This window comes from Protomyctophum parallelum (assembly GCF_964188405.1).
Source record: "Protomyctophum parallelum genome assembly, chromosome: 22".
Lineage (NCBI taxonomy): Eukaryota > Metazoa > Chordata > Actinopteri > Myctophiformes > Myctophidae > Protomyctophum > Protomyctophum parallelum.
Genome location: NC_139714.1, coordinates 31,686,557 through 31,758,645, shown reverse-complemented (window position 1 = coordinate 31,758,645; position 72,089 = coordinate 31,686,557). Strand labels below are relative to the sequence as shown.

At 38.4% G+C, this 72,089-nt stretch overlaps 1 protein-coding gene across 2 annotated transcripts; it reads right to left on the bottom strand.

Annotated features, from left to right (window-relative positions):
- Nucleotides 1–31,915: 31,915 nt before the first annotated feature.
- On the bottom strand, nt 31,916–60,172 carry LOC310853537 (twinfilin-1-like). Of its 2 annotated transcripts, XM_083757918.1 has the most exons (9): nt 60,082–60,172; nt 57,427–57,504; nt 50,949–51,127; nt 45,759–45,854; nt 44,343–44,447; nt 38,556–38,681; nt 36,777–36,927; nt 35,635–35,756; nt 31,916–34,429 (listed from the first exon to the last, which is right to left on the bottom strand). In XM_083757918.1, exons 1-9 carry the CDS (start codon nt 60,104–60,106, stop codon nt 34,262–34,264), a joined length of 1,050 nt encoding a protein of 349 aa, XP_083614044.1. In that variant the 5' UTR covers nt 60,107–60,172; the 3' UTR covers nt 31,916–34,261. The 2 variants fall into 2 exon arrangements, with proteins under 2 accessions (XP_083614044.1, XP_083614045.1); XM_083757919.1 differs by lacking the exon at nt 60,082–60,172 and having other exon boundaries at nt 50,949–51,122; nt 57,427–57,493.
- Nucleotides 60,173–72,089: the final 11,917 nt, after the last annotated feature.

The window sequence follows — 72,089 nt, the reverse complement described above, 5'->3', positions numbered from 1 at the left end:
AAAATTTCAAAAAAACGATGGGCTATAACCCATGTTTTTTTTTTTTTTTTTTTTTCAAATCCTCAAAAATGATGAAAAACCGCGTGTTATAGTATGCCGTACGGTAGGGGCTTTAGCCCATGTTTAAAAATGATGAAAAACTAGGTTTAAAAAAAAATCAAAATTTCAAAAAAACGATGGGCTATAACCCATGTTTTTTGAAATTTTGAATTTTTTTCACATCCTCAAAAATTATGAAAAACGGCGTGTTATAGTATGCCGTACGGTAGGGGCTATAGCCCATGCTTAAAAATGCTGAAAAACGAGGTTTAATTTTTTTTCAAAATTAAAAAAAAAACGATGGGCTATAACCCATGTTTTTTGAAATTTTGATTTTTTTTCAAATCCTCAAAAATGATGAAAAACGGCGTGTTATAGTATGCTGTACGGTATGGGCTATAGCCCATGTTCAAAAATGATGAAAAACGAGGTTTAAAAAAAAATCAAAATTTCAAAAAAACGATGCGCTATAACCCATGTTTTTTGAAAATTTGAATTTTTTTAAATCCTCAAAAATGATGAAAAACGGCGTGTTATAGTATGCCGTACGGTAGGGGCTATAGCCCATGTTTAAAAATGATGAAAAACGAGGTTAATTTTTTTTTCAAAATTTCAAAAAAACGATGGGCTATAACCCATGTTTTTTTAAATTTTGATTTTTTTTCACATCCTCAAAAATGATGAAAAACGGCGTGTTATAGTATGCCGTACGGTAGGGGCTATAGCCCATGCTTAAAAATGATGAAAAACGAGGTTTAATTTTTTTTCTAAATTTCAAAAAAACGATGGGCTATAACCCATGTTTTTTGAAATTTTGTATTTTTTTCAAATCCTCAAAAATGATGAAAAACGGCGTGTTATAGTATGCCGTACGGTAGGGGCTATAGCCCATGTTTAAAAATTATGAAAAACGAGGTTTAAAAAAAATTAAAAATTTCAAAAAAACGATGGGCTATAACCCATGTTTTTTGAAATTTTGAATTTTTTTCAAATCCTCAAAAATGATGAAAAACGGCGTGTTATAGTATGCCGTACGGTAGGGGCTATAGCCCATGTTTAAAAATGATGAAAAACGAGGTTTAAAAAAAAATCAAAATTTCAAAAAAACGATGGGCTATAACCCATGTTTTTTGAAATTTTGAATTTTTTTAAATCCTCAAAAATTATGAAAAACGGCGTGTTATAGTATGCCGTACGGTAGGGGCTATAGCCCATGTTTAAAAATGATGAAAAACGAGGTTTAATTTTTTTTCAAAATTTCAAAAAAACGATGGGCTATAACCCATGTTTTTTTAAATTTTGAATTTTTTTCACATCCTCAAAAATGATGAAAAACGGCGTGTTATAGTATGCCGTACGGTAGGGGCTATAGCCCATGCTTAAAAATGATGAAAAACGAGGTTTAATTTTTTTTCTAAATTTCAAAAAAACGATGGGCTATAACCCATGTTTTTTGAAATTTTGTATTTTTTTCAAATCCTCAAAAATGATGAAAAACGGCGTGTTATAGTATGCCGTACGGTAGGGGCTATAGCCCATGTTTAAAAATGATGAAAAACGAGGTTTAAAAAAAAATCAAAATTTCAAAAAAACGATGGGCTATAACCCATGTTTTTTGAAATTTTGAATTTTTTTAAATCCTCAAAAATTATGAAAAACGGCGTGTTATAGTATGCCGTACGGTAGGGGCTATAGCCCATGTTTAAAAATGATGAAAAACGAGGTTTAATCTTTTTTCAAAATTTCAAAAAAACGATGGGCTATAACCCATGTTTTTTTAAATTTTGAATTTTTTTCACATCCTCAAAAATGATGAAAAACGGCGTGTTATAGTATGCCGTACGGTAGGGGCTATAGCCCATGCTTAAAAATGATGAAAAACGAGGTTTAATTTTTTTTCTAAATTTCAAAAAAACGATGGGCTATAACCCATGTTTTTTGAAATTTTGTATTTTTTTCAAATCCTCAAAAATGATGAAAAACGGCGTGTTATAGTATGCCGTACGGTAGGGGCTATAGCCCATGTTTAAAAATGATGAAAAACGAGGTTTAAAAATTTTTCAAAATTTCAAAAAAACGATGGGCTATAACCCATGTTTTTTGAAATTTTGAATTTTTTTAAATCCTCAAAAATGATGAAAAACGGCGTGTTATAGTATGCCGTACGGTAGGGGCTATAGCCCATGTTTAAAAATGATGAAAAACGAGGTTTAATTTTTTTTCAAAATTTCAAAAAAACGATGGGCTATAACCCATGTTTTTTTAAATTTTGAATTTTTTTCACATCCTCAAAAATGATGAAAAACGGCGTGTTATAGTATGCCGTACGGTAGGGGCTATAGCCCATGCTTAAAAATGATGAAAAACGAGGTTTAATTTTTTTTCTAAATTTCAAAAAAACGATGGGCTATAACCCATGTTTTTTGAAATTTTGTATTTTTTTCAAATCCTCAAAAATGATGAAAAACGGCGTGTTATAGTATGCCGTACGGTAGGGGCTATAGCCCATGCTTAAAAATGATGAAAAACGAGGTTTAATTTTTTTTCTAAATTTCAAAAAAACGATGGGCTATAACCCATGTTTTTTGAAATTTTGTATTTTTTTCAAATCCTCAAAAATGATGAAAAACGGCGTGTTATAGTATGCCGTACGGTAGGGGCTATAGCCCATGTTTAAAAATGATGAAAAACGAGGTTAAAAAAAAAATCAAAATTTCAAAAAAACGATGGGCTATAACCCATGTTTTTTGAAATTTTGAATTTTTTTAAATCCTCAAAAATTATGAAAAACGGCGTGTTATAGTATGCCGTACGGTAGGGGCTATAGCCCATGTTTAAAAATGATGAAAAACGAGGTTTAATCTTTTTTCAAAATTTCAAAAAAACGATGGGCTATAACCCATGTTTTTTTAAATTTTGAATTTTTTTCACATCCTCAAAAATGATGAAAAACGGCGTGTTATAGTATGCCGTACGGTAGGGGCTATAGCCCATGCTTAAAAATGATGAAAAACGAGGTTTAATTTTTTTTCTAAATTTCAAAAAAACGATGGGCTATAACCCATGTTTTTTGAAATTTTGTATTTTTTTCAAATCCTCAAAAATGATGAAAAACGGCGTGTTATAGTATGCCGTACGGTAGGGGCTATAGCCCATGTTTAAAAATGATGAAAAACGAGGTTTAAAAAAATTTCAAAATTTCAAAAAAACGATGGGCTATAACCCATGTTTTTTGAAATTTTGAATTTTTTTAAATCCTCAAAAATGATGAAAAACGGCGTGTTATAGTATGCCGTACGGTAGGGGCTATAGCCCATGTTTAAAAATGATGAAAAACGAGGTTTAATTTTTTTTCAAAATTTCAAAAAAACGATGGGCTATAACCCATGTTTTTTTAAATTTTGAATTTTTTTCACATCCTCAAAAATGATGAAAAACGGCGTGTTATAGTATGCCGTACGGTAGGGGCTATAGCCCATGCTTAAAAATGATGAAAAACGAGGTTTAATTTTTTTTCTAAATTTCAAAAAAACGATGGGCTATAACCCATGTTTTTTGAAATTTTGTATTTTTTTCAAATCCTCAAAAATGATGAAAAACGGCGTGTTATAGTATGCCGTACGGTAGGGGCTATAGCCCATGTTTAAAAATGATGAAAAACGAGGTTTAAAAAATTTTCAAAATTTCAAAAAAACGATGGGCTATAACCCATGTTTTTTGAAATTTTGATTTTTTTCAAATCCTCAAAAATGATGAAAAACGGCGTGTTATAGTATGCCGTACGGTAGGGGCTATAGCCCATGCTTAAAAATGATGAAAAACGAGGTTTAAATTTTTTTCAAAATTTCAAAAAAACGATGGGCTATAACCCATGTTTTTTGAAATTTTGTATTTTTTTCAAATCCTCAAAAATGATGAAAAACGGCGTGTTATAGTATGCCGTACGGTAGGGGCTATAGCCCATGTTTAAAAATGATGAAAAACGAGGTTTAAAAAAATTTCAAAATTTCAAAAAAACGATGGGCTATAACCCATGTTTTTTGAAATTTTGAATTTTTTTCAAATCCTCAAAAATGATGAAAAACGGCGTGTTATAGTATGCCGTACGGTAGGGGCTATAGCCCATGTTTAAAAATGATGAAAAACGAGGTTTAATTTTTTTTCAAAATTTCAAAAAAACGATGGGCTATAACCCATGTTTTTTTTATTTATTTTTTTTCAAATCCTCAAAAATGATGAAAAACCGCGTGTTATAGTATGCCGTACGGTAGGGGCTTTAGCCCATGTTTAAAAATGATGAAAAACGAGGTTTAAAAAAAAATCAAAATTTCAAAAAAACGATGGGCTATAACCCATGTTTTTTGAAATTTTGAATTTTTTTAAATCCTCAAAAATGATGAAAAACGGCGTGTTATAGTATGCCGTACGGTAGGGGCTATAGCCCATGTTTAAAAATGATGAAAAACGAGGTTTAAATTTTTTTCAAAATTTCAAAAAACGATGGGCTATAACCCATGTTTTTTTAAATTTTGAATTTTTTTCACATCCTCAAAAATTATGAAAAACGGCGTGTTATAGTATGCCGTACGGTAGGGGCTATAGCCCATGCTTAAAAATGCTGAAAAACGAGGTTTAATTTTTTTTCAAAAAAAAAAAAAAACGATGGGCTATAACCCATGTTTTTTGAAATTTTGATTTTTTTTCAAATCCTCAAAAATGATGAAAAACGGCGTGTTATAGTATGCTGTACGGTATGGGCTATAGCCCATGTTCAAAAATGATGAAAAACGAGGTTTAAAAAAAAATCAAAATTTCAAAAAAACGATGCGCTATAACCCATGTTTTTTGAAAATTTGAATTTTTTTCACATCCTCAAAAATGATGAAAAACGGCGTGTTATAGTATGCCGTACGGTAGGGGCTATAGCCCATGTTTAAAAATGATGAAAAACGAGGTTTAAAAAAAAATCAAAATTTCAAAAAAACGATGGGCTATAACCCATGTTTTTTGAAATTTTGAATTTTTTTAAATCCTCAAAAATGATGAAAAACGGCGTGTTATAGTATGCCGTACGGTAGGGGCTTTAGCCCATGTTTAAAAATGATGAAAAACGAGGTTTAAAAAAAAATCAAAATTTCAAAAAAACGATGGGCTATAACCCATGTTTTTTTAAATTTTGAATTTTTTTCACATCCTCAAAAATGATGAAAAACGGCGTGTTATAGTATGCCGTACGGTAGGGGCTATAGCCCATGTTTAAAAATGATGAAAAACGAGGTTTAATTTTTTTTCAAAATTTCAAAAAAACGATGGGCTATAACCCATGTTTTTTTAAATTTTGAATTTTTTTAAATCCTCAAAAATGATGAAAAACGGCGTGTTATAGTATGCCGTACGGTAGGGGCTATAGCCCATGTTTAAAAATGATGAAAAACGAGGTTTAATTTTTTTTCAAAATTTCAAAAAAACGATGGGCTATAACCCATGTTTTTTTAAATTTTGAATTTTTTTAAATCCTCAAAAATGATGAAAAACGGCGTGTTATAGTATGCCGTACGGTAGGGGCTATAGCCCATGTTTAAAAATGATGAAAAACGAGGTTAATTTTTTTTTCAAAATTTCAAAAAAACGATGGGCTATAACCCATGTTTTTTTAAATTTTGAATTTTTTTCACATCCTCAAAAATGATGAAAAACGGCGTGTTATAGTATGCCGTACGGTAGGGGCTATAGCCCATGCTTAAAAATGATGAAAAACGAGGTTTAATTTTTTTTCTAAATTTCAAAAAAACGATGGGCTATAACCCATGTTTTTTTAAATTTTGTATTTTTTTCAAATCCTCAAAAATGATGAAAAACGGCGTGTTATAGTATGCCGTACGGTAGGGGCTATAGCCCATGTTTAAAAATGATGAAAAACGAGGTTTAAAAAAAATTCAAAATTTCAAAAAAACGATGGGCTATAACCCATGTTTTTTTAAATTTTGAATTTTTTTCAAATCCTCAAAAATGATGAAAAACGGCGTGTTATAGTATGCCGTACGGTAGGGGCTATAGCCCATGTTTAAAAATGATGAAAAACGAGGTTTAAAAAAAAATCAAAATTTCAAAAAAACGATGGGCTATAACCCATGTTTTTTGAAATTTTGAATTTTTTTAAATCCTCAAAAATGATGAAAAACGGCGTGTTATAGTATGCCGTACGGTAGGGGCTATAGCCCATGCTTAAAAATGATGAAAAACAAGGTTTAATTTTTTTTCTAAATTTCAAAAAAACGATGGGCTATAACCCATGTTTTTTGAAATTTTGTATTTTTTTCAAATCCTCAAAAATGATGAAAAACGGCGTGTTATAGTATGCCGTACGGTAGGGGCTATAGCCCATGTTTAAAAATGATGAAAAACGAGGTTTAAAAAAATTTCAAAATTTCAAAAAAACGATGGGCTATAACCCATGTTTTTTGAAATTTTGAATTTTTTTAAATCCTCAAAAATTATGAAAAACGGCGTGTTATAGTATGCCGTACGGTAGGGGCTATAGCCCATGTTTAAAAATGATGAAAAACGAGGTTTAATTTTTTTTCAAAATTTAAAAAAAACGATGGGCTATAACCCATGTTTTTTTAAATTTTGAATTTTTTTCACATCCTCAAAAATGATGAAAAACGGCGTGTTATAGTATGCCGTACGGTAGGGGCTATAGCCCATGCTTAAAAATGATGAAAAACGAGGTTTAATTTTTTTTCTAAATTTCAAAAAAACGATGGGCTATAACCCATGTTTTTTGAAATTTTGTATTTTTTTCAAATCCTCAAAAATGATGAAAAACGGCGTGTTATAGTATGCCGTACGGTAGGGGCTATAGCCCATGTTTAAAAATGATGAAAAACGAGGTTTAAAAAAAATTCAAAATTTCAAAAAAACGATGGGCTATAACCCATGTTTTTTGAAATTTTGTATTTTTTTCAAATCCTCAAAAATGATGAAAAACGGCGTGTTATAGTATGCCGTACGGTAGGGGCTATAGCCCATGTTTAAAAATGATGAAAAACGAGGTTTAAAAAAATTTCAAAATTTCAAAAAAACGATGGGCTATAACCCATGTTTTTTGAAATTTTGAATTTTTTTCAAATCCTCAAAAATGATGAAAAACGGCGTGTTATAGTTTGCCGTACGGTAGGGGCTATAGCCCATGTTCAAAAATGATGAAAAACGAGGTTTAAAAAAAATCAAAATTAAAAAAAAACGATGCGCTATAACCCATGTTTTTTGAAATTTTGATTTTTTTTCACATCCTCAAAAATGATGAAAAACGGCGTGTTATAGTATGCCGTACGGTAGGGGCTATAGCCCATGCTTAAAAATGATGAAAAACGAGGTTTATTCTTTTTTTCAAAATTAAAAAAAAAACGATGGGCTATAACCCATGTTTTTTGAAATTTTGAATTTTTTTAAATCCTCAAAAATGATGAAAAACGGCGTGTTATAGTATGCCGTACGGTAGGGGCTATAGCCCATGTTTAAAAATGATGAAAAACGAGGTTTAATTTTTTTTCAAAATATCAAAAAAACGATGGGCTATAACCCATGTTTTTTTTATTTTTATTTTTTTTCAAATCCTCAAAAATGATGAAAAACCGCGTGTTATAGTATGCCGTACGGTAGGGGCTATAGCCCATGTTTAAAAATGATGAAAAACGAGGTTTAAAAAAAAATCAAAATTTCAAAAAAACGATGGGCTATAACCCATGTTTTTTGAAATTTTGAATTTTTTTAAATCCTCAAAAATGATGAAAAACGGCGTGTTATAGTATGCCGTACGGTAGGGGCTATAGCCCATGTTTAAAAATGATGAAAAACGAGGTTTAAATTTTTTTCAAAATTTCAAAAAAACGATGGGCTATAACCCATGTTTTTTAAAATTTTGAATTTTTTTCACATCCTCAAAAATGATGAAAAACGGCGTGTTATAGTATGCCGTACGGTAGGGGCTATAGCCCATGTTCAAAAATGATGAAAAACGAGGTTTAAAAAAAATCAAAATTTCAAAAAAACGATGCGCTATAACCCATGTTTTTTGAAATTTTGAATTTTTTTCACATCCTCAAAAATGATGAAAAACGGCGTGTTATAGTATGCCGTACGGTAGGGGCTATAGCCCATGCTTAAAAATGATGAAAAACGAGGTTTAATTTTTTTTCAAAATTAAAAAAAAAACGATGGGCTATAACCCATGTTTTTTGAAATTTTGAATTTTTTTAAATCCTCAAAAATGATGAAAAACGGCGTGTTATAGTATGCCGTACGGTAGGGGCTATAGCCCATGTTTAAAAATGATGAAAAACGAGGTTTAAATTTTTTTCAAAATATCAAAAAAACGATGGGCTATAACCCATGTTTTTTTTATTTTTATTTTTTTTCAAATCCTCAAAAATGATGAAAAACCGCGTGTTATAGTATGCCGTACGGTAGGGGCTATAGCCCATGTTTAAAAATGATGAAAAACGAGGTTTAAAAAAAAATCAAAATTTAAAAAAAACGATGGGCTATAACCCATGTTTTTTGAAATTTTGAATTTTTTTCAAATCCTCAAAAATGATGAAAAACGGCGTGTTATAGTATGCCGTACGGTAGGGGCTGTAGCCCATGTTTAAAAATGATGAAAAACGAGGTTTAAATTTTTTTCAAAATTTCAAAAAAACGATGGGCTATAACCCATGTTTTTTTAAATTTTGAATTTTTTTCACATCCTCAAAAATGATGAAAAACAGCGTGTTATAGTATGCCGTACGGTAGGGGCTATAGCCCTTGCTTAAAAATGATGAAAAACGAGGTTTACATTTTTTTCAAAATTTCAAAAAAACGATGGGCTATAACCCATGTTTTTTGAAATTTTGAATTTTTTTCAAATCCTCAAAAATGATGAAAAACGGCGTGTTATAGTATGCCGTACGGTAGGGGCTATAGCCCATGTTTAAAAATGATGAAAAACGAGGTTTAAATTTTTTTCAAAATTTCAAAAAAACGATGGGCTATAACCCATGTTTTTTGAAATTTTGAATTCTTTTCAAATTCTCAAAAATTATGAAAAACGGCGTGTTATAGTATGCCGTACGGTAGGGGCTATAGCCCATGTTTAAAAATGATGAAAAACGAGGTTTAAATTCTTTTCAAAATTTAAAAAAAACGATGGGCTATAACCCATGTTTTTTTTTATTTTGAATTTTTTTCACATCCTCAAAAATGATGAAAAACGGCGTGTTATAGTATGCCGTACGGTAGGGGCTATAGCCCATGTTTAAAAATGATGAAAAACGAGGTTTACATTTTTTTCAAAATTTCAAAAAAACGATGGGCTATAACCCATGTTTTTTGAAATTTTGATTTTTTTTCAAATCCTCAAAAATGATGAAAAACGGCGTGTTATAGTATGCCGTACGGTAGGGGCTATAGCCCATGTTTAAAAATGATGAAAAACGAGGTTTACATTTTTTTCAAAATTTCAAAAAAACGATGGGCTATAACCCATGTTTTTTTAAATTTTGTTTTTTTTTCAAATCCTCAAAAATGATGAAAAACGGCGTGTTATAGTATGCCGTACGGTAGGGGCTATAGCCCATGTTTAAAAATGATGAAAAACGAGGTTTTTAAAAAAAATCAAAATTTCAAAAAAACGATGGGCTATAACCCATGTTTTTTGAAATTTTGATTTTTTTTTAAATCCTCAAAAATGATGAAAAACGGCGTCCTATAGTATGCCGTACGGTATGGGCTCTAGCCCATGGTCAAAAATGATGAAAAACGAGGTTAATTTTTTTTTCAAAATTTCAAAAAAACGATGGGCTATAACCCATGTTTTTTGAAATTTTGAATTTTTTTCAAATCCTCAAAAATGATGAAAAACGGTGTGTTATAGTATGCCGTACGGTAGGGGCTATAGCCCATGTTTAAAAATGATGAAAAACGAGGTTTACAATTTTTTTTAAATTAAAAAAAAAAAACGATGGGCTATAACCCATGTTTTTTGATTTTTTTGATTTTTTTTAAATCCTCAAAAATGATGAAAAACGGCGTGTTATAGTATGCCGTACGGTAGGGGCTATAGCCCATGTTCAAAAATGATGAAAAACGAGGTTTAAAAAAAATCGAAATTTCAAAAAAACTATGGGCTATAACCCATGTTTTTTTAATTTTTTAATTTTTTTAAATCCTCAAAAATGATGAAAAACGGCGTGTTATAGTATGCCGTACGGTAGGGGCTATAGCCCATGTTTAAAAATGATGAAAAACGAGGTTTAAAAAAAAATCAAAATTTCAAAAAAACGATGGGCTATAACCCATGTTTTTTGAAATTTTTTAAATCCTCAAAAATGATGAAAAACGGCGTGCTATAGTATGCCGTATGGTATGGTCTATAGCCCATGGTCAAAAATGATGAAAAACGGGGATATCTTTTTTTTCAAAAATTCAAAAAACGATGGGCTATAACCCATGTTTTTATTTTTTTTCATTTTTTTCAAAACCTCAAAAATGATGAAAAACGGCGTGCTATAGTATGCCGTACGGTATGGGCTATAGCCCATGTTCAAAAATGATGAAAAACGAGGTTTAAAAAAAAATCAAAATTTCAAAAAAACGATGGGCTATAACCCATGTTTTTTGAAATTTAGATTTTTTTTTTAATCCTCAAAAATGATGAAAAATGGCGTGTTATAGTATGCCGTACGGTAGGGGCTATAGCCCATGTTTAAAAATGATGAAAAACGAGGTTTAATTTTTTTTCAAAATTTCAAAAAAACGATGGGCTATAACCCATGTTTTTTGAAATTTTGATTTTTTTTCAAATCCTCAAAGATGATGAAAAACGGCGTGTTATAGTATGCTGTACGGTATGGGCTATAGCCCATGTTCAAAAATGATGAAAAACGAGGTTTTAAAAAAAATCTAAATTTAAAAAAAACGATGGGCTATAACCCATGTTTTTTGAAATTTAGATTTTTTTTAAAATCCTAAAAAATGATGAAAAACGGCGTGTTATAGTATGCCGTACGGTAGGGGCTATAGCCCATGTTTAAAAATGATGAAAAACGAGGTTTAATTTTTTTTTCAAAATTTCAAAAAAACGATGGGCTATAACCCATGTTTTTTTAATTTTTATTTTTTTTCACATCCTCAAAAATGATGAAAAACGGCGTGTTATAGTATGCCGTACGGTAGGGGCTATAGCCCATGCTTAAAAATGATGAAAAACAAGGTTTAATTTTTTTTCTAAATTTCAAAAAAACGATGGGCTATAACCCATGTTTTTTGAAATTTTGTATTTTTTTCAAATCCTCAAAAATGATGAAAAACGGCGTGTTATAGTATGCCGTACGGTAGGGGCTATAGCCCATGTTTAAAAATGATGAAAAACGAGGTTTAAAAAAATTTCAAAATTTCAAAAAAAACGATGGGCTATAACCCATGTTTTTTGAAATTTTGAATTTTTTTAAATCCTCAAAAATTATGAAAAACGGCGTGTTATAGTATGCCGTACGGTAGGGGCTATAGCCCATGTTTAAAAATGATGAAAAACGAGGTTTAATTTTTTTTCAAAATTTCTAAAAAACCATGGGCTATAACCCATGTTTTTTTAAATTTTGAATTTTTTTCACATCCTCAAAAATGATGAAAAACGGCGTGTTATAGTATGCCGTACGGTAGGGGCTATAGCCCATGCTTAAAAATGATGAAAAACGAGGTTTAATTTTTTTTCAAAATTTCTAAAAAACCATGGGCTATAACCCATGTTTTTTGAAATTTTGTATTTTTTTCAAATCCTCAAAAATGATGAAAAACGGCGTGTTATAGTATGCCGTACGGTAGGGGCTATAGCCCATGTTTAAAAATGATGAAAAACGAGGTTTAAAAAAAATTCAAAATTTCAAAAAAACGATGGGCTATAACCCATGTTTTTTGAAATTTTGTATTTTTTTCAAATCCTCAAAAATGATGAAAAACGGCGTGTTATAGTATGCCGTACGGTAGGGGCTATAGCCCATGTTTAAAAATGATGAAAAACGAGGTTTAAAAAAATTTCAAAATTTCAAAAAAACGATGGGCTATAACCCATGTTTTTTGAAATTTTGAATTTTTTTCAAATCCTCAAAAATGATGAAAAACGGCGTGTTATAGTATGCCGTACGGTAGGGGCTATAGCCCATGTTCAAAAATGATGAAAAACGAGGTTTAAAAAAAATCAAAATTTCAAAAAAACGATGCGCTATAACCCATGTTTTTTGAAATTTTGAATTTTTTTCACATCCTCAAAAATGATGAAAAACGGCGTGTTATAGTATGCCGTACGGTAGGGGCTATAGCCCATGCTTAAAAATGATGAAAAACGAGGTTTAATTTTTTTTCTAAATTAAAAAAAAAACGATGGGCTATAACCCATGTTTTTTGAAATTTTGAATTTTTTTAAATCCTCAAAAATTATGAAAAACGGCGTGTTATAGTATGCCGTACGGTAGGGGCTATAGCCCATGTTTAAAAATGATGAAAAACGAGGTTTAATTTTTTTTCAAAATTTCTAAAAAACCATGGGCTATAACCCATGTTTTTTTAAATTTTGAATTTTTTTCACATCCTCAAAAATGATGAAAAACGGCGTGTTATAGTATGCCGTACGGTAGGGGCTATAGCCCATGCTTAAAAATGATGAAAAACGAGGTTTAATTTTTTTTCTAAATTTCAAAAAAACGATGGGCTATAACCCATGTTTTTTGAACTTTTGTATTTTTTTCAAATCCTCAAAAATGATGAAAAACGGCGTGTTATAGTATGCCGTACGGTAGGGGCTATAGCCCATGTTTAAAAATGATGAAAAACGAGGTTTAAAAAAAATTCAAAATTTCAAAAAAACGATGGGCTATAACCCATGTTTTTTGAAATTTTGTATTTTTTTCAAATCCTCAAAAATGATGAAAAACGGCGTGTTATAGTATGCCGTACGGTAGGGGCTATAGCCCATGTTTAAAAATGATGAAAAACGAGGTTTAAAAAATTTTCAAAATTTCAAAAAAACGATGGGCTATAACCCATGTTTTTTGAAATTTTGAATTTTTTTCAAATCCTCAAAAATGATGAAAAACGGCGTGTTATAGTATGCCGTACGGTAGGGGCTATAGCCCATGTTCAAAAATGATGAAAAACGAGGTTTAAAAAAAATCAAAATTTCAAAAAAACGATGCGCTATAACCCATGTTTTTTGAAATTTTGAATTTTTTTCACATCCTCAAAAATGATGAAAAACGGCGTGTTATAGTATGCCGTACGGTAGGGGCTATAGCCCATGCTTAAAAATGATGAAAAACGAGGTTTAATTTTTTTTCAAAATTAAAAAAAAAACGATGGGCTATAACCCATGTTTTTTGAAATTTTGAAATTTTTTAAATCCTCAAAAATGATGAAAAACGGCGTGTTATAGTATGCCGTACGGTAGGGGCTATAGCCCATGTTTAAAAATGATGAAAAACGAGGTTTAAATTTTTTTCAAAATATCAAAAAAACGATGGGCTATAACCCATGTTTTTTTTATTTTTATTTTTTTTCAAATCCTCAAAAATGATGAAAAACCGCGTGTTATAGTATGCCGTACGGTAGGGGCTATAGCCCATGTTTAAAAATGATGAAAAACGAGGTTTAAAAAAAAATCAAAATTTCAAAAAAACGATGGGCTATAACCCATGTTTTTTGAAATTTTGAATTTTTTTAAATCCTCAAAAATGATGAAAAACGGCGTGTTATAGTATGCCGTACGGTAGGGGCTATAGCCCATGTTTAAAAATGATGAAAAACGAGGTTTAAATTTTTTTCAAAATTTCAAAAAAACGATGGGCTATAACCCATGTTTTTTAAAATTTTGAATTTTTTTCACATCCTCAAAAATGATGAAAAACGGCGTGTTATAGTATGCCGTACGGTAGGGGCTATAGCCCATGTTCAAAAATGATGAAAAACGAGGTTTAAAAAAAATCAAAATTTCAAAAAAACGATGCGCTATAACCCATGTTTTTTGAAATTTTGAATTTTTTTCACATCCTCAAAAATGATGAAAAACGGCGTGTTATAGTATGCCGTACGGTAGGGGCTATAGCCCATGCTTAAAAATGATGAAAAACGAGGTTTAATTTTTTTTCAAAATTAAAAAAAAAACGATGGGCTATAACCCATGTTTTTTGAAATTTTGAATTTTTTTAAATCCTCAAAAATGATGAAAAACGGCGTGTTATAGTATGCCGTACGGTAGGGGCTATAGCCCATGTTTAAAAATGATGAAAAACGAGGTTTAAATTTTTTTCAAAATATCAAAAAAACGATGGGCTATAACCCATGTTTTTTTTATTTTATTTTTTTTTTCAAATCCTCAAAAATGATGAAAAACCGCGTGTTATAGTATGCCGTACGGTAGGGGCTATAGCCCATGTTTAAAAATGATGAAAAACGAGGTTTAAAAAAAAATCAAAATTTAAAAAAAACGATGGGCTATAACCCATGTTTTTTGAAATTTTGAATTTTTTTCAAATCCTCAAAAATGATGAAAAACGGCGTGTTATAGTATGCCGTACGGTAGGGGCTATAGCCCATGTTTAAAAATGATGAAAAACGAGGTTTAAATTTTTTTCAAAATTTCAAAAAAACGATGGGCTATAACCCATGTTTTTTTAAATTTTGAATTTTTTTCACATCCTCAAAAATGATGAAAAACAGCGTGTTATAGTATGCCGTACGGTAGGGGCTATAGCCCTTGCTTAAAAATGATGAAAAACGAGGTTTACATTTTTTTCAAAATTTCAAAAAAACGATGGGCTATAACCCATGTTTTTTGAAATTTTGAATTTTTTTCAAATCCTCAAAAATGATGAAAAACGGCGTGTTATAGTATGCCGTACGGTAGGGGCTATAGCCCATGTTTAAAAATGATGAAAAACGAGGTTTAAATTTTTTTCAAAATTTCAAAAAAACGATGGGCTATAACCCATGTTTTTTGAAATTTTGAATTCTTTTCAAATTCTCAAAAATTATGAAAAACGGCGTGTTATAGTATGCCGTACGGTAGGGGCTATAGCCCATGTTTAAAAATGATGAAAAACGAGGTTTAAATTCTTTTCAAAATTTAAAAAAAACGATGGGCTATAACCCATGTTTTTTGAAATTTTGTATTTTTTTCAAATCCTCAAAAATGATGAAAAACGGCGTGTTATAGTATGCCGTACGGTAGGGGCTATAGCCCATGTTTAAAAATGATGAAAAACGAGGTTTAAAAAAATTTCAAAATTTCAAAAAAACGATGGGCTATAACCCATGTTTTTTGAAATTTTGAATTTTTTTCAAATCCTCAAAAATGATGAAAAACGGCGTGTTATAGTATGCCGTACGGTAGGGGCTATAGCCCATGTTCAAAAATGATGAAAAACGAGGTTTAAAAAAAATCAAAATTTCAAAAAAACGATGCGCTATAACCCATGTTTTTTGAAATTTTGAATTTTTTTCACATCCTCAAAAATGATGAAAAACGGCGTGTTATAGTATGCCGTACGGTAGGGGCTATAGCCCATGCTTAAAAATGATGAAAAACGAGGTTTAATTTTTTTTCAAAATTAAAAAAAAAACGATGGGCTATAACCCATGTTTTTTGAAATTTTGAATTTTTTTAAATCCTCAAAAATTATGAAAAACGGCGTGTTATAGTATGCCGTACGGTAGGGGCTATAGCCCATGTTTAAAAATGATGAAAAACGAGGTTTAATTTTTTTTCAAAATTTCTAAAAAACCATGGGCTATAACCCATGTTTTTTTAAATTTTGAATTTTTTTCACATCCTCAAAAATGATGAAAAACGGCGTGTTATAGTATGCCGTACGGTAGGGGCTATAGCCCATGCTTAAAAATGATGAAAAACGAGGTTTAATTTTTTTTCTAAATTTCAAAAAAACGATGGGCTATAACCCATGTTTTTTGAAATTTTGTATTTTTTTCAAATCCTCAAAAATGATGAAAAACGGCGTGTTATAGTATGCCGTACGGTAGGGGCTATAGCCCATGTTTAAAAATGATGAAAAACGAGGTTTAAAAAAAATTCAAAATTTCAAAAAAACGATGGGCTATAACCCATGTTTTTTGAAATTTTGTATTTTTTTCAAATCCTCAAAAATGATGAAAAACGGCGTGTTATAGTATGCCGTACGGTAGGGGCTATAGCCCATGTTTAAAAATGATGAAAAACGAGGTTTAAAAAAATTTCAAAATTTCAAAAAAACGATGGGCTATAACCCATGTTTTTTGAAATTTTGAATTTTTTTCAAATCCTCAAAAATGATGAAAAACGGCGTGTTATAGTATGCCGTACGGTAGGGGCTATAGCCCATGTTCAAAAATGATGAAAAACGAGGTTTAAAAAAAATCAAAATTTCAAAAAAACGATGCGCTATAACCCATGTTTTTTGAAATTTTGAATTTTTTTCACATCCTCAAAAATGATGAAAAACGGCGTGTTATAGTATGCCGTACGGTAGGGGCTATAGCCCATGCTTAAAAATGATGAAAAACGAGGTTTAATTTTTTTTCAAAAAAAAAAAAAAAACGATGGGCTATAACCCATGTTTTTTGAAATTTTGAATTTTTTTAAATCCTCAAAAATGATGAAAAACGGCGTGTTATAGTATGCCGTACGGTAGGGGCTATAGCCCATGTTTAAAAATGATGAAAAACGAGGTTTAAATTTTTTTCAAAATATCAAAAAAACGATGGGCTATAACCCATGTTTTTTTTATTTTTATTTTTTTTCAAATCCTCAAAAATGATGAAAAACCGCGTGTTATAGTATGCCGTACGGTAGGGGCTATAGCCCATGTTTAAAAATGATGAAAAACGAGGTTTAAAAAAAAATCAAAATTTCAAAAAAACGATGGGCTATAACCCATGTTTTTTGAAATTTTGAATTTTTTTAAATCCTCAAAAATGATGAAAAACGGCGTGTTATAGTATGCCGTACGGTAGGGGCTATAGCCCATGTTTAAAAATGATGAAAAACGAGGTTTAAATTTTTTTCAAAATTTCAAAAAAACGATGGGCTATAACCCATGTTTTTTTAAATTTTGAATTTTTTTCACATCCTCAAAAATGATGAAAAACGGCGTGTTATAGTATGCCGTACGGTAGGGGCTATAGCCCATGTTCAAAAATGATGAAAAACGAGGTTTAAAAAAAATCAAAATTTCAAAAAAACGATGCGCTATAACCCATGTTTTTTGAAATTTTGAATTTTTTTCACATCCTCAAAAATGATGAAAAACGGCGTGTTATAGTATGCCGTACGGTAGGGGCTATAGCCCATGCTTAAAAATGATGAAAAACGAGGTTTAATTTTTTTTCAAAATTAAAAAAAAAACGATGGGCTATAACCCATGTTTTTTGAAATTTTGAATTTTTTTAAATCCTCAAAAATGATGAAAAACGGCGTGTTATAGTATGCCGTACGGTAGGGGCTATAGCCCATGTTTAAAAATGATGAAAAACGAGGTTTAAAGTTTTTTCAAAATATCAAAAAAACGATGGGCTATAACCCATGTTTTTTTTTTTTTTTTTTTTTTTTCAAATCCTCAAAAATGATGAAAAACCGCGTGTTATAGTATGCCGTACGGTAGGGGCTATAGCCCATGTTTAAAAATGATGAAAAACGAGGTTTAAAAAAAAATCAAAATTTAAAAAAAACGATGGGCTATAACCCATGTTTTTTGAAATTTTGAATTTTTTTCAAATCCTCAAAAATGATGAAAAACGGCGTGTTATAGTATGCCGTACGGTAGGGGCTATAGCCCATGTTTAAAAATGATGAAAAACGAGGTTTAAATTTTTTTCAAAATTTCAAAAAAACTATGGGCTATAACCCATGTTTTTTTAAATTTTGAATTTTTTTCACATCCTCAAAAATGATGAAAAACAGCGTGTTATAGTATGCCGTACGGTAGGGGCTATAGCCCTTGCTTAAAAATGATGAAAAACGAGGTTTACATTTTTTTCAAAATTTCAAAAAAACGATGGGCTATAACCCATGTTTTTTGAAATTTTGAATTTTTTTCAAATCCTCAAAAATGATGAAAAACGGCGTGTTATAGTATGCCGTACGGTAGGGGCTATAGCCCATGTTTAAAAATGATGAAAAACGAGGTTTAAATTTTTTTCAAAATTTCAAAAAAACGATGGGCTATAACCCATGTTTTTTGAAATTTTGAATTCTTTTCAAATTCTCAAAAATTATGAAAAACGGCGTGTTATAGTATGCCGTACGGTAGGGGCTATAGCCCATGTTTAAAAATGATGAAAAACGAGGTTTAAATTCTTTTCAAAATTTCAAAAAAACGATGGGCTATAACCCATGTTTTTTGAAATTTTGAATTCTTTTCAAATTCTCAAAAATTATGAAAAACGGCGTGTTATAGTATGCCGTACGGTAGGGGCTATAGCCCATGTTTAAAAATGATGAAAAACGAGGTTTAAAAAAATTTCAAAATTTCAAAAAAACGATGGGCTATAACCCATGTTTTTTGAAATTTTGAATTTTTTTCAAATCCTCAAAAATGATGAAAAACGGCGTGTTATAGTATGCCGTACGGTAGGGGCTATAGCCCATGTTCAAAAATGATGAAAAACGAGGTTTAAAAAAAATCAAAATTTCAAAAAAACGATGCGCTATAACCCATGTTTTTTGAAATTTTGAATTTTTTTCACATCCTCAAAAATGATGAAAAACGGCGTGTTATAGTATGCCGTACGGTAGGGGCTATAGCCCATGCTTAAAAATGATGAAAAACGAGGTTTAATTTTTTTTCAAAATTAAAAAAAAAACGATGGGCTATAACCCATGTTTTTTGAAATTTTGAATTTTTTTAAATCCTCAAAAATTATGAAAAACGGCGTGTTATAGTATGCCGTACGGTAGGGGCTATAGCCCATGTTTAAAAATGATGAAAAACGAGGTTTAATTTTTTTTCAAAATTTCTAAAAAACCATGGGCTATAACCCATGTTTTTTTAAATTTTGAATTTTTTTCACATCCTCAAAAATGATGAAAAACGGCGTGTTATAGTATGCCGTACGGTAGGGGCTATAGCCCATGCTTAAAAATGATGAAAAACGAGGTTTAATTTTTTTTCTAAATTTCAAAAAAACGATGGGCTATAACCCATGTTTTTTGAAATTTTGTATTTTTTTCAAATCCTCAAAAATGATGAAAAACGGCGTGTTATAGTATGCCGTACGGTAGGGGCTATAGCCCATGTTTAAAAATGATGAAAAACGAGGTTTAAAAAAAATTCAAAATTTCAAAAAAACGATGGGCTATAACCCATGTTTTTTGAAATTTTGTATTTTTTTCAAATCCTCAAAAATGATGAAAAACGGCGTGTTATAGTATGCCGTACGGTAGGGGCTATAGCCCATGTTTAAAAATGATGAAAAACGAGGTTTAAAAAAATTTCAAAATTTCAAAAAAACGATGGGCTATAACCCATGTTTTTTGAAATTTTGAATTTTTTTCAAATCCTCAAAAATGATGAAAAACGGCGTGTTATAGTATGCCGTACGGTAGGGGCTATAGCCCATGTTCAAAAATGATGAAAAACGAGGTTTAAAAAAAATCAAAATTTCAAAAAAACGATGCGCTATAACCCATGTTTTTTGAAAATTTGAATTTTTTTCACATCCTCAAAAATGATGAAAAACGGCGTGTTATAGTATGCCGTACGGTAGGGGCTATAGCCCATGCTTAAAAATGATGAAAAACGAGGTTTAATTTTTTTTCAAAAAAAAAAAAAAAACGATGGGCTATAACCCATGTTTTTTGAAATTTTGAATTTTTTTAAATCCTCAAAAATGATGAAAAACGGCGTGTTATAGTATGCCGTACGGTAGGGGCTATAGCCCATGTTTAAAAATGATGAAAAACGAGGTTTAAATTTTTTTCAAAATATCAAAAAAACGATGGGCTATAACCCATGTTTTTTTTATTTTTATTTTTTTTCAAATCCTCAAAAATGATGAAAAACCGCGTGTTATAGTATGCCGTACGGTAGGGGCTATAGCCCATGTTTAAAAATGATGAAAAACGAGGTTTAAAAAAAAATCAAAATTTCAAAAAAACGATGGGCTATAACCCATGTTTTTTGAAATTTTGAATTTTTTTAAATCCTCAAAAATGATGAAAAACGGCGTGTTATAGTATGCCGTACGGTAGGGGCTATAGCCCATGTTTAAAAATGATGAAAAACGAGGTTTAAATTTTTTTCAAAATTTCAAAAAAACGATGGGCTATAACCCATGTTTTTTTAAATTTTGAATTTTTTTCACATCCTCAAAAATGATGAAAAACGGCGTGTTATAGTATGCCGTACGGTAGGGGCTATAGCCCATGTTCAAAAATGATGAAAAACGAGGTTTAAAAAAAATCAAAATTTCAAAAAAACGATGCGCTATAACCCATGTTTTTTGAAATTTTGAATTTTTTTCACATCCTCAAAAATGATGAAAAACGGCGTGTTATAGTATGCCGTACGGTAGGGGCTATAGCCCATGCTTAAAAATGATGAAAAACGAGGTTTAATTTTTTTTCAAAATTAAAAAAAAAACGATGGGCTATAACCCATGTTTTTTGAAATTTTGAATTTTTTTAAATCCTCAAAAATGATGAAAAACGGCGTGTTATAGTATGCCGTACGGTAGGGGCTATAGCCCATGTTTAAAAATGATGAAAAACGAGGTTTAAATTTTTTTCAAAATATCAAAAAAACGATGGGCTATAACCCATGTTTTTTTTTTTTTTTTTTTTTTTTCAAATCCTCAAAAATGATGAAAAACCGCGTGTTATAGTATGCCGTACGGTAGGGGCTATAGCCCATGTTTAAAAATGATGAAAAACGAGGTTTAAAAAAAAATCAAAATTTAAAAAAAACGATGGGCTATAACCCATGTTTTTTGAAATTTTGAATTTTTTTCAAATCCTCAAAAATGATGAAAAACGGCGTGTTATAGTATGCCGTACGGTAGGGGCTATAGCCCATGTTTAAAAATGATGAAAAACGAGGTTTAAATTTTTTTCAAAATATCAAAAAAACGATGGGCTATAACCCATGTTTTTTTTTTTTTTTTTTTTTTTTCAAATCCTCAAAAATGATGAAAAACCGCGTGTTATAGTATGCCGTACGGTAGGGGCTATAGCCCATGTTTAAAAATGATGAAAAACGAGGTTTAAAAAAAAATCAAAATTTAAAAAAAACGATGGGCTATAACCCATGTTTTTTGAAATTTTGAATTTTTTTCAAATCCTCAAAAATGATGAAAAACGGCGTGTTATAGTATGCCGTACGGTAGGGGCTATAGCCCATGTTTAAAAATGATGAAAAACGAGGTTTAAATTTTTTTCAAAATTTCAAAAAAACTATGGGCTATAACCCATGTTTTTTTAAATTTTGAATTTTTTTCACATCCTCAAAAATGATGAAAAACAGCGTGTTATAGTATGCCGTACGGTAGGGGCTATAGCCCTTGCTTAAAAATGATGAAAAACGAGGTTTACATTTTTTTCAAAATTTCAAAAAAACGATGGGCTATAACCCATGTTTTTTGAAATTTTGAATTTTTTTCAAATCCTCAAAAATGATGAAAAACGGCGTGTTATAGTATGCCGTACGGTAGGGGCTATAGCCCATGTTTAAAAATGATGAAAAACGAGGTTTAAATTTTTTTCAAAATTTCAAAAAAACGATGGGCTATAACCCATGTTTTTTGAAATTTTGAATTCTTTTCAAATTCTCAAAAATTATGAAAAACGGCGTGTTATAGTATGCCGTACGGTAGGGGCTATAGCCCATGTTTAAAAATGATGAAAAACGAGGTTTAAATTCTTTTCAAAATTTCAAAAAAACGATGGGCTATAACCCATGTTTTTTGAAATTTTGAATTCTTTTCAAATTCTCAAAAATTATGAAAAACGGCGTGTTATAGTATGCCGTACGGTAGGGGCTATAGCCCATGTTTAAAAATGATGAAAAACGAGGTTTAAAAAAAATTCAAAATTTCAAAAAAACTATGGGCTATAACCCATGTTTTTTGAAATTTTGAATTTTTTTCAAATCCTCAAAAATGATGAAAAACGGCGTGTTATAGTATGCCGTACGGTAGGGGCTATAGCCCATGTTCAAAAATGATGAAAAACGAGGTTTAAAAAAAATCAAAATTTCAAAAAAACGATGCGCTATAACCCATGTTTTTTGAAATTTTGAATTTTTTTCACATCCTCAAAAATGATGAAAAACGGCGTGTTATAGTATGCCGTACGGTAGGGGCTATAGCCCATGCTTAAAAATGATGAAAAACGAGGTTTAATTTTTTTTCAAAATTAAAAAAAAAACGATGGGCTATAACCCATGTTTTTTGAAATTTTGAATTTTTTTAAATCCTCAAAAATTATGAAAAACGGCGTGTTATAGTATGCCGTACGGTAGGGGCTATAGCCCATGTTTAAAAATGATGAAAAACGAGGTTTAATTTTTTTTCAAAATTTCTAAAAAACCATGGGCTATAACCCATGTTTTTTTAAATTTTGAATTTTTTTCACATCCTCAAAAATGATGAAAAACGGCGTGTTATAGTATGCCGTACGGTAGGGGCTATAGCCCATGCTTAAAAATGATGAAAAACGAGGTTTAATTTTTTTTCTAAATTTCAAAAAAACGATGGGCTATAACCCATGTTTTTTGAAATTTTGTATTTTTTTCAAATCCTCAAAAATGATGAAAAACGGCGTGTTATAGTATGCCGTACGGTAGGGGCTATAGCCCATGTTTAAAAATGATGAAAAACGAGGTTTAAAAAAAATTCAAAATTTCAAAAAAACGATGGGCTATAACCCATGTTTTTTGAAATTTTGTATTTTTTTCAAATCCTCAAAAATGATGAAAAACGGCGTGTTATAGTATGCCGTACGGTAGGGGCTATAGCCCATGTTTAAAAATGATGAAAAACGAGGTTTAAAAAAATTTCAAAATTTCAAAAAAACGATGGGCTATAACCCATGTTTTTTGAAATTTTGAATTTTTTTCAAATCCTCAAAAATGATGAAAAACGGCGTGTTATAGTATGCCGTACGGTAGGGGCTATAGCCCATGTTCAAAAATGATGAAAAACGAGGTTTAAAAAAAATCAAAATTTCAAAAAAACGATGCGCTATAACCCATGTTTTTTGAAAATTTGAATTTTTTTCACATCCTCAAAAATGATGAAAAACGGCGTGTTATAGTATGCCGTACGGTAGGGGCTATAGCCCATGCTTAAAAATGATGAAAAACGAGGTTTAATTTTTTTTCAAAATAAAAAAAAAAACGATGGGCTATAACCCATGTTTTTTGAAATTTTGAATTTTTTTAAATCCTCAAAAATGATGAAAAACGGCGTGTTATAGTATGCCGTACGGTAGGGGCTATAGCCCATGTTTAAAAATGATGAAAAACGAGGTTTAATTTTTTTTCAAAATATCAAAAAAACGATGGGCTATAACCCATGTTTTTTTTATTTTTATTTTTTTTCAAATCCTCAAAAATGATGAAAAACCGCGTGTTATAGTATGCCGTACGGTAGGGGCTATAGCCCATGTTTAAAAATGATGAAAAACGAGGTTTAAAAAAAAATCAAAATTTCAAAAAAACGATGGGCTATAACCCATGTTTTTTGAAATTTTGAATTTTTTTAAATCCTCAAAAATGATGAAAAACGGCGTGTTATAGTATGCCGTACGGTAGGGGCTATAGCCCATGTTTAAAAATGATGAAAAACGAGGTTTAAATTTTTTTCAAAATTTCAAAAAAACGATGGGCTATAACCCATGTTTTTTTAAATTTTGAATTTTTTTCACATCCTCAAAAATGATGAAAAACGGCGTGTTATAGTATGCCGTACGGTAGGGGCTATAGCCCATGTTCAAAAATGATGAAAAACGAGGTTTAAAAAAAATCAAAATTTCAAAAAAACGATGCGCTATAACCCATGTTTTTTGAAATTTTGAATTTTTTTCACATCCTCAAAAATGATGAAAAACGGCGTGTTATAGTATGCCGTACGGTAGGGGCTATAGCCCATGCTTAAAAATGATGAAAAACGAGGTTTAATTTTTTTTCAAAATTAAAAAAAAAACGATGGGCTATAACCCATGTTTTTTGAAATTTTGAATTTTTTTAAATCCTCAAAAATGATGAAAAACGGCGTGTTATAGTATGCCGTACGGTAGGGGCTATAGCCCATGTTTAAAAATGATGAAAAACGAGGTTTAAATTTTTTTCAAAATATCAAAAAAACGATGGGCTATAACCCATGTTTTTTTTTTTTTTTTTTTTTTTTCAAATCCTCAAAAATGATGAAAAACCGCGTGTTATAGTATGCCGTACGGTAGGGGCTATAGCCCATGTTTAAAAATGATGAAAAACGAGGTTTAAAAAAAAATCAAAATTTAAAAAAAACGATGGGCTATAACCCATGTTTTTTGAAATTTTGAATTTTTTTCAAATCCTCAAAAATGATGAAAAACGGCGTGTTATAGTATGCCGTACGGTAGGGGCTATAGCCCATGTTTAAAAATGATGAAAAACGAGGTTTAAATTTTTTTCAAAATTTCAAAAAAACTATGGGCTATAACCCATGTTTTTTTAAATTTTGAATTTTTTTCACATCCTCAAAAATGATGAAAAACAGCGTGTTATAGTATGCCGTACGGTAGGGGCTATAGCCCTTGCTTAAAAATGATGAAAAACGAGGTTTACATTTTTTTCAAAATTTCAAAAAAACGATGGGCTATAACCCATGTTTTTTGAAATTTTGAATTTTTTTCAAATCCTCAAAAATGATGAAAAACGGCGTGTTATAGTATGCCGTACGGTAGGGGCTATAGCCCATGTTTAAAAATGATGAAAAACGAGGTTTAAATTTTTTTCAAAATTTCAAAAAAACGATGGGCTATAACCCATGTTTTTTGAAATTTTGAATTCTTTTCAAATTCTCAAAAATGATGAAAAACCGCGTGTTATAGTATGCCGTACGGTAGGGGCTATAGCCCATGTTTAAAAATGATGAAAAACGAGGTTTAAAAAAAAATCAAAATTTAAAAAAAACGATGGGCTATAACCCATGTTTTTTGAAATTTTGAATTTTTTTCAAATCCTCAAAAATGATGAAAAACGGCGTGTTATAGTATGCCGTACGGTAGGGGCTATAGCCCATGTTTAAAAATGATGAAAAACGAGGTTTAAATTTTTTTCAAAATTTCAAAAAAACTATGGGCTATAACCCATGTTTTTTTAAATTTTGAATTTTTTTCACATCCTCAAAAATGATGAAAAACAGCGTGTTATAGTATGCCGTACGGTAGGGGCTATAGCCCTTGCTTAAAAATGATGAAAAACGAGGTTTACATTTTTTTCAAAATTTCAAAAAAACGATGGGCTATAACCCATGTTTTTTGAAATTTTGAATTTTTTTCAAATCCTCAAAAATGATGAAAAACGGCGTGTTATAGTATGCCGTACGGTAGGGGCTATAGCCCATGTTTAAAAATGATGAAAAACGAGGTTTAAATTTTTTTCAAAATTTCAAAAAAACGATGGGCTATAACCCATGTTTTTTGAAATTTTGAATTCTTTTCAAATTCTCAAAAATTATGAAAAACGGCGTGTTATAGTATGCCGTACGGTAGGGGCTATAGCCCATGTTTAAAAATGATGAAAAACGAGGTTTAAATTCTTTTCAAAATTTAAAAAAAACGATGGGCTATAACCCATGTTTTTTTTTATTTTGAATTTTTTTCACATCCTCAAAAATGATGAAAAACGGCGTGTTATAGTATGCCGTACGGTAGGGGCTATAGCCCATGTTTAAAAATGATGAAAAACGAGGTTTACATTTTTTTCAAAATTTCAAAAAAACGATGGGCTATAACCCATGTTTTTTGAAATTTTGATTTTTTTTCAAATCCTCAAAAATGATGAAAAACGGCGTGTTATAGTATGCCGTACGGTAGGGGCTATAGCCCATGTTTAAAAATGATGAAAAACGAGGTTTACATTTTTTTCAAAATTTCAAAAAAACGATGGGCTATAACCCATGTTTTTTGAAATTTTGTTTTTTTTTCAAATCCTCAAAAATGATGAAAAACGGCGTGTTATAGTATGCCGTACGGTAGGGGCTATAGCCCTTGCTTAAAAATGATGAAAAACGAGGTTTACATTTTTTTCAAAATTTCAAAAAAACGATGGGCTATAACCCATGTTTTTTGAAATTTTGAATTTTTTTCAAATCCTCAAAAATGATGAAAAACGGCGTGCTATAGTATGCCGTACGGTATGGGCTATAGCCCATGTTCAAAAATGATGAAAAACGAGGTTTAAAAAAAAATCAAAATTTCAAAAAAACGATGGGCTATAACCCATGTTTTTTTAAATTTAGATTTTTTTTTTAATCCTCAAAAATGATGAAAAATGGCGTGTTATAGTATGCCGTACGGTAGGGGCTATAGCCCATGTTTAAAAATGATGAAAAACGAGGTTTAAATTTTTTTCAAAATTTCAAAAAAACGATGGGCTATAACCCATGTTTTTTGAAATTTTGATTTTTTTTCAAAACCTCAAAGATGATGAAAAACGGCGTGTTATAGTATGCTGTACGGTATGGGCTATAGCCCATGTTCAAAAATGATGAAAAACGAGGTTTTAAAAAAAATCTAAATTTAAAAAAAACGATGGGCTATAACCCATGTTTTTTGAAATTTAGATTTTTTTTAAAATCCTAAAAAATGATGAAAAACGGCGTGTTATAGTATGCCGTACGGTAGGGGCTATAGCCCATGTTTAAAAATGATGAAAAACAAGGTTTAATTTTTTTTCAAAATTTCAAAAAAACGATGGGCTATAACCCATGTTTTTTTAATTTTTATTTTTTTTCAAATCCTCAAAAATGATGAAAAACCGCGTGTTATAGTATGCCGTACGGTAGGGGCTATAGCCCATGTTTAAAAATGATGAAAAACGAGGTTTAAAAAAATTTCAAAATTTCAAAAAAACGATGGGCTATAACCCATGTTTTTTGAAATTTTGAACTTTTTTTCAAATCCTCAAAAATGATGAAAAACGGCGTGTTATAGTATGCCGTACGGTAGGGGCTATAGCCCATGTTTAAAAATGATGAAGAACGAGGTTTAAAAAAAATTCAAAATTTCAAAAAAACGATGGGCTATAACCCATGTTTTTTTAAATTTTGAATTTTTTTCAAATCCTCAAAAATGATGAAAAACGAGGATTTTTAAATCCTGTAATATAACTGTAGGGAGTACATACACAGTAAGGAACCTGGGGGTTATCTATGAAAAGGCAACACAATGAGCAGAAAATAAACCATGGAAATACAACAAATTGAGCAGAGCACCGCAGGGACTTGAACCCCGTTCTGGAAAACCAGGAAGTACCACACCAGTGCCTTGGTTTTTGTTTTGTTGTAATTTACAGGTCCAACTCGAATAAAACTAAAAACTCTAATAAAACTCTAATAAAACTAAAAACTCCAATAAAACTAAAAACTCTAATAAAAATCCTCACTCTCTCTCCCCCTCTCCATATCTTTCTATCTCCCCCCTCTCCGCTCTCCCTCCCTCTGTCTCTCTCTTTGCCGTATATAGTTTCCCAAACAAACGATGCCTTCAGGGACTGCAGTGGTTCATAATGATCCAAAACAGCGTGCGTGTGTCCGTGCGTGTGAGCGTGCGTGCGCATTAATACCCTGTCTCTGCTGACTTGTACTGTACTGTGTCATTATGTCTAAAAAGTAGATCTGGCCCAATAGGACTACGCTATACCAACATTTGATTCGAATTTAAACGGAAAAACGAGAAAACGGAAAATCGAGAAAAACGGAAAACGGAAAATCGAGAAAACAAACGGAAAGTCGAGAAAACGGAAAATCGAGAAATCGAGAAACGGAAAATCGAGAAAACGGAAAATCGAGAAAACGGAAAATCGAGAAAAACGGAAAACGGAAAATCGAGAAAACGGAAAAATCGAGAAAACGGAAAACGGAAAATCGAGAAAACGGAAAATCGAGAAAACGGAAAATCTGAGACATTTAACATGGGGCTCAATGGCAGCTCTATAGGCACGTCAAAAGTCACTTTCACCTAGAAACTCCATTCACACTTTTTATTATTCAGCTTGCATTCTCTATGGCAATAGCACAAACTTTGGCATGCTACTAGTCCTACATACTTACACCTAGCAACCCCATTCTAGCCTACTTAGGTTCATCTTACGGTGGACATGTTTGCCTGAAAAGGAATCTTTGAAATATTTCATAGTTTTAGAAATATAGTGCTTTCAAATTTACAATGGGGCTCAATGGCAAAAATTATGAAAAACGGCATGCTACAGTATGCCGTACGATATGGTCCAAAATGATGAAAAACGAGGATAAAAACAAAAATTCAAAAAACGATGGGCTATAACCCATCGTTTTTTTCATTTGTTTCAAATCCTCAAAAATGATGAAAAACGGCGTGCTATAGTATGCCGTACGATATGGGCTATAGCCCATGGTCCAAAATGATGACGTTCTCTACCGCAACATACTTAAAAGTATAGCAGTGTGCATTCACAACGCTTTTGGCTCGTAGATTGATACTTCGACAATGGAAGTCGGGGAAACCTCCCTCGTTCAAACAGTGGGTCAAAGAGGTCCTCTCCATGATTCCCCTAGAGAAACTAAGGTACAACCATAGTGGTTCTAAAGATAGATACATTATGACTTGGACCCCTTTCATAGAGTTTGTAGAAAGTATGCCTTTCACTTAAACCCATATTCCCTTGTACAATCTGATACCTCACACTAAACCTGACATTGGGCGACCTCTGGTTGGAGGCCCTCAGTAAGCAGACAGTTGGATATAGAGCAATTTACTATCTAAACTGAAAGATGGATACAACGTATGTAACCTAGATACCATACCCTGATGGAAAATGCTGTTTATTATTATTTATTTATTTTATCATTTATTTATTTTTCTTCTTACTATGTTCATTAGTACTTTCAAAACTAGTTTACTAATTACTTTTACTGTCTTGTACTGTCTGTCTTTGTTTTATTTGTCTTGTTCTGACCTTGATTGGGGGGGAGGGGGGGATATTTACATGTCGGATACAACAAAATGTACACATGTTTTTTCATTTATTCATAAAAATAAAAATAAAGAAAGTGTTAAAAAAAAATTATAGCAGTGTATGAGAATGGGTGTTGCGGATGAGAACTCAGCAACACCCATGATGATGTTTTGCTAACAACATAGAAGCCTACATTCTTACACCTATAGCAACCCCATTCTAACCTACTTAGGTTCATCTTACGGTGGACATGTTTGCCTGAAAAGGAATATTTGAAATGTTTCATAGTTTTAGAAATATAGTGCTTTCAAATTTACAATGGGGCTCAATGGCAGACATTGGCACGTCAAAAATCACTTTCACCTAGAAACTCCATTCACACTTTTTATTATTCAGCCTACTGTGGAGACACATGCTGGAACTTTTTTACTTTGAAATGTTTTATAGTTTCTGAGTTATTTAACTTAAACGCCCAATGCATTCTCTATGGCAATAGCACAACCTTTGGCATGCTACTAGTCCTACATACAAAATGATGAAAAACGAGGATAAATAAAATCCAAAAAGATGGGCTATAACCCATCGTTTTTTTTTTTAATCCTCAAAAATGATGAAAAACGGCGTGCTATAGTATGCCGTACGATATGGGCTATAGCCCATGGTCCAAAATGAAAAACTAGGATAATTTATTTTTCAAAAATGATGGGCTATAACCCATCGTTTTTTTTCTTCATTTTTTCATTTTTTTTCAAATCCTCAAAAATAATGAAAAACGGCGTGCTATAGTATGCCGTACGATATGGGCTATAGCCCATGGTCCAAAATGATGAAAAACGAGGATAAAAAAATGATTCAAGTAGGCTAGAATGGGGTTGCTAGGTGTAAGAATGTAGGCTTCTATGTTGTTAGCAAAACATCATCATGGGTGTTGCGGAGGATGAGAAACAATAGTTTCAACACCCATGATGATGTTTTGCTAACAACATAGAAGCCTACATACTTAAACCTACCAACCCCATTCTAGCCTACTTAGGTTCATCTTACAGTGGACATGTTTGCCTGAAAAGGAATATTTGAAATGTTTCATAGTTTTAGAAATATAGTGCTTTCAAATTTACAATGGGGCTCAATGGCAGACTTCGGCACAAAAATCACTTTCACCTAGAAACTCCATTCACACTTTTTATTATTCAGCTTACTGTGGAGACACATGCTGGAATGTTTTACTTTGAAATGTTTTATATTTTCTGAGTTATTTAACTTAAACGCCCAATGCATTCTCTATGGCAATAGCACAAACTTTGGCATGCTACTAGTCCTACATACTTAAACCTACCAACCCCATTCTAGCCTACTTAGGTTCATCTTACGGTGGACATGTTTGCCTGAAAAGGAATCTTTGAAAGGTGTCATAGTTTTAGAAATATAGTACTTTCAAATTTGAGACTTTTAACATGGGGCTCAATGGCAGATTTTGGCACGTCAAAAAATCACTTTCACTTAGAAACTCCATTCACACTTTTTATTATTCAGCTTACTGTGGAGACACATGCTGGAACGTTTTACTTTGAAATGTTTTGTAGTTTCTGAGTTATTTAACTTAAACGCCCAATGCATTCTCTATTACTTTGCCCCCTGGGTAACAGGATGTGCATGCCCTTTGTCACTTTGTGTCACCATTTCATTGCTTTTCGTCAGGTGAAACCCATAGAGTATTCAGTATTTAAGTCCGACGTCATTTTGTAGTGCTACGTTACGTCCGGGTCCAAGTGGCACCACCTCCCGTCCGCATCCCATTGTAAATAGAATATCTAAACGCGTGAATCTTTTTAAATTGACGTTATTTTTCAGAAAGGAAGCCATAGAGGGTTAAAATGGGTCTTAATGCTTCCAACTCGAGTGGAATTATTAATGTTTTGTACAAGTGTCCATGACAACAAAAATATATGATGTGGAGACAATAAAGACTATTATTATCATTATTATTGAAGGTGGCAACAGTCCATTTGCTCGGTAAAATATTTCGGGGGATATTTACAATGTGTGCAGGCTTGAGTATGTTGAATCTAGTTTGCATTAATGAAGATTTAGTTGACACAATCAAATGACGGCCTGTCACAGCCAGATTTTGGAGAGCAGCGCAGCTTTGTTGTTGCGAGGAAAGCGGTAAAATGAGACTTTCGTGGTTGTTTTCGTCTCAGATTTAGTCCGACGGAGCGTCACAGTATAACTCCATGGGGACACAAAAGCGACACAAAAGTAGGACCCGGAAGTATCTCAGGAGGGGGCGTTCACGTCACAGCTAAAATACTGAATTAGGGTGAAACCTGACTAACAACAGCTCATGAAATGTACAAGATCTCGTCATACATGAGTCCTGATTGGCTGCCACACACACTGCTGTCATGTATTGATCAGAGACTCCGCCTTGAGCCACCTAGCCTTTATTATATAAGTCTATGACAGGAAGCAGGTAACGGAGATCTTTAGAGACACCCAACGTTATGCCGGTTCAGTGGCACGTTTGTTACTAAATATTAAGAAACCAGCGCTTCTTTCACCTGGCAAATATCACTATGTGATCATTTCTTGTTTCATTTCCGCCAGCCCATGCCATGGAATGCAGTTAGAAGACACAAGAGAACTCTCATGCGACTGATTTAAATATTTTAATGTCCTTAACTTTCATAGACATTGCATTCAAAACACAACTCCCTACTATGATTCAAGTGGAATGAAATCATGTTCAGCCACTTGAATGGCAACTAGGAGGCCCCAAATAAATAACACTTCCCATGATGGCAAGTGTAATTTGGTTCCTCCTACTGGCCATTAAAGGGGTAGAACAAAATACAATAGTACCTTTCTAGAGGACGTACATTTAATAGTGGTCTGCCTATTTTCAATCAGCGTTCGCCGTTGCACTTTTCCAGACAAGAAGTTCCTTCAGCTAATTATTCTTCGAATGCACTATTATAATGAAATGCACAGTCAGTCTATCATATGCCCTAAGCATATCGAGCAGTACGTGGTGACCACGTCGTGGTCCCTTACAGGGAGTTATTCATGGCATGAATTATTTGGACCGGTTTGATAAAAATACAATCAACAATAGAGTACTATAGACGAATAACAGTTTATCCATAATGTATAAATGATGGATAAGGGGTCAGGACAACTAGGCCTTTTCGTGGAGGGGTCAGAATAACATTTTGACTTAAACCGTTATTCGTCTATAGTACTAAACAGGACCAAGAACAGCATTTTAGGGTGCAAATTCAACCCCATCTCACCCGTTGAACACATGCAGCATATTGAAGTGAACAAAGCTGGTTCAACCCCATTGCATTAATAGCTGTAGTTCTGGTGTGAAACAGCAAGATGATGGACGGACACACAGGTATGTTTTTTTTCCCCATGAAACGAAGAAGAAAAAAAACATTATTCAATTAACTTGACACCTATTTTCAGACTTGGCTTACAGGAGAGAACCAAACGGGAAAGAAAGGCATAGAAAAATAGTTATTTATGATAATCAACATGATACTGTTCAGCAAACCCTATCCCAAACTTCAGCACAGACTCCTTCATTTACTGTATTACATAATCATGTAATATAATTCCAACCCGTCTTAAAAAGAAGGAGAAAAAAAAAGGGACAACTGTGATACAGAAATTAAAAAGTAAGTAAATAGATTATTGTAGATATCAGACCAGACACGAGGGCGTGTATCCCATTTTACAATGTGCACGACTAGACCACTGGGACACCTTCAGCTCCCACATCTTCATTTAAGCATATTTACTAAGTGGAGGAAGTAGGACTGACCAAATGTTCAACTGCTGTTCACATGGAACCCTTCTCCACCTCAGCCCTCAATGTTATCGTTTGCTGCTTCCACCAAGATCTGCCGGGATCGGCCGGGAGTCCGGGACCCACACCCTTGCGCGTCGAAGGTGAGCGCCTTACTGACTGAGCTACCTGGGCACTAGGCAAAAGGAAAGAACGCTTAATTTTGACATGAATACAGACGGCTTTCCCCCCAAGTCCATTTAACTTTAGACATTTTTTGACAATATACTACCAGGCATCGTTACTCCTGATCTTTCACAATCTTTCCTTCTTTCTTATATTTGACAATTTGGCCAATGTGTTTGACCAGTTTTTATAGTATAGTTACTTTCACAATCATGTGGGGACCCACAATGTTGAGAACAACTGACTGGAGTAGAGGATAGACATCTCGTTAAGGGTTACATAAAATGTACCATTGTACCAGTCACTCACATGCTAAGAAATTGCTCAATTGGTATTCTGCAAACAGTAAAACAAAATAAAAGAAAAAAATACTTCATATAAACCAAGATATTAACAGACAACAGAGATTTCACTTGACCATCATCAGTGCACATTTCAATGGCACATGTATATTTACCCTGTAATGCAAAACCGTTTAGCTACCTTTTAAGGTTAATAAAATCATTACGTACACAAACATAGGCTACTCGTGCCCCGTAAAATATAAAATATTTACTAAACAAAGGGAAATAAATTTAGTCAGAATGCTTTCCCCAAATATTCCTTTCAAATACATTCTTGACTATTGCAACGCAGCTACAGTACAGAGAGTTAGGCTGTGGTCTAGCGAGCTACAAATATTAGTTCACAGGTTCGCGTGTGTTAATATGGCTTTTTTTTAAATGTGTGTGTGCATAGTTAAGTTCAACTACCTGGATTCCTATTGACCACATGTCACGTGGCAGCCATTTTGTTCTCATGTCATACTCGGGTGTGGTTTCTCAGCCGAGTATGACGTAAAAACAAAAAGGCTGCCACATGAATAAGGTTAATAAAGGGTTTTTAAAAGGATTAGTAATGGAATTATTTCAAAGGTAAAAGGGTCCTTTCTGCACTACTTCCTGGAATGTCCCATCGTGGACGATCACAGGAGGGGTGTTTTATCTTCGTTTCCTTCTTCCCCTTTTTGTTATTGCCGTTTTTAGTCGTCTATGTCACCGTGGCCGGGCGGCCGCGTGATCCTGCGCCCGCCCTTCTTTCCCGTGGGGCCCTTGGGTTTGGCGAAGGCCTGCTGGTGAGCATGCTGCTTCGGATGAACCTCCTCATACAGGAAGTCGGCAGTAAGCTCGTCCCCGTTGTCGATCTCCATCTGCAGCACACAAAGCGTTGACAGCGTTATCGCTTGCGTTGGACCCGCCGCGGTGCCAGTGTGCCCTTGAGAAAAAAAGACTTGGAAAAGGCACGGCAGCAGCGTACAAGCGTGTTTACATGCAGTCGTACACTTGTGCATGCGTGTGTGTGGTTCAGAGCATGTGAGCGGAGCGGCCGATAATTCCGCTCTTCGCTCTCGACGGCTTTTGTTACGCTCGCTCCGCGCTCACGTTCATCTCCCCCCACGCCGCTCCTCGCTCGCTCAGCGCTCACCTTCATTTACGCATGGAGCGCTCCCCGCTCCATGCTCGCTCCGAGGCTACACTCAGATGCGCGCTCCGCTCAGCAGAAAGAAATGACGGGGGAAAAATAAAAAGCTGTTTTCCTGAAATTGGCTAATTAAACCTGAAGGCCTTCGTTTCAGACCGCATGTTGCAGCAACAGCTCGGAGCGGAGGACAGTTCTCGCTCCGGAAGTCAATCTGACACATTTAAAAACCCGCTCCGCGCTCACGTCAAAATCCCCCCGCTCCGCTCCTCGCTCGCTCCGCGCTCCGCTCACATGCTCTGGTGTGGTTAGGGAAATACACGGTTCACTCCTACTCCTATGCCAATTTTTTGGCATAGGCTCAGCTTGTTATTGCATAGCAATAGCAAGCTATAGCAATAGCAAGCTGAGTCTATAATCCATGTGCAAGCTAGTACAGCTGGTTTTCTCACTGGCTGACGTATGTGCACACCGCAAATATGTACGGGCGGAACAACTCAGAACACGATAGTTCCTCCTTAGAGAATTTTGGTTCCTACCTAAACTACTGCGCTGAAACTGACACAGAGGCAGTTACAGCGGACCCCCGCAGATAATAATAATGCAGCTGGTAATTAATTGATTCAATTATTTTTTCCCCTTCCTTTGAAACAAAATCACCTGGGTCTCTGAGGCTAGTGTGTGTGTGGTTGAAAGTAACCGAGTACATGTACACAAGTACTGTACTTAAGTACATTGTTGAGTTTATTTTTCTTTACTTTACTGGAGTAGGCTACTTCCTACGAGTATACGGTTGTCTACGAACGTACGCGTAGTTAGCACCAGTAGGTACCGATGGCCTAGCTACGTTTACAAACGTAGATAGCAGCGAAAAAGTTAACTAAAACATTTGTGTACTTTTCCACCACTGTGTGTGTGTGCTTGCGTGCATGTTACCTTCTTGGCTATCTGGAGTCGCAGGCTATTCTCCACAGTGTGAAGGAGAGGATTCTTACAGCTGGAGTAGAGCATCCGCTCTCTGATACTACATTTATAGCCTGGCATGGAGTATATGAATACTGCAAAACACACACACACACACACACACACACACACACACACACACACACACACACACACACACACACGTATTGGGCCTCATTCACAATCTCTTTGTTCATTTCCTACTACATTTTCACATAAAGTCCCTATTGTAATTGTAAGTTAAAGTAAAATGCACTATTGTAATTGATTTTGCATGAAGTATAAGGCATTCTAATAACAGCTATGTGTGATTTGTGGCACATACTGTACGAGTGCCCGATAGCAGAAGTGAGATTCAGTGTATGCAACAACAAAAAACATGCAAAAGATTAGTGATGAATTAAGACTTTTCTCGGGATCTTTAGTATGAATCTATGCGTATCCAACCCATGCTTTGTTGAATTTGCATTTACCCATTGAGACATGAGGATCTGATTCTACTGTCTTCTAAAGCCTAACAGTTTTCTGAAAAACCTGATTCTACATCAGTGGTTGTCAAACCTTTTCATGTCAAGGACCCAAATATAGAAAAGGAACCACCGCTCATCCGCTGAAAAGAGAGGTGCTGGAGCCACAAAGGGAATATGAGGAAAAATAAAAGGTATCTATCTCATGTCAAGGACCCCAAATATTATATATGTATTTGGCCGCCGGACCCCCCCCATCTGAAAATATGATTGATTAAAATATTAGATTAACTGTTAAGGTGCGTTCAGACTTGGATGGTTAGAGGCTATAGAGCTGCACGATTACATACAAAGTCAATGCAAAGACGAGAAGATGCGTTCCAGTTCTTAACCCATTCTGACCGGGCACCCATTTTGGTGTCGGCATCATGTTATGCTTTAGCTATTTAAAAATAGCAGATCTACAAGCTCATATGTGCTCACCGAGTGGCGCGATACGAGCTTGTAGGTCTGCTATTTTTTGAAGAATCGAAGAACGACTGACATTTTTAGAATCTCATCTCAGGTCAGAATGGGTTTAATCAGACCAGTGTGTGTCCGGCGGAAACCTCGTATGAATCTGATCTCAGGTCAGTATGGCATTGTTACCCGGGGACTCCAGGTAGTCGCCCTCGTGGGAGTGTTTGTAGAGGAAGAAGTGATAACGAGCAGCTTCTTTGGGTATCCGTGCAGGCAGATCCTTCAGCTCTGTGGGAACGGTGCTGGACAGCTTAATGGATTCATTCCTGAAGTCAATCTCCTGTAAAAAAGAGAAAAAAAAAAAGAAGATGATCGAACGTTATTCCAGAACACACACACACACACACACACACACACACACACAGTCACACACGCACACACAGTCACACACGCACACACAGTCACACACACACACACACACACACACACATCCCGGTGGCCCAAATAAATCCACAGTGTGAAGATCACTTACACTGGGCACAGGTTTGGAGAGTTCTCTTTTGAGTGGTGCAACCACTCCTACATCCAGCATGCAATGTCCGTGTACCTGTGTGTGTGTGTGTGTGTGTGTGTGTGTGTGTGTGTGTACCTATGAGCACGAGTATGTTACTTATTTATACCAGTAGGGGGCACCAGAGTACAGAGAAGAAATTGGAACGATACAGAAGAAATTGGAACGATACAGAGAAGAAATTGGAACGATACAAATTGGAATGATACAGAGAACCAATAGACGGGAGTTGCACCACTCGGTTCACACTGGTGTGATTTTTTTTATCCAATAGGTTGTACTGTACATAACTCCAGAGGAAGTAGTTTCTGTATAGGTTTGGAGACCTCACAAGGATTACAGCGCCAAAGGTCCGGAAAAATGCTCTTGCATATTAAGCACTTGTATAGCCTAGGTCTGATCCAGATCTGCAATCTAATCCGAATAATCTGTTAAAGCACTTGTTTAAATTAGTGAATGATTAAACACCTAAATTATAACATTGCAAATAGACTAAGTTAGATTGTTGGCCGTGTTAATTTGCTTGTCATTGTGCACTTGGTATGCCTTTATAAACCGTTACATTTTCACAGGGATTATTTATTAGTGTAACCTATGCAACCCAAAATATACATTTTGGGATACATGTGTCCAGAGATGCCAATGCTGCTCCGCATGTCTACGATGGAACAAACAGGTGCAGACAAATAAAAAGCACATACCGCTTACTCAAATAAATGTTACTTGTAACAGTATGTATTTCAATGTATTTCAATATTGCAGTATTGATACAGTACAAAATGTGATACTTTTTCCACCACTGCATATTGCTAGAAGCTATTAAGACTTAATAGCTCTGCTCATCATGGGCCGACGCCACCTGGTGGTTGAATAGCTACTCCACAATAAACCTGTGGGTGTGGCTGAGAATCTGGGGGTGTGTCTGTGGGTGTGTCTAACATAGATACCCATAGGTACCCATGGATGTCATTTTGAGATCGAGGAAGAAACGAATAGGATCCCACCGTACGAGCTCAGACCAGACGTGAGATCTGACATAAAAAGTCAAAGTCTACGCTGGAATGATACATTTGGTGACATTTAAACATCTACAGATAGCTGCTACTGTCGTAGCATCGACAGATCATAATTATACTGACCAGCTGGACATAGTTGATCTTCATCATTTAAACATCTACAGATAGCTGCTACTGTCGTAGCATCGACAGATCATAATTATACTGACCAGCTGGACATAGTTGATCTTCATCATTTAAACATCTACAGATAGCTGCTACTGTCGTAGCATCGACAGATCATAATTATACTGACCAGCTGGACATAGTTGATCTTCATCATTTAAACATCTACAGATAGCTGCTACTGTCGTAGCATCGACAGATCATAATTATACTGACCAGCTGGACATAGTTGATCTTCTTGGCCCTGAACTGTTCCAGAGCCTGGGTGGCCTCCCTCTGCATGGGGAACGCCACGCCAGCTAGGGTCTGCTGCTTAGTCTCCACACTGATGTCTGCCTGAACCTACAGGAGAGAGAACAGGGTCTGCTGCTTAGTCTCCACACTGATGTCTGCCTGGACCTACAGGAGAGAGAACAGGGTCTGCTGCTTAGTCTCCACACTGATGTCTGCCTGGACCTACAGGAGAGAGAACAGGGTCTGCTGCTTAGTCTCCACACTGATGTCTGCCTGAACCTACAGGAGAGAGAACATTTCTCTAATATTAACCAGCTAGGGTCTGCTGCTTAGTCTCCAGACTGATGTCTGCCTGAACCTACAGGAGAGAGAACAGGGTCTGCTGCTTAGTCTCCAGACTGATGTCTGCCTGGACCTACAGGAGAGAGAACATTTCTCTAATATTAACCAGCTAGGGTCTGCTGCTTAGTCTCCACACTGATGTCTGCCTGAACCTACAGGAGAGAGAACAGGGTCTGCTGCTTAGTCTCCAGACTGATGTCTGCCTGGACCTACAGGAGAGAGAACATTTCTCTAATATTAACCAGCTAGGGTCTGCTGCTTAGTCTCCACACTGATGTCTGCCTGAACCTACAGGAGAGAGAACATTTCTCTAATATTAACCAGCTAGGGTCTGCTGCTTAGTCTCCACACTGATGTCTGCCTGAACCTACAGGAGAGAGAATACATTTCTCTAATATTAACCAGCTAGGGTCTGTGGCTTAGTCTCCACACTGATGTCTGCCTGAACCTACAGGAGAGAGAATACATTTCTCTAATATTAACCAGCTAGGATCTGCTGCTTAGTCTCCACACTGATGTCTGCCTGAACCTACAGGAGAGAGAACATTTCTCTAATATTAACCAGCTAGGGTCTGCTGCTTAGTCTCCACACTGATGTCTGCCTGAACCTACAGGAGAGAGAACATTTCTCTAATATTAACCAGCTAGGGTCTGCTGCTTAGTCTCCACACTGATGTCTGCCTGAACCTACAGGAGAGAGAACATTTCTCTAATATTAACCAGCTAGGGTCTGCTGCTTAGTCTCCACACTGATGTCTGCCTGAACCTACAGGAGAGAGAACATTTCTCTAATATTAACCATTTAATGGTCCAGCTAGGGTCTGCTGCTTAGTCTCCACACTGATGTCTGCCTGAACCTACAGGAGAGAGAATACATTTCTCTAATATTAACCAGCTAGGGTCTGCTGCTTAGTCTCCACACTGATGTCTGCCTGAACCTACAGGAGAGAGAACATTTCAGCTAGGGTCTGCTGCTTAGTCTCCAGACTGATGTCTGCCTGAACCTACAGGAGAGAGAATACATTTCTCTAATATTAACCAGCTAGGGTCTGCTGCTTAGTCTCCACACTGATGTCTGCCTGAACCTACAGGAGAGAGAACATTTCTCTAATATTAACCAGCTAGGGTCTGCTGCTTAGTCTCCACACTGATGTCTGCCTGGACCTACAGGAGAGAGAACATTTCTCTAATATTAACCAGCTAGGGTCTGCTGCTTAGTCTCCACACTGATGTCTGCCTGAACCTACAGGAGAGAGAACATTTCTCTGATATTAACCAGCTAGGGTCTGCTGCTTAGTCTCCACACTGATGTCTGCCTGAACCTACAGGAGAGAGAACATTTCTCTAATATTAATAGGGTCTGCTGCTTAGTCTCCACACTGATGTCTGCCTGAACCTACAGGAGAGAGAACATTTCTCTAATATTAACCATTTCCGTCCATCCGACGTGTCCACGCGTCCTATAGCGCAGATGGGTTCCGAGTAAAAGCGGGCATGTCTTTCCGGCACCCCAGAGCTGGCCACAAAATCTATATTTAACAGAACCATGTGGAAACAACATTATGAATAAAAAGAATAAAGCATTCTGTCTGTCCCTCCATCTCTCTCCCTCCCGCTGTCTTTTCCCCTCCCTGACCCTAATCCCCAGCTCCGACCGGTGCCATATTTTTTGGGTCCGATGCCGATTTTGGAGAGACCTGCACCACCGATGCCGATACGATGCCGATCTTTTGGACCGATGTTATCAATTGAAATAATAAAAAATACATTTGAAAAACTTCTAAACTTCTTTAGTTTATTTTTTAAATTCAAGTTAACAATAGAATACATTGAATACATTTAAATAAAATGTTTTGGCACATAAGGCATTTTTTTCAAAATGAAATGCACCCCATAATATGCCCTCCTATATTCAGCTATTAGTGTAGACTTCCGTCCTAAATTCTCATTGACAATTTTGTCATAGTGTCCGAGCAAATAGACATGTTAAATCATGATGTTGTACGATTATAACACAGGGGCGATTTTTGAGGATGGACTAAATACTTTTCCCCCTCCTGTATAAACATCGGGACATCGGATTAAATAAACACTGTCCGATGTCGGGCATCGGCACCCAAAATGACCGATACATTGAAGTCTCTGCTTTCTATCTCCCTCCTCATCTCCCGCTCTCCCGCTCACTGTCTGGCTGACCGGATCCGACACAAATATTCATCAGAACATCTCTTCATTTCACTGGAGAAACAGACGTAAACAAACCAGTGTCCGGCCCAATTGAGACTCGCTCTTAACCACTTAAACCCCATCGGGGGCGTCACTCATATTTGATACCGTCTGTTTCTAGCGAACATGTAACTAATTCAGCAGCAGTAACATTAGCGTTTTCTCTCAATCAGTTGATTCTTCATATCCTTCCTTATGAGTGAAACGGCCGGGATGACATGTTTATTTTTCAAACAGTTCTTATATGAGGCAATCTAAAATCCTCCTATGGGGATTACAAAGCAAATAAAAAGTACATGAGCCCGTGGACTTGCGCACTCTACCGATATTGACGTCAGACTTCGGTGTTCTATTGGCTCAGGGATAGTGACCGGATGTTCGAACCCGTGATCCCCCAGAGTTAGGTCGAAGTGTCCTTTTTTTTCTTTTTATAATTTTATCCCACGATTTTGTAACCCCTGTGTCAATTATCTAATGTGATCCTGGGCTCTACACACCCTCCACCAACCTAGTCCCCATATATGGGGGACAAGGGGAGAGCAACGGACTTGAACTCATGCTTCCTTCATGCCTGAGTGTCCAAGTTGCTCCTTTACACCTGACAGGGGGGAGTTTCCCTGGTTGGACGTAGCGCGTGGAAGGAACACGTTATTCCAACCAGTTCCTTTCCCCTCCATCAGGCGCCCCGGCTGGCCAGGGGGAGGCAGTTTAGAGACCAGGATTAGTGCATGTTTTTGTGAGGGTACCTACCCTAGGGGACACGGGGAGAACATGCAAACTCCACACAGAAAGTGTGGTCGAAGTGTCCTTGAGCAAGACTCTGAACCCCTAATTGCTCCTGATGTGCATGTTGGTGCCTTGCATGGTTTCCTCCGGCATCGGTGTGTGAATGTGTGTGTGAATGGGTGAATGTATAATGCACAGACCAGACTAATAGACTATGACTGTAGTGGTGGTTGTTTCTGTGGCCACATAACAGACGGCATATATATGTTGCTTTCCCACGTGGGAGACTTGACTCGGGTTCAATTATTGAGTGTCACAGGTGCGACATTCACATGCTTGTGGTGTAGGTGCATTTTCAGGAACTTCACGAGTTCACAACCTCCCATCATGCTACATAGTTTGCGACAAATATGAATGATTAAAATGAAGTATTCGAGCAGACGGACAGGGACGGGGAAAGCCAATGTCAAAAAGTGGAGTTTTCGGAGTGCAGACGTACGAAAGGACGAGCTGTGTTTTTGCTCAGCTTTCGGACCTGCACTAGGACAGTATCAAATCCCTCGTTATAGGTCAGAAAATGTAGGCTCCCGTTTAGTCTGGCGTGGAAAATCGCTCAGCCTCATCGATCCAATATGGATTGTTGCCTGCTTTGAGCCTCGCACCATCACCGCAGGCTAATGCATCCGACGCCATATTGGTTGCATTTATACAGACACATTGAAAAGCCTTATTGACTGCAAAAATCAGATAGTGTGTCGCGTGTGTGTATGTGTGTATTTTCCTGCACGCAACCAATGTATTTGTGTCCATGTCAGTGGTATCCCCCAGCCATTTGATATACTGTGGTATTCCATTTTTTTACTTGGCAATATGCTGTTATGAACATGATATCCTGTATGGTACCTAGTTGAGCTCTTATATGGATGATAGCAAGCCGGTATTAAAGGAGGCCAGTACAGACATGATGCTGTACTTTAAATATCTTATCTGTATATCTATTGTCTTTCAGTGCAAGCCTGAGTTCATTGTTCACATGGACAAAAGCACAGATGAATACACAGATATTTTGTGGTCAAAATGCACACTATATAATATCTTTCCAAAGTTATTAGCTGCCTAAACATACAGATACGCTGTTACATAAACTACAGTACAGTACACATACTATTCACCCTGGGTGTGCATGTGTCTACGATGTGTAGCCATCCGGTAATGCATGTGAAGGGCACAATAATGGGTTTAACCCATTCTGAACGGGCACCCATTTTGGTGTCGGCATCATGTTATGCTTTAGCTATTGAAAAATAGCAGATCTACAAGGTCATATCGCGCCACCGAGTGGCGCGCTACGAGCTTGTAGGTCTGCTATTTTTTGAAAAATCGAAGAACGACTGACATTTTTAGAATCTGATCTCAGGTCAGAATGGGATAATAAGACCAGTGTGTGTCCAGTGGAAACCTCGTATGAATCTGATCTCAGGTCAGAATGGGTTTAAAAACACAGCTGAAACATGAAGTGGAGGCTGTCAAATCCCGCAGTTTCCTTCTTCCCATTGCCGCCGCAACGTAACAAGGATGAGCCGCCCGAAGGCCGGCGAAATTCTAGTACTGTACAATGTAAGGAGAAAACCTACTACATGAAAAGATTTGGGGTAGGTTCTTTGAGGTGCTACCTTCAAAATTAACCTGACGCTGCCAGATCCAAGAAGCTTGCTACACAAATTTGTTTCACAGCTTATTGGGATCTGGGATCTCGGAAGCAAATTCGATGACGGGGCTGTTCCTTTTTTTCAAGATACTTGGTAGATGATTGGATGGGACCGTCTGTCTATCACCGTGTGGGCGTGCAAACCAACCAATCATATTGACGTGTCTATATAGCTTCACATCCGGTTTTGCACATATCCCGCCCTTAGCTTACGCTGATTGGTTCGAACCGGGAGCGGTTTCGGTGTTAGCTGAACTCCCTGAGAGGTCCCAGATGGTTGTGGTGTTGGGGAACATGGTTACCCAATACCGCCCCCATCTGGCAAAGTCAGGTTACTTCAATACCCTCTTGGTTGATTTCACTATACTCTATTTAAGTTGTTGTTGTCAAAGGGTGTTTGGGAAATAATGAGTAATGAAAGCTGTGTAGACAGGGATGGGTGGGGGGAGGGTGTGGGGGGGGTCTGAATTATTTCCTGTTTTTTCGAGCGGTGCCTTCGCTCCATTACGCCACTATGTGTGTCCCTCCTACCCTATGTATGTATATGTGTCCCTGTGTCTGTGTACGAGCATGGAAAGCTGCAACACGGTAACTCTGTCATTTCTCGACCGTTTCAGACGCGGAGGGGAGGCTCGCCGGAACAGGGCTGCCCCCCTGGGCATGTTCCTGGAGGTTTCCGGGGACCCCCCCCCCCCGGAGACCTCTGTCATTTCCCGACCGTTTCGGACGCGGGGAAGGCTTGTGTGTTTGTGTTTGTGTAAAAGCACCTCGTTCAGTTTGATCTGCCGTAATTCCTCCTCAGCCGCGGTCAGTGGGAGCGGGGCAGCCAGGGAGACCAGGTACTTCCTATAGCCGCAGAGAGACACTTCATCCTGGGGAGAGAGAGAGAGAGGACTGTCAGCTGGCTGGCTGGAGCTTGTGGGCGGATACCCATTAACAGATTCTATACATAGGACATGTGAGAACGTCATAAGGATCCCGAAATATTGGTGCCTACGACGTCTGTGAACGTCCTAGCGACGTCCCAGCGACGCGGGGCGAGATAAGAATATTCAGAACTTTTCCTATTTATTTTTTTTGGCATTTCGCTTTTCGCTTGCCGTATGCTAACGCTCAGTGCAACTATTAGCTTGTCATTGACTCCCATGTTAGCGCGGCGGAAAGAATGACTCGTATCTCCTAATCCAAGGCGCTCTCCGTGGTGATGAATGGATCGATATGCTGGCACTTCATTTCTGCTCCTCATCCGTCTCTCCCGCAAAATATGAACGCTTTTTGGAGCGTAAAAAAATATATATTAAGATGATCGTGGATCTGAGGTCTCTTTGTAAAGTCAACTTTTTTAGGAAAGTGTTTCCGGTTCATGGCTTTCAGAGTAAAAGCGATCAGACAACTCTGGCACCCCGGAGCTTCTTTTTTGATGCGCTTCCGGCACTAAATGTGTTTTAAATGTGTAGTTCACCTGGCCAAAACAATGACTTATTTCACTCACACAGCTCTGATGCCTCATTAGACTTGATTGTTTTGTGTATGTGTAGCAGCTGGCTCCATAGCTGCCGCTGATGCACCGTAAAAGGGAGGGAGGAGGCAACTTTGGACGTGTGTACAGTATGAGCAAAATAAGAAAAGATCTACAAGGGCACGAAGAAGCATGGCGGTAGGCCGTAGTACAATCTCCGTTGTACAGAACTGTAACTGTCAGCATGGATGCACTGTATCACAAACATAACAGCAATGATCTGGAGACATTTGAAACATTCACAACCTAAGTGATGTCTGACTGTTTGATTGATTGATTGAAATATGTATTAACAGTTTGTAGAATTTACAGTACATTTTAAGCACAAACTCAATACAAAGACTGTTAACTGTGAGTGGACGACCCAATTAAGCATTACACTTGTTTACAACAGGGTCCACATTGTTCAATTCATCAAAACATTTAGAGATAGAGACATACAAACATTTAGAGACATACAAATAGACATTTCTATGTAGCTAAAGAACAGAACAGGAATTCATCATATAGGAAGCAAAAAAGGGAAAAGATACATTATACAGTGAGGGGAAATGGGGGTGGGGGGGGGGGGGGGGGGGGATTCAGATTTTACAGAGGCCAGTCACATATGTCTGTGTACATAATACACAGTACATGTGTGTTATGTGAACGTATAGCGACATACCGTCGTTGTGCCAAAGATCTCATCTTTAATGTGTCCACCGCCGAACTCCTTCTTCAACGTGGCCCTCGTGGCAGCATACAGCATCTTCTGTCGAACCTGGGAAGAAAAGAAAAGAAGAAAAAGGCTTGTTTCGTCGTTTTTTGGTAACACGCATCGCACCGCTTCGTTGCTCAGTGCACGCACGGCGCCAAAGGCAGCGTGGATGAAAAGCTGCAAAATGTCGAGTCTGGTTTTTGAGTGGTGAAGCCACTCCAATGACCAGCAATGTCTGTCCCCATGCCCCTATCTATGTCTGTCCCTATGTTTAGGGTACCAACAGGTGAGAAAGTGGCACTGTGGAGCTTCACACTGTGCACACACTGTGCAGGGTTTTTTTCGTTGTCTTTGCGTCCTCTCTTGATACTGTTATATGTTGTGCTGCACTAAACAGAATTTCGTTGTATGTCTCATACAGTGACAATAAAGATCTTATCTTATCTTATGATGGGAAGCTGAGAGTGGGAAACAACCAATAGGTAAGGTAAGGCCATTTTATTTATAGAGCGCCTTTCAAAACAGTTGTTACAAGGTGCTGTACAATAAAATAATAGGAATAGCATCACAATCGGAGATAAACCAACGATAAAATAGGAAACAGAGCAGCAAAAACAGTACATAAGAAATAGATAAAAACAGAAACAGAACAACAGTACATAGAAATCAACATACAATAGAAATAATCACTATAGCAAACCAAAATGTTTGCGGTACAAATTAGTATTTAGCAGCTTCTTAAAGCTATCAACAGACTCAGCATTTCTCAATTAACCCATTTTGGTGTCAGCATCATGTTATGCTTTAGCTATTGAAAAATAGCAGATCTACAAGCTCATATCGCGCCACCGAGTGGCGCGATACGAGCTTGTAGGTCTGCTATTTTTGAAAAATCGAAGAGCGACTGACATTTCTAGAATCTGATCTCAGGTCAGAATGGGTTAATCAGACCAGTGTGTGTCCAGTGGAAACCTCGTATGAATCTGATCTCAGGTCAGAATGGGTTAAAGTGGTAAGTCATTCCACAGCGTAGGTACAACAAATGCATAAGCTCGATCTCCTTTGGTTGGCAGCTTAGTAGCGGGGATAGTGAGAAGGCCTGTGCATTCTGCACACGCTGGAGGCGTTGTATAGAGGAGCGACTCAATGTAGTAAACAAGGAACGGTTCGAAATACAGTAAAGCCTGGATACGTTTTTCCAGGTCTTGTGGCGTTAGTAACGTCTTGATTTTGGCAATGTTTCTCAATTGGAAAAAGCATGTTTGGACAACTTTTTTTACATGTGGTTAAAAATTAATTTGGTGATCGAATAGCACACCTAGGTTTTTAAGTGGTGCATCCACTTCTACATTCAGCATGCAATGTCCATGTACCTGTGTACGTGTGTGTGCATGTACCTGTGTACGTGTGTGTCAGCACGAGTGGTGTGCGCATGCGTGAAATTGGAATGAGAGAAGTATGTGACATGGCTGCCACCTGCTGGACGCAAACGATACAGAGAAGAAATTGGAGTTGCACCACTTGGTTCACACTGGTGTGATTTTTTTTTTTTTACACCTTTGTGAAATGTTCTGTTATACCCATAGACTTCACAGTGGGTGCTCTCGAGTCCTATAATTAGGATTTCAGTCTTGTCAGGGTTTAGCTGTAAAAAGTTTTGGGACATCCAGTCCTTACTAGTCAGACACCCACTAAGAAAACAAATAGTCAGACACCCACTAGTCAGACACCCACTAAGAAAACAAATAGTCAGACACCCACTAGTCAGACACCCACTAAGAAAACAAATAGTCAGACACCCACTAGTCAGACACCCACTAAGAAAACAAATAGTCAGACACCCACTAAGAAAACAAATAGTCAGACACCCACTAAGAAAACAAATAGTCAGACACCCACTAGTCAGACACCCACTAAGAAAACAAATAGTCAGACACCCACTAAGAAAACAAATAGTCAGACACCCACTAAGAAAACAAATAGTCAGACACCCACTAGTCAGACACACACTAAGAAAACAAATAGTCAGACACCCACTAGTCAGACACACACTAGTCAGACAACCAATAGTCAGACACTCCAACAGCACCACTCAGTTCAGATGGGTCTGATTGTTTGGGATTAAAGCCATATTATTCGCTTCCTGCTCACTTAAAAGACAGCAGCCTCTGTTTGAAATTGGAAATGGAGCATTAGAATTGCAAAACACTTTTCACTCCCACAATGGGCTGCCTCATCTGGGCAGCCAGACAGACACCCCACAGTTTGAGCAAGCTGTGACCATGTATGAGGCCCTGTTGTTTTTGGCAGCAAAATTTAGATTTTAGTTTTAGTCATAGTCTCTTCTATAGTTTTCATTTAGTTTCAGTCACCTGGAATGTTTTAGTGTTTTAATCGACATATAAGTTTTAGTCGACTAAATCTACAGTTGATTTATTCGACTAAACTATTTTGGTGAGCCTTGATTGATTTGATTGAAATATTTATTAACAGTTTGGAGAATTTACAGTACATTTTAAGCACAAACTCAATACAAAGACTGTTAACTGTGAGTGGACGACCCAATTAAGCATTACACTTGTTTACAACAGGGTCCACATTGTTCAATTCATCAAAACATTTAGAGACATACAAACATTTAGAGACATACAAATAGACATTTCTATGTAGCTAAAGAACAGAACAGGAATTCATCATATAGGAAGCAAAAAAGGGAAAAGATACATTATACAGTGAGGGGAAATGGGGGGGGGGTGGGGTGGGGGGGATTCAGATTTTACAGAGGCCAGTTTCGATGCCGTCGTAATGACAGATTTTACACAAAATCTACAAGCTCACAGTCGCAGTTTCACGCGTTTCAGCATGCAATAAAGTGTAAAATGATTTAGGCCTATGCTGGATCTCTTGTCCACTAGTCCCTTCCTAATATTTTAGTCTAGTTTTTATTTGTTGACGAAATTGTCAGTATATTTCTTAGTTTTAGTCAACGAATTCAACACTGGTATGAGGCAGCGTTTCTATAACAGACAATAAGAAATAATACACTTAATACCAACACAGACCACTGTATGAATTCACACACACACACACACACACACACACACACACTTTATAATCGAGTAAACCGATTAGTCTGATTAACCACGTACGCCCCATTTAATTCTTTGCGGTAAAATAATGTTGCACAAAAACGATTATTATTAAAATCGATACTTAACTTAATTAATAATCGATTAAAATGATTAGTTCGATTAACTGTTGCACCCCTAATCTGTGTTCATTTGGACAGAATTGTATTTATTTAGTTTAGACTAGAGCTCTTCACCGGGTCCCCCGACTCCGAAAATACCCAAGTTGACCCGAAATCCGCTCGGGTCGGAGTCGTGTTTTATCGTAATCACTCGGGCAGGGTCGGAATCGGACGCATCCCCCTCGGAACACGGGTCTGTCAATCATTATGTGTAATGTCTGAGTGGATCCGAGAAGACCCATAGGCTACTGTGTGTGTGTGTGTGTGTGTGTAGTGTACTGCTTTTTTTGTTGTTGTTGCAAATGTTAATAACATATTCAATCAGTGTGAGATAATCACACACACTGTGATTGTGTGCCAGTCTGACTGTATACCCTCCTCTCTGTCCACTGCATGTGCGCTCTGCTGCTCAGCACTGCGGAGGAGAAAAGCGGGGAAAACAGTTCTGTTTAAAGTGTGATAATTTAGGCTGAGGATCAGGTTAGTGTTCCAGCAACATGAACGGCTGCGTTACGTGTGATGATTATGCTGGTTTAGGATCAGCAGCGCAAGACGTACAGTACCACACCAGTCCTGTATGGTTTGCCTTGCGTTGATTTGATTTGAATGAAAACACTGGCGTGCAATTACACTTTATATCACGATCACGGATCTCGACAACAGTTGACCTCACCGAGGTGAAAGCAAACTAGCAAAGCTCAAATCAAATTAATATAAGAAGGTTAAAGCAACCATGACAACTCTCCTGTGTATCCCATTCCCCACACGTGGATGAAGAAGAGAGCAAAGTAGGAGCTGAGCTGTTTTATAAGTGCATCAAGTGTCGCGCCTTGTTAATATTCCGTTCAGCCAAGACTGATACATGATCTGCGAAAAATTCAGATGATTGTGTGTAAAAAACAAATGATCCGTTTGGTAAATTTTAAATGCATGCTGAGGAGACGAGACAGGTCTCTCTTTCTCACCCTCTGCTGCAGCACGCAGCCTGCAGGGAACCTCTCTCTCTGTCTGTCTGTGTCTCTCTCTCTCTCTCATTCTCTCTCTCTCGCGCTTTAAATCATAAAATGGTAATTGGTCAATACGTCCGCTATATTATTTCATATAGTCCACATTTGTCTGCCTGGCTGGGTCGGGTCTCTCGGAATGTCGGAAATAATCAGATCTTGGTCTGGTTCGGCACCGCCATTTGAAAGAAATCTCGGAAAGGGTCGGAAATCGGACGAAATTGTCACGCATCCATTCGGGTTTGGTTTAACTATTTGAATTTTTTGAATTTCTGAACCTTTTTTTTTTTACCCGTGAAGAGCTCTAGTTTAGACAGTCTTTTGAATAAAATGTATTTTATTTTAGTCATCTGAAAGGTTTTAGTCTAGCTTTAGCTTTTTTTTTGCATGCTGATAATAGCAGATCTACAAGCTCAACATTCGAGCGCAACCAAACATGAAATGGCTTGTCTCTATTGGATCTCTTCTCCCCACTCCCTCCCTAAAATTGTAGTTATATTTAGTCTTAGTCATCATAGCTTAGTTATTATTTTGTTTGTCAGTGGGGAAAATAAATTGACGATTGTTTTTTTTTCTTTGTTTTTTGATTAAATGAACAAACTGTCCCCTAACCCATTCTGACCGGGCACCCATTTTGGTGTCAGCATCATGTTATGCTTTAGCTATTGAAAAATAGCAGATCTACAAGCTCATATCGCGCCACCGAGTGGCGCGATACGAGCTTGTAGGTCTGCTATTCTTTTTTAAATCGAAGAACGACTGACATTTTTAGAATCTGATCTCAGGTCAGAATGGGTTGATCAGACCAGTGTGTCCAGTGGAAAACTCGTATGAATCTGATCTCAGGTCAGAATGGGCTAATCCATTCCGGCCTCAGACATCCATGGTGGTTGTCGTACTCACAGGGGACGCATCAGGAGTCCAGGCCAGGAAGAGCCACTCGTAGCCCTGGTTGTTGGTGGAGTCCAGCCGGTAGAGGAGGTAGGAGGGCATGTGGTCTTCCAGAAGGGGAAGAATGTAGGCGTCGTACTCCTGGTCCCATTTCTTACACGCCTGCCTGGTGGCCCCCAGCACTAGCTGCTCTGAGGACGGACACACACACACACACACACACACAGGACACATAAGCTGCCTGGTGGCCCCCAGCACTAGCTGCTCTGAGGACGGACACACACACACACACACACACACACACACACACACACACACATAAGCTGCCTGGTGGCCCCCAGCACTAGCTGCTCTGAGGACGGACACACACACACACACACACACACACACACACACATAAGCTGCCTGGTGGCCCCCAGCACTAGCTGCTCTGAGGACGGACACACACACACACACACACACACACACACACACACACACACACAGGACACATAAGATGCCTGGTGGCCCCCAGCACTAGCTGCTCTGAGGACGGACACACACACACACACACACACACACACACACACACACAGGACACATAAGCTGCCTGGTGGCCCCCAGCACTAGCTGCTCTGAGGACGGACACACACACACACACACACACACACACACACACACACACAGGACACATAAGATGCCTGGTGGCCCCCAGCACTAGCTGCTCTGAGGACGGACACACACACACACACACACAGGACACATAAGATGCCTGGTGGCCCCCAGCACTAGCTGCTCTGAGGACGGACACACACACACACACACACAGGACACATAAGCTGCCTGGTGGCCCCCAGCACTAGCTGCTCTGAGGACGGACAATGTCCTCAGGACAAATGTACTTTCTTGTGTTAATCACTTGTGGCGTCCTCAATTTTCTGTCAATCAAATACGCATATGAGGGGCGTTTCTGGCACAACAGCGCCCCTACTGGTACTCATATACTGGTGCTCATTAACCCATTCTGACCTGAGATCAGATTCTAAAAATGTCTATTACATCCTGACAGTTTAATTATTAACCCATTCTGACCTGAGATCAGATTCTAAAAGTGTCTTAGATTTTTTTTAAATAGCAGATCTACAAGCTCGTATCGCGCCACCGAGTGGCGCGATACGAGCTTGTAGATCTGCTATTTTTCAATAGCTAAAGCATAACATGATGCCAACACCAAAATGGGTGCCCGGTCAACTTCTAAACGTCATTAACATATATTTTTTTAGCAAAAAGGGTGAAGTGTCCCTTTAACCAACACATAGGCACATAGGTGAACACAGGCATAGGTGAACACGGCGTCACGGACATTGCTGTTCCTTGGAGTGGTTGCACCACTCAAAAAATGTCAAACCCTTTGGAGATTTTTCAATAATGTTAGCATAACAGCAGATGTACAAGTTCGCAGAGCGGCACAAAGTGTCACACTGTGAGCATGTATATCTGCCACTGTTGAATAGCCACCGCTAAAATCTAAAATGACGCTAATGCCTTCTCGGTTTTAATGGGTCAATTTAACCACTTAATCCTTTCCAGGGCTCCAAAGCATGTGGTTTTCACAATGGGGTCTTTTTTTTAAAGAACTGAAAAAAGTAATTCACTTTTGGACCTTAAGAGTATATAAATAGAGACGTCACCGAGAGGATACACTGAAGCGCAATGGACGTGGTGGCCGAAAGTAGGTACTGCAGCTCGAGCGGGATTTTGGGCCAATCACGTGAACACGCCTAGGCGGCCAAGCCAATACACAACAACGGCGGAGCTCGTTCATGACTCGCTCACAGTGCACGCACACACAGTACTCACTCATGTGTTTGGCCCAAATGCATCCCAGAATGCACTCTGTTCCATTCCCGGAAGGAGTGAAATCGCCTCATGCGCTGGGTGAGAAACTCAATGCAAGTGGATGGGAGGAGAAATCCAATGACGTCTCTATTCAGTATTTAAGTCCGACGTCATTTTGTAGTGCTACGTTATGTCCGGGTCCAAGTGGCACCAGCTCCCGTCCGCATCCCATTGTAAATAGAATATCTAAATGCGTGAATCTTTTTACAATTACGTTATTTTTCAGAAAGGAAGCCATTGAGGGTTAAAATGGGTCTTAATGCTTCCAACTCGAGTAGAATTATTAATGTTTTGTACAAGTGTCCATGACAAAGAAAATGTGGAGACAATAAAGACTATTATTATCATTATTATTGAAAGTGGTAACAGTCCATTTGCTCAGTACAATATTTCGGGGGCATATTTAGAATGTGTGCAGGCTTGAGTATGTTGAATCTAGTTTGCATTAATGAGGATTTAGACGCAATGAAATAAAATGGCGATAGTATTCTGTGTTGGGCAGACGGCCTGTTACAGACAGAATTGGGAGAGCAGCAGTTTTGTTTTTGCGAGGAAAGCGGTAAAATGAGACTTTCGTGGTTGTTTTCGTCTCAGATTTAGTCCGACGGAGCGTCACAGTATAACTCCATGGGGACACAAAAGCGACACAAAAGTAGGACCCGGAAGTATCTCTGGAGGGGGGCGCTCACGTCACAGCTAAAATACTGAAGTATCTCTGGAGGGGGCGCTCACGTCACGGCTAAAATACTGAATATAACTTCAAACCGCTGGCCTCAGCACAGTCGTGACTGGCTTTGACTAACACATTCTGACCTGAGATCAGATTCATACGAGGTTTCCGCCGGACACACACTGGTCTGATGAACCCATTCTGACCTGAGATCAGATTCTAAAAATGTCAGTCGCTCTTCGATTTTTCTAAAATAGCAGACCTACAAGCTCGTATCGCGCCACTCGGTGGCGCGATATGAGCTTGTAGATCTGCTATTTTTAAATAGCTAAAGCATAACATGATGCTGACACCAAAATGGGTGCCCGGTCAGAATGGGCTAAACAAGAGGAGTGAAGACAACCCAGATGGCATGTTGAAGGCCTACATGTGCATGTGCTTAGTTGGCCTCATATGCAAATGACCTTCCTCTAGCTCAGTGGTTCTCAACCTGTGGGTCGGGACCCCCAGGGGGGGTTCCCACGTGATTTTGTGGGGGTCCCCAGATGACAGTGAAGTGACAATTCAAGGACTTTAAGGACCTTTTCAATACCTCAAAAAAGAAAAGAAAAGAATACCATTACTGCATCAAACGTAACCAACAAACTACAGTATACTATAAAAACTGGTCAAACATTGGCCAAATTGTCAAATGATATAAGACAGGGGGGAAATGTGTGAAAATAGCAGTTCTACAAGCGTTGCGATGCGTTGTGAGCTTGTAGATCTGCTATTTGCACATTTTTTATCTGTGGACAGAAAACATAACTCGTGAACGGGAGGGAAGCTGTTCTACAGTCAATTAACTGGTGTAGCTTGTGCAACTCGTGTTCAGGAGTCAAAGTGTTATTCACTAATAGTGTGGCCCTCTGGACTGGACCGTGTTACAGGAGACCATCCCAGAGAGGCTGGATTTGCAATACAAATCGAAGTAACACTGGCAGGCCTTAACCAGCCTAGGTTTAACACAGTGTCTCACTCTCACCGATAGGCTACAGTAGCCTATATATCCACATATATAGTTCACATTTGTACAATCATTCAATAATTGTTCTCCAAACACTGGGTTGGGAAGCTCAGGGAGGAATGAACTCCCTATTGAAGTGATATCAGTTATGATTCGGAACCTTTTGGATTTCAAGTAAATGTCTGCATCTACTGATACATAACCTTGGACACACCATCAGTGTTTGTAAACCTGGAATCGTTGGGCGTTTCCCAGGCCTGGCTCCTCCTGACCAGAAGTTCAGAATCCTTCTTTTGATACAATCGTTTTTTGTTTCATCCAGTGGTTTCATCTCAGAGTTTTTACGAGTGGAAACAAATCACTCGTTAGGGCCCATTTGGTTCCATTTGGTACGGTCCATTATTCCATTTGGACACCTGGTGGTCCCCAGATATTTCTGTTTAAGATTGTGTACAGATATATTTCCTTCTGAACATACAGGGTTCTTCCCCCTTTGGAGGAGATGGAGCATTTATAAATCAACGCTATCCTTTTCCATTTACCAAGATGTCTAAAATATGTCTATAAAATATTACAGCTTCTTGTGATATAAATACAGTATGAATCAATATACACTCTAAACATACAGTACACCATGTGCAGGATGTTTTTAAACTATACTACAATAACTAGCCAAAGCCAAGAGCTGGAGTCCCAGTCTGCGTAACATGACTAAGTAAATAAAAAACTCAAATAAACCTGAAGGGTTATAGGGAAGAAAAATAAATAAAACAGGCTTAACTTGGTTAGATACACCAACACAATAGCCTGCAAAATAGGTTTGCATTGCAGGACTTTTTCCCAAGAGAGAGAGTGGGAGTGGGAGGTCTACTCCTCACTGTATGTTTGCTTTATTGAAAGAGACAGTAGGAAAGCTGAGAGGGAGACTCCAGTCTCTAGAGCACTGGTTTTCAACCAGTGGCCCGGCCATTTGGGGACCACCAGTGGTCCTTGAGGAGGTTCCGACTTGCAGTTCAGCTAAATGGGCATTATTAAAGGACCTATAACATAAAATTCAACTTTTTCAATTTATTTTGTGTTTCCCATGTGTGTTTTCTATCCCCACAAATAACCACTAAACAATCAGGCCTTCATGTCATATGGGTGTTTTAATGGAAATTGCTCTCAGAAACAGCTCGACTGATTTTGGCCTCATCGTGATGTCATCAATGTCACCCTACTTTGTATAATTCCTCCTTTTCTTCAGTCTTCAGTTGCAAATTTGCATTTCCACTTTGTTTACAATGTCCACCATTGTGTATTTTCCAAGCTGGCATGGAATGGAAACAAGCCTGGTTTTTATCTAGCATGAGTATTATAATGACTCAAATATTAAATAATCTGCATATCAGCACCCTCTCCACCTCAGGACAGTGTGGTACTGCAGCTAAAACTGCTTTCAAAGTCCAGAAAGAAATGACAAGGCCTGGTTATATCAGAGTGGTGATTGAGGCTCAAACCATTAGAAATAACTTTGAGGGACATAGACAATATGATTATTAAATATTAAAAGCAGTTTTATAATGCATGTTATTTGCGCTTTAATTAATTTACAAGAAGTCTACACAATTAGAGAATGTAGAAGAATTGTAATGTGAAGACGGACAAGTAAGGACGCAAATTGTGACTGGCCAGAATGAGATGATGTATGATGATAAGAGCGCCCCTCAATTGACACGGGTGTGATTTTTATACCTACATTTAAAAATATATATATATCATTTCAAAATATACGCCGCGGACAAAGCCAACTCGGATCGTGAGAAATCATGACAATGAACACAATGTTTTGGGCCGATCAAATACTTTATAAGAAGAAAAACAAAACAAATAGTGTTGTCTCCTGCCTTTATTTTCTTCTTTCTAATGATTTGATCGGCCCAAAATATTGTGTTCATTGTCATGATTTGTCACGATCCGAGATGGCTTTGTCCGCGGCGTAACCGTCTTTAAAGAAATACTTTAAAGAAATGCCTATGAGAAAATGAACGGCGTTTTCTTTTCCGGGTCTCTCTCTAGGGGGCGGGACTGCGACGCTCTATAGGCCCTCTCATCACTGTCGGTTATTAATCCGATCACTGTGGTATCATCCGCAAATTTAATTATGCCGTTATTCCCACATCTGGCGACACAATCAAACGTAAACAAACTGTACAACAGAGGACTGAGGCAGCAGCTTTGTAGTAGTAGCTTTGTGATGTAAGCAGACTTTGCAGTGCAGCTACTGTACTACGAGTGGTGAGTGGAGGAGACCAAGGGTGGGTCATTAGCAGCCCCTTTGTACATGGACAAGTAACTTTAGTGCCCGGACAAGTGAATGGGAAACTGACTTGTCCGATGGACAAGTGCCTCAAAAAGTTCATGTCAAGTCCTGCACTAACACATTGAGTTAAATTATTAGTCTAGTATTTTGAATTAGCATAATACATTTATATAATTATACATTTCTATGTGTTTTAGTATTGTACATAAAGAATGTTATAATATTACATATAATTTACCAAAAAAAAAGGAAAGAGAAAATAATTAAGAAAACTGTGAGAAAGGTTTGGAAGACCACTTATGTGGCAGTAGACACAAGCATTATAGTAAACACTAAACAGTCTATTTGCTTATATCTATGCAGATACTGACAGCACTCCAATGTGTACGGCTGTACGCACAGACAGTGGACCTGTTTTCATAGACAGTCCTACTAATATAGAGGGTATGCGCATGCAAAAAAGTGAGTGGCGAATTGAGTGGCGAATTTGAATTTAACATTATGGGCTGTCAAGGCCAGAAAGTAGATATTTTGCCACTCAGTAGCCGTTACCCACATAACTTCCGGGTATGAGGATGATGTCACGCGCATACCCTTTATACTTCTATAGATAGCACAGATCACTTGTTCTTACCATTGTTGATGACAACTTTAATCAGACGGAAGGCTCCATTCCTGGCCTTGGCAAATACGTCCCGTACTTCCCCGGTAGCTGTCAAAAACACATACAGCCACTTTCAGAATGTGCAGAAATAAAAAATAAAAAATAAAACAATTGCGACTGTCATGCACTCTAGGGCAATGCATGACAAAAAGGGAGTCCACACACAAGGCAAACCTTTTATATTATATTTATTATTCTAAGTTAAAATAAGTAAGCAATAATCAAATAAACTGGTATGAGATGTGACAATGTCAGTAATCAGTCATGTATGCAGTGTATGGATGTATGGAGTGTGCTGTGTGTGAGTGTTGTAAAAGGTGTGCAACTGCTTGAAAGGAAGGAAAGAGAGCTGGCTTGAGAGCATGGAAGGAGAGGCCCTTATATACTCTCCCAGACCACACCCCACTCAGGTGTACACAGCTGGCCTGACGGCCTGCTCCACTCTGCCCTAATCACCCAGGCTGCCAGATAGCCTACTGAGCAGAGGCAGAGGGGGCAGGGCCGTCACAGCGACCATCACAGTTTACTATTAAAACCTGCATTTCATGTCAGTCAGGCCGTCCGTCCGTCCATCAGTCACGCCTCGTGACACGCTCCATATATGGCCGTCTTCATATATTGGCCGTCATTATGAAGATCACGACACTGACCTCATAAAACCCTGGATAGCCAGCCATACATGGAGAAGACTGGATCATCATCACCTAGATCTGCATATATGAAGCCGGCCAGCAACTCTACATCTGGCCTCACGGACACTATGTTGATCTGACCTCATCAAACCCTTAAGATTCCATATGTTGATCCTCCCCACCCGTCCTTCCGAAAATGTATGCCCTACTTGTGCAACAATAGCAACAATAGCAAATATATAAGCACATGTGTCGCGTGGGCTTGTAGATCTGCTATTTCAGCTATATTTTAAAATGTTTAATATACTCATTACACAATTATATGAAGCAATCTAGTGTAGGCCTGCCCTGCCGCCTACATCTATCACCAAGTCTCTGTATGTCTGTCTGTCTGTCTGTCTGTGTGTAATCCACGTAACTGGAGAACCGTTCGCCCCACCAACTTCAAATCCAACACACGCGTTCCACCCCAACACAGGGGGTGCTGCAGTGCCCGGTGTCGAGTCAGTCGGACCCACGGTTGTCTAGAACCGTCCCAAAAAGGCCTCTGCCCAGGGCTCTGGACAGGGCCCCTGCCCAGGCTCCATATATGGAGCTGGCCTGTTCTGACATCATTCTGACGTCTGCATGCATAGACTCCATATTTGGGCATAAAAGGGACACGGACATAATATCTGGGTGGGTCATATACATTTCCAACTTGCATCGTTTCAAGTAGGCCAGTGCCCAACAGGCACCGCTGTAGAGGCTCCAACACATAATATCTGGGTGGGGCATGCATTTCCAACTTGCAGTGGCGTGCACAGACATTTAGAGGGACAGGTGAAAAAAGTGAAAGTGAAAAAAAGGGCACCTTGTGCAGCGCATTTTGGGGTGGGAACCCATTTTGGTGCTTTAGCTATTGAAAAATAGCAGATCTACAAGCTCATACGAGCTTGTAGGTCTGCTATTTTTCTTTAATCGAAGAACCACTGACATAGAAACATAGCTTTAGATTGTGGGGGCCTAAATAATATAGTAGAAGCGTTTTTTTAAATTTTTTGATTCAATTTTTTGAATCAATGTCACCATGGTCCACACACTACAAATTAAGAGCAAAATTGCCAAAAGGGCAGGGGGTGCTCTAGCACCCCCTAGTGTCTATCTGTGCACGCCACTGCCAACTTGCATCGTTCCAAGTAGGCAAATGCCCAACGCGCACCATCTGTCTCTTCTTCAGATGTCATGCAGATTCCAGTTGCCCCATGTAATTACTGGCGAGCCCAGAGAAGAGATGGATGCTGTGTGCAAATAAATAGGTCAGCCAAATGTTCCCTGCCCATGTTGTTACATAAACATTGATGCTTTAGTTTTAGTCGCATCAATCACTGGCGCACACGTCACACACGCACAGTCGCACACACGCACGCGCATACACGCACGCGCAACAAAAGGACCTTTGTACTATACACACAGCAAAAGAAAAATCCTTCGTTTCCACAGCAGGTCAACTCTGAGCGGTTACAAAATGTAACCAAATGTTCCCCGCCGGCACGGGTCTCAATTGGTTACATTTGTAACGCGCCCAGACTGAGAGTTAAAATGAATTAACTCAACACACGCATGAACGCGGCGGTAGGTTTAGGTATAATCTCAGTGGATTCTCCATGACCATATTAGTACTGCAAAGACGCATCCCTCGGCTCGGCTGCTGCGGGAAACACTTGTCATGCATTCTTCTCATTCACAAGCAAAGCCGCCGTGGTGCGTGCCGTGCCGTGCGACGGTGCGTGCAAGATAAGCAACGGGCAGCCCTGTCCTGTGTTGTTGAATGATGCCTGCATGGTTGATGCGACAACAGAAGATCTGATCTACAGGTTTCTTTAATATCCCGTGGCTTTTTACCATAATCTGGTGGTCTTTCTTAAACTGTCATCATGGCAAATTTTAGCTATTTCAATCACGTCTCAAGGAGGTTTTTTTGGTTATTTCTGTGTCTTTGTTTGTGGTTTACCTTGAATGCCAGTCTGATGGGACATCCTCTCTCTCGGTGCTGTGATCAGTCCGTCGCGTCGGGCCGGGTGGAGGGTGGAAGACGAGAGGAGACGAGAGGAGACGAGAGGGAGGGACAGGAACACAACATTACAGTAAAGCCAGGCCTGCCTCCGTCTTCACGTCATGACGCAATGGTCACTATACCAGTGTTGCCAGGTCTAAAAAAAGAACAAGCTAATTTGATCATTATTCTAGCTAGATTTCATATAGGCCTACTTGTAGCGAACCCGGCTGGATAAAGAGGTTGAAGGCCAACTGATGATGTGAAGTTTCTTTAATAGATCAACGTGAAAACTAAAAACAAGACACAAACATATAATCAATACAGACAGACATATCCAATAATGTGAGGCATTCATGTAAACAATTAAGTTTACAAATAACCAATAAAAAGGTTCATATCAAACCATAATACCATATAAACAAACCATTGATTGATTGAAATATTTATTAACAGTTTGTAGAATTTACAGTACATTTTAAGCACAAACTCAATACAAAGACTGTTAACTGTGAGTGGACGACCCAATTAAGCATTACACTTGTTTACAACAGGGTCCACATTGTTCAATTCATCAAAACATTTAGAGACATACAAATAGACACTTCTATGTAGCTAAAGAACAGAACAGGAATTCATCATATAGGAAGCAAAAAGGGAAAAGATACATATACAGTGAGGGGAAATGGGGTGGGGGGGGGGGGGGGGGGGGGGGAACCAATAAAACAAGATCCCCCAACAACATGACACAAACCAATAACCATAAAAATAACATTCACCTTGTTCCCTCTCCAGCTAGGTGCTAACTTGTTCCAGGGTGTCCCAATATCATGATGTCACTCAACCATGTCATACTCCAGGAAAGTCACTTAAACCAATAAATCAATAATTAAAATCCGGCAGTTCCATTTCATTTGGTATTTCATTGGTCTGCACTCACTTGATCTGTTTTGGTGTTCCATTTCATCCTGTTGTGTTGGTGAGGTTAGGCTTGGCTTTCAATGCTCATGGTTTGGAGCACATGAGGAACAAACATTTCTCCCTGACTGATGCATGCTGGGCTTTCTTTATCAGACAGTATGACCCTGGTGAGTGAGCAAGCTTCCCGTTTTCCCACATAGCCTTTCAAAATATAAGCCTTTCATCCATTTCATTCCGGGGTCCGTTACACTACTTACTATATACGTGAATACAAATGTCATTCCAATCCAAACCTTCTTTTATTGTGGTTGACTTTGAGATTGAAGCCAGGCAGCACTTGAAAGCTGCAAAATAACGAATTAAAGGGATTGTGACAACAGTGACATACACTGACACGAAACAAGACAGGAACGCCCAAAAACGTCACAGCCGGTTTTTTAACAAGACAGGAACGCCCAAAAACATCACATCCGGTGTTTTACCCTGGGCAGAATTTTCTATGGCTGCCAATGCAACTTTTTCCAATCCTTAATCACATACGGCAAACACCTATGCCGATAATATCTAACTTGCGGAGGTAACGTGCCTTGTCCGCGGGCAACAGATCTTTCAACGTATGGCATTGCAAATACGTTAGATAATCGCTACTCTGCGCAATATTGTTTTGAAAATGCCGCAAATTGCATTGCAGTGAACGAGAGCAAATCACAAATCACAAATCTTACCCTGGGGGGTGGGCGGAGCCGCGGAGTCGCAGCTGACGCCCCTCCCTCCGCTCTGATGACGCGTTGTTATGTCAATGTATAAAATTTAAATTTAAAGTTTTTGTAATTTTTCCTAATTGTTTTTTAGGTTTTCTGAGCTCACTTGCACCCAAAAAAACCTGAACTTTTAACATTCAGTAGATTGTCTGTGGTCTGGGCTTTTCTGGCTCAAAAGTGCTCTGATATTCCTTATGTTAGGAGCCAGCAAATCGCAATGATATCACTGTTTTGCCTGTTTTCATTGCAGCTCAAAGGGCTTCCAGATGCCAGAGAAAACTCCAGACCACAAAAAAATCCAAAGTTATTGAGGTCATAAAACCTAAAAGAAAAACGAAATTTTTAAATACATGAAAATGAATGTCATGAAACCTTTAAGGGTGGGGTGCTGTATTGGTAGGCTACTTATTATTCTCATGCCCACACTGCACAGGACAGTAGCTATATGTCTGTTTATACTTCTCTTGACTTTAATAATATTTTTTTCCCCCAGTTTTGTTGACAAATTGTATACACATTTGTTGACAAAAATAAACAAATAAATGCAACCTGCGCAGGAAAACAAGTCCAAAGTCACGTATAATAAGCAGACATGGCAACATTGGCCACTACCGTACGCCAAGGAGTATGTTGAAAAAGGATAGGTCGGATACGTCACGTTTTGTATAATTAGAGTTGTAACTTGTAGAGTGTAGACAGCCCACAGTCATTCCTTGAAGGCCACAGGCCACTCAATTGAAAAGGCTAACTTTGAACAGGCATAGCATACCGTTTGACCGTCAGCAATAAATAAATAAATAAATACAAAAAAATCAGGTCCTCAATCATTTTCATGTAAAGGACTTATTATTTGCATGGTCAAATCAACTGACCGATATTGCAATATGAGTTGTAGGATTTACCTTACACGTGTTCTATATAAACTGATTCTACGTGCAGATGCCGAATTCTAATAGGAATTCTAAACAGTGCATTTTTTTTATCCCACAATTTTGCAACCCATTTTTTCACACAGTGTCAATTATCTAATGTAATTCTGGGCGCTACACTTCCTCTGCCAACCTGGGGGGGGGGGGGGGGCAGCGGACTGACCGCATGCTTCCTTCTATGCATGAGGAGTCCAAGCTGCTTCTTTTCACCTGACAGGTGACAGTTTAGAGACCAGGATTACTGCATGTTTTTGTGAGGGTACCTACCCTAGGGGACACGGGGAGAACATGCAAACTAGAAAGAACCTTTCTTCACCTGCAACCCCGCCTCGGGTATGGGCTTTTGATTGATTGATTTAAATATTTATTAACAGTTTGTAGAATTTACAGTACATTTTAAGCACAAACTCAATACAAAGACTGTTAACTGTGAGTGGACGACCCAATTAAGCATTACACTTGTTTACAACAGGGTCCACATTGTTCAATTCATCAAAACATTTAGAGACATACAAACATTTAGAGACATAGAAATAGACATTTCTATGTAGCTAAAGAACAGAACAGGAATTCATCATATAGGAAGCAAAAAAGGGAAAAGATACATTATACAGTGAGGGGAAATGGGGGGGGGGATTCAGATTTTACAGAGGCCAGTTTCGAATTGCAGCCGTCCGTAGGTGCCCTTTGAGAGCGGTTTTGAAGGAGTCAAGGGATTCACATGTCTTAATGACTGTTGGTAGGGCGTTCCACATTTTGGTGGCATAGGAGCACTGACATAGGGCACTGATGACGCGGAGGAGAGAGCACGCCCCCAGCGCCCACAGCGTCCCCAGCACCTTCTAGCTGTGAGGCGACAGCACTACCGACTGTTCCACCGTGCCCCCCAAACAGTGCATTCTAATAATACCTGATTTGTTGACCCTATGGAAAGCTTCTCCAGAAAGCCCTAGATGTGCAGCCTTAAAGGGATACAGTAGTTCAGTGGTTCCCAAAGTGGGGTCCGGCGGGGACCCCCAGGGGTCCTTGAGGGAGGGAGTTTCAGGGGGTCCCCAGCTAAATGATAGTTTGGAACCAAAAATGGACCCTTATTGTTCTGTAACTCTAAGAGTGTAAAAAAAAATGGACCTTATAACGGGTCCATTTGGTTCCATCAGCAGTTAAATTAACATTGATTTTACAATATAAATTGGGGGTCCGGGGTCCCAGAGATAGAAATGCCATTAAAGCTCCACCCATGCTGCAACTTGCAGCATCAGCCAGAAATGCTTGCCTCCGTGGCAAGTGGAAGCCGCGCGCGGCCTTCATTTTCCATCCACCAGCTGTCTAAAAACCAGGAAGAGACTCCTGCCACTCACAGCATTTGGCTCAACGACGTAGAGTCTGTGGGGGCCACGGGGCCGCAGCCCCCATGAAGACTCCCAGGGCCCTTTTAGGCCCCCATGAAGATTTTCGTGGACATTTTACATTTACATTACATATTTTCTGGGAATTCCAAACATTTTGGACCTCTCCGCCGGCAATATGAGAATCCCATCGTCAAATATTCGGGAAAACAGCGCCTCCCCTGTTCCTCAATTGTTGCGAGGCAACAGTCTGTCTTGGCCGTCCAAGAGGTGTTAAAAAGTAGGCTAATCGGGTTTATTTTGTTTTCACCTAGCCAGATGTCCACAACATCGAAGCGTGTCAGAATTTCATGGTAGTCGTGACATTCACGACAATTCACCAAAGAGACCTAACCCTACACAGACTATAGTGAGACTACACACTGACTCGAGAAAAGACCCAAGGCTGATCAGTCGTTGTCTGTGTATAGGCTAATTCATTGGTAAAAGTATGCTAAAATAACTTTTTAGACCATTTGGGAAATAAATAAATAAATAAATCCGCGGCGGCGGCTTCCAGGAAGAGGAAGAGAAGTATAGCCAAATTTTGGCTATACTTCTCTTCCTCTTCCTGGAAAGTTAGCATGCTGAAATACTATACAAGCCAATGTTAAAAACAAGTTTCATGTTAGGCCTACTAATTACATGAAAATGGGTGCTCCTTAATGCATTCCATCAATCTTCCTTTCTCCAGTTGGCCTCCCAGTGCTTTGAATGAGAACAGAAGGTGTTGTGTTGTGTGACCTCTCCCTCTTCAATATACTCCTTGCTGTGTACCATGTGATTGAGGGGCAACCGGGTGAAGCTGAGCAGACAGGAATCTTGCTGCTGCCATTGATGCTGTATTCCCTACTGTATTGTAACCTGCACAACCTTTAAAGGAAACCATGGAATGTTGCATAATTATACAGAAGTGGTTCTCAAAGTGGGTCCGGGGACCCCCAGGGGTTCTTAGGGGGATCCCCACTGGCACTGTAGCATTACAATGACTTTGAAGCAGTGGTTTTCAACCCTTTTCACATCAAGGCCTATTATTTATTCAGCATTTATTGAGCCACAGACCACCATGCATTTGATGACATTTTAGCCTTTTATAGACACAAAACTTAGAATATTTTGTTGTCATTTTATAGTATTGCCTTATTAATGCAGTAATGATGCACAATAATTTAACTCTTGAGAGCGTAAAATGAAACCAAATGGAACCGTATACTGGTCCATTTGGTTTCATTTTACGCTCTCAATAGTTATAAAGATCTGTAAGGGTTCAGATGGTGACCAACTCTCCGTCATTTAGCTGGGGACCACCTGGCTGGAACCCCCTCAAGCTCCACTGGTGGTCCACCTGTTTTTGAGTGGCGCAACCACTATAGAGCGTCGCAGTCCCGCCCCCTACCATTTAACCCATTCTGAACGGGCACCCATTTTGGTGTTGGCATCATGTCGTGCTTTAGCTATTTATAAAAAAAAGCAGATCTACAAGCTCATATCGCGCCACCGAGTGGCGCGATATGAGCTTGTAGGTCTGCTATTTTTGAAAAATCGAAGAGCGACTGACATTTCTAGAATCCGATCTCAGGTCAGAATGGGTTAATCAGACCAGTGGGTGTCCAGTGGAAACCTCGTATGAATCTGATCTCAGGTCAGAATGGGTTAAAGACCCTTTACGGTGGCACAGTTGGTAGTGCTGTCGCCTCACAGCTAGAAGGTCCTGGGTTCGATTCCCGCTCGGGGCGCTGTGGGTGCTGGCGGCGTGTTTCCTCCTCCGCGTCGTCAGTGCCCATACCCGAAGGCTGGGTTGGCGAAAGGGCCTTTCTGTGTGGAGTTTGCATGTTCTCCCCGTGTCCCCTAGGGTAGGTACCCTCACATGTTCTCCCCGTGTCCCCTATAGGGTAGGTACCCTCACATGTTCTCCCCGTGTCCCCTATAGGGTAGGTACCCTCACAAAAACATGCAGTAATCCTGGTCTCTAAACTGCCTCCCCCTGGCCAGCCGGGGCGCCTGATGGAGGGGAAAGGAACTGGTTGGAATAACGTGCTCCTTCCACGCGCTACGTCCAACCAGGGAAACTCCCCCCTGTCAGGTGTAAAGGAGCACCTTGGACACTCAAGCATGAAGGAAGCATGAGTTAAATCCGTTGCTCTCCCCAGGTTGGCGGAGGGTGTGTAGAGCCCAGGGTCACATCACAGGATGATTGACACAGGGGTGAAAAATGGGTTACAAAATTGTGGGACAAAAAAAATATATAAAAAAAATAAAATAAAGACCCTTTAAGCCTCGTACAAAGCCAACTCGAGTTGTGAGAAATCATGACAACAAACACAATTTTTCGTACCGAACAAATCATTCGAAAGAAGAAGAAAACGGCAGGTTTACAACACTTTTTTTTCTTGTTTTTCTTCTTTGTTAATTATTTGTATGATCCAAAATGTTGTGTTTGTTGTCATAATTTGCACAACTCGAGTTGGCCTTGTACGACGCTTAAATAAATCCTTTTTGAAATGTCTATGGGAAAAATGCATTGGGAATTATTTCCTGGGCCTGGCGTATAGTCATGAAAGGGGGCGGGACTGCGATGCTCCATAGACCGATGTTAGTCTGCCTCAAACGTCACTCTTTTACCTGCTTTTTATACAAACACTAACATTACAAAGACAATCATTCAACAGAGCTCAAAAAAACCATGAGGCAATATATAATATAATAATTTACAGATCAAGGTGTTCAAGGAGTTACATTATGTTCACTAATAAGGACAGGAATTATTTTGTGTTTGGGTAGTTTAGATCCTCAAGTTTACAGTATGTATTTCAGTAAAGTACACACACACACACACACACACACACACACACACACACACACACACACACACACACACACACACACACACACACACACACACACACACACACACACACACACACACACGCCTATATATAACCTACTGTATATGTACAGTATAAACAGAGAGGTAAAACTAAGTTTTGCCCTAGAGAAGTTGCCAGCTAAATTGCAGGGCACCCCACAGCAGCAGGGTGTGGGTGGGGAGGACTCCACCCCACAACATGGGGTTAAAATTACATACACGCACATGGCGCACACACACACACACACACACTCATGCACGCGTGCATGCACGGCACGCACACTGGCAGGCTCACCATTGACACCACTGACGAATCTGGAAAAAACATCCCTGTGGAGATTGGTCTGGTACTCCTCAGTTTGAATTACATTTTGCTCACCCCCCTGAGTTGTGGGTGCCCAATAAGAGCCCACTATTCAACGTGAGCCTTTTTTGCCCCTTGGAAATAAATCTTCCACAGGGTAGTTCCAGACTAATACCTACGCACTACGGCGGTGGCTCAGGGGTAGAGTGCCTGGATGGTAACCGTAAGGTTGCCAGTTCGAACCCGGGCTCCCCCAGAGTTACTGTTGAAGTGTCCTTGAGCAAGACACTGAACCCCTAATTGCTCCCGATGTGCTAGTTGGTGCCTTGCATGGTTTCCGCTGCCATCGGTGTATAAATGTGTGTGTGAATGGGTGAATGTAATGCACAATCTCTGTAAAGCGCCTTGGATAAAGGCGCTATATAAATGCACCATTTACCATTTTACACAGTGATATTAGTCTGGCCTGCCAGGATAGAAATGTTGACCCTGATGTAAACAAATCTTATAGTGCTTTTTCTGGTTTTATCCTCGTAGCAGATTTTGTAGTGACCTGTATACTTATGGTGAACCCATTCTACAATAATTATGTTAATTACATTTTCAATCAATCAATTATTCTGAATGAACATGGAGCTGGCTTGAAGTGTGAAAAAGAAGAGATGGGACTGGGAGTGTCACTTACTGTACAAAACCCAACCTGTGCATGGCCTCTCCACTGACCTGTTTGTTGATCTAGGAGGGAGTGGTTTGAGAGAGAGAGAGAGTGTGTGTGTGTGTGTGTGTGTGTGTGTGTGTGTGTGTGTGTGTGTGTGTGTGTGTGTGTGTGTGTGTGTGTGTGTGTGTGTGTGTGTGTGTGTGTGTGTGTGTGTGTGTGTGTGTGTGTGTGTGTGTGTGTGTGTGTGTGTGTGTGTGTGTGTGTGTAAGTAAGTAAGTAAGTAAGTAAGTAAGTAAATAAGAACATTTTATTTATAAAGCACCTTTCAAAACCATGTTACAAAGTGCTGTACAGTGGACAACAAGGTAAAACAATTGAATTAAAACAAGAGCAATAACACAAGAAGAAAAGCAAAACATTTCTACATTGCGGTATTGATACTGTTACTGAATCAAAAAGAGTGTGTACTTCTTCCACCACTGGTAGGAAATGACATGGTAGCAGTAGCTGGAATAGACCCAAGGAGAGCCTCTAGATTAGAAGGCGGGCGCGGGCCAACGCCCAACCTTGTGGTGGAATGCATGCTGTAAGCTCTTTCTAGGCACACCACACAGTCAGCTATAGGTCTCCAGGTCTCTTGTGGGGGGACCTCGGCAGTGCTGGAAAAAGTACTCAAATGTTTTACTTAAGTAAAAGTATCAATACTACGCAGCACTATCTTGTAGATCTGAAGTATAACATAATGCTTAACCCATTCTGACCTGAGATCAGATTCATACGAGGTTTCCACTGGACACACACTGGTCTGATTAAGTACATTTTAATGATACTTTCCACCACTGGACGTCGTCGCTGCAATGCAGGCCCGGATCAAAGCAGCACAGACGCCGTGTGCTGTAGGAACGGTAGCTTTTCCGGAAGTCCATTAAGATATTCCTGTTTTCTGATTTGCCAGCTTTTTCTTTTACAGGGGGTGGGGGCATTCGAACAACAATTTTGTTTTTACAAAGAAATATGGTGATTTATTTTTATATATATAGTCCTACTAGAACCCAATAAATTATATCTGTCCACAAAAGATCACAGGATCTATTGAATGTGACAAACTGACATATTGACCCTACGACACACAGTATGGAATCCCCCCTAGTACCTCTACGTTCACATTCAGTAGATCCTGTGAACTTTTGTGGCCGGATGTAATTTCCTGGGGTCCTAGTAGGACGATAGTAAATATAAAACGACAGAAAGCAGCAAATGAAAACTCACTTTTTAGATACGTGTTAGACTTCTGAATTTTCCCTTTTCTTTTATAATGTTCTTTCTTTGCTTGATGCTTTGTGTAAAGCACATTGAATTGCCTTGTTGTTGAAATGCGCTACAAATACACTTAATTACCTTGCCTTATACTTATTGTCCTATTCTTATATGACCATTCAGTCTTGAAAGAACACAGGGGCACAACACAACATTTATCCATTCCCTTCCCAGTTGTAAAACAACGTGTAAATCCTCTAGTTCAGGGAAGCAAAATGAAAATCACCACAAACTGCAGTTTAGTTTAGTTTTACGTGTCTTTCTTTGTTTTAACCAAAACAGCAATTCAGTATACGTGATGTATGAGTCAGCGACTCTCAAGGTTTTCTTTCCTGAAGAGTTGGAAGCTAGAGATGGGGGAGGGGGTCCAGGGGTAGTGGGTGGAAATGAAATCTACAGTACACATTTACAGTGCATTAACCCATTCTGACCTGAGATCAGATTAAAAAAATGTCTATTACATCCTGACAGTTTCATTATTAACCCATTCTGACCTGAGATCAAATTAAAAAAAATGTCAGTTGTTCTTCGATTTTTCAAAAATAGCAGACCTACAAGCTCGTATCGCGCCACTCGGTGGCGCGATATGAGCTTGTAGATCTGCTATTTTTCAATAGCTAAAGCATAATATGATGCCAACACCAAAATGGGTGCCCGTTCAGAATGGGTTAAGTCAGCAGTACAATAATCCTTTTCTATTTAGAAGAGAGACATAATAATCCTCATAATCTTTGATTATTCTTCTTAGTTTTAAGTGTTTTAGAGCAGTGGTTACCAAACCCAAAAGAGAAATTTGATGTTGGGACCCAAACTAGTCAAAATAGACGATCTACAAGCTCACAACACGTTGCATTGCAACGTGTTGTGAGCTTGTAGATCTGCTAATTTCACAAATTAACTATTTGAGTATGATGAATTTAGAATTTTGTGAAACTTCAAAAATAAATAGATAATAATAAATGAAACTAGAAAAAGTGCCCTTCTGGGCACAGGTCTCCACCTGGTTATCCACAGATCCGTGCAGTTAGAGGTAAAAACACTTTTCGGCCAGTTATAGCGCCACCTTGAGGCTGAGTTGAAATTGTTCATGTGGCATTTTGTCCTCGGCCTAGTGGGAATGTGGGTGCACAATTTCACGGAAATCACGCGATGTGTTCATGATTTGCAACATTTTGTTTGAAACTGAGCACTCCTGTGAACTTTGGAAGCCAATCTTAACCAATCAGGATGGAGTCTGAGAAATCTGAAAGACCGGTTTCGTTGAATGGCTCTAGAGAGACTGTGTACCAATTTGCGTGATGTTTGGACAAAATCTGTAGGTGTAGTGTGCAAAAACTTGTTTTGCACAAAGCGGCCTCCTGGTGGCGCTATAACAGGCCGTTCTGGAAAGTTTGGGGCAGAGGTTCATCGTTGGCATCCAGGGAGTGTGTGTACCAATTTGCGTGATGTTTGGACAAAATCTGTAGGTGTAGTGTGCAAAAACTTGTTTTGCACAAAGCGGCCTCCTGGTGGCGCTATAACAGGCCGTTCTGGAAAGTTTGGGGCAGAGATTCATCGTTGGCATCCAGGGAGTGTGTGTGCAAAATTTGCCATCGACCGGGTTAACGGTGGCCGAGATTAGCTACTAACGGACACACGGACGGACGGACGGACACACAAACGGACGGACGGAGTGCAAAACATACTCTCCCCACATGCCTTCGGCCTGGTGGAGACAATAATAATAATTGAAAACTAAATGTAAGGGGAAAAAAATGGACCCGTGACCCCCATATGGGTCCCGAACCACTGTTTGGGAAACAGTGTTTTAGAGAGATGAAAGTGAGACGGTATATAGAGGCAACACAGCAGGCAGTCTCTGGGGAGATTTCAGTTCTCGCCCACACAGCATACTGTGTGAATGCTGGCTCTAGTCTATGGAGAGGCAGCTGCAGTGGCGTGCACAGACATTTAGAGGGGCAGGTGCTCAAGTGAAAAAAAGGGCACCTTGTGCAGCACATTTTGGGGCGGGAACCCATTTTGGTGCTCTAGCACCCCCTAGTGTCTACCTGTGCACGCCACTGGGCAGCTGTCTCGTTATCCACTATACCAGGGAGTGTTTATCAAACCTTTTCCACATGAAGGACCCCCCGGTCCTAGATTGATGTACTGTATATATTCTAATGTTTATAGGATGGGAGCTATGGACCCCCGTCCTCTGACCCCCCATCTGAAAAGTCTAGTGGCCCCATAACAAAATAATGGTGTGATTTTTCACGATTTCAAAATTATTTTGATAATATAGTCAGATTTGCAAAGCTCACGACGCGTCACATTATGGTGTAGCAACCAAAGGTATGGCTCCCCCATATCTTACAAGTATGATTGAACCCTACAAACCCTCCCGCGCACTCAGATCAGCCAACGCAGGGAAACTGGAAGTACCCTCACTAAAAACGCCGGGCCAACGCTCCACACGTCCCAAACTCTTCTCCCTTCTGGCTCCAAAACTGTGGAATGCACTTCCCATTGCAGTCAGAACTGCAGCATCACTCCCAATCTTCCGCCGTAGCCTGAAAACCCACCTTTTCAGACTCCATCATGGCCCATAGCACTTACCCTAACCCCTTAGATAGCATTTCTGTTGGCTTAGATAGCATTTGACACAGACTTATAGCATGTTATGTAGACAGCACTATAATTGTATTGTATATAGTCATAGCACGCCATAGTACATATGTATAGCATAGTAGTGAATATGTATAGTTTATTATGTATAGTGTATGTATAGTTTCATCATATAGATATTCCACTGTTACCTTCTTAGCTTACGCATGTTTCATGAT

Excerpts from the sequence above, each read along its gene's own strand:
- LOC310853537 (XM_083757918.1), bottom strand. The coding sequence starts at position 60,106 with ATGTCCCATCAGACTGGCATTCAAG. Across the intron at positions 44,448-45,758 it reads AGATCTTTGGCACAACGACG|GATGAAGTGTCTCTCTGCGG; the intron begins GTATGTCGCTAT and ends CTCTCTCCCCAG. Across the intron at positions 36,928-38,555 it reads AGATCAACTATGTCCAGCTG|GAGATTGACTTCAGGAATGA; the intron begins GTCAGTATAATT and ends TCTTTTTTACAG.